This window comes from Zingiber officinale, chromosome 1B (genome assembly GCF_018446385.1).
Source record: "Zingiber officinale cultivar Zhangliang chromosome 1B, Zo_v1.1, whole genome shotgun sequence".
In the NCBI taxonomy this organism is placed as follows: domain Eukaryota; kingdom Viridiplantae; phylum Streptophyta; class Magnoliopsida; order Zingiberales; family Zingiberaceae; genus Zingiber; species Zingiber officinale.
Genome location: NC_055986.1, coordinates 44,263,758 through 44,335,846, shown reverse-complemented (window position 1 = coordinate 44,335,846; position 72,089 = coordinate 44,263,758). Strand labels below are relative to the sequence as shown.

General features: G+C 38.4%; 2 protein-coding genes across 2 annotated transcripts; both read right to left on the bottom strand.

Annotated features, from left to right (window-relative positions):
- Window positions 1–16,386: 16,386 nt before the first annotated feature.
- Window positions 16,387–21,051, bottom strand: LOC122056056. Its single transcript, XM_042617823.1, has 4 exons — window positions 20,506–21,051; window positions 19,228–19,374; window positions 18,312–18,965; window positions 16,387–17,868 (listed from the first exon to the last, which is right to left on the bottom strand). The coding sequence occupies exons 1-4, from the start codon at window positions 20,836–20,838 to the stop codon at window positions 16,819–16,821; spliced, it is 2,184 nt and encodes a 727-aa protein (XP_042473757.1). The 5' UTR covers window positions 20,839–21,051; the 3' UTR covers window positions 16,387–16,818.
- A 9,594-nt stretch (window positions 21,052–30,645) lies between these two features.
- Window positions 30,646–34,263, bottom strand: LOC122056051 (fasciclin-like arabinogalactan protein 15). Its single transcript, XM_042617819.1, has 2 exons — window positions 32,773–34,263; window positions 30,646–30,922 (listed from the first exon to the last, which is right to left on the bottom strand). The coding sequence occupies exons 1-2, from the start codon at window positions 34,112–34,114 to the stop codon at window positions 30,849–30,851; spliced, it is 1,416 nt and encodes a 471-aa protein (XP_042473753.1). The 5' UTR covers window positions 34,115–34,263; the 3' UTR covers window positions 30,646–30,848.
- Window positions 34,264–72,089: the final 37,826 nt, after the last annotated feature.

Below are 72,089 nucleotides of genomic sequence, written 5' to 3'. Positions count from 1 at the left end.
TTCCACAGGCCAAAGAGCCTAGGTCTCATACGATCTAAATGTAAGTACCCTAGGACAGTTTTGATCTGGTCAATCGAGTTAGGTACTGCTATGTTTAATCTTTATGTCTAAGTGTACAGGAACTTAGGAACACAAGAAGTCGAGTAGAAGATACAGCTAACGAGAATGATGGCATGGGAAGCGAGTCAACGAGCTCAGTGCATCCGAGCGACAAGGTGTTGCGGAAGAGTACACCTATGTACAAGAAGGATGCGCATGGTGCTTCTGAGGAACAAGAAGCCAGAGCGTAAGACTACTCGAGAAGAAGGCCGAAGTTAGATTCGGGTGAACTCAACTATAAATGGCCGAAGAATCTGTAACGACCACCCTTCTGACTACTACTACTACTCTCTAAGGTGACCGTTACTTACCTATTAACTCTACTTAACCGGTATGATCGAAACCACAAGGAATCCCTACCGAAAAATTTCGGCAGAGTCTCCCCTGTACCGGTGACCTTAAATTGAGATACAAACATAATATACATCAACCACAGGTGGCTGGAACATATATCAAATACACAAAAGAAATAACATCACCACGCAGTTTAATAAAATCAAATTATGCAAGTATTGAATAGCGGAAACAAAATACAATACAGCTTCTTACTCCAAAATTTTCTTATCAACCTATATACATAATTAATCTAACAAATTCTTAAACTAAGTCCCAAGACTTCCATAGTCCTGGCATCACACACCATCCGCGCCACCTTGTCGTCTTTCTTTGCTAAATCTTTTCCTTTCCTGTATCTGCAGTAAGAGGAAATGCAATCTATAAGCAAAATGCTTAGTAAGTGCTATTTAACTCACAAAAATCTCGATATGCATGTACATATATCTATAACATGAACTAACTGAATGCTTACTGAAGACTAATCATGCTCATCTAACAGTAAAGGAATCAAACAGGCTAAAATACTAAACATGTAAAGCTACTCATGCTCTTCTAATAGTAAAGAACAGTAAGCTAATCTAAATAACATGCTAGCATAAAAGAAAACTCAACTTGCTGATTTTAAAACAAAGTGAAACTTAATTCATTTGTCCTAAACTTATTCTTTAATACTTTTATACTTATGTGAAACTTATTTTACTTATTCAAAAACTTATACTTATAATACTTCAAAATAATAATCAACTTTCTTCTTGGGTCCGGCAACTGTACTTGCTATGCGCGCATCCCTAACTAGACCCGAGATAGCTGGTCCCGAATCTAGTAGGGTTTACTAGGTTATCTAAACCTAGGGACGACTATGGGAGTCCAACCCAAGGACAACTGAGAGTCCAGTACAGTGCCACTGATAAAAGTAAAATACTTGTTATCTTTTAATACTTCTAATATATAATGCCTCGACATTTTCTTTAGCACCTTGTGTGCCAAAATCCCTAAAGTCTTGACTTTGGGATCTACTTAAGGCCTTGGCATTTTACTTTCTTTTCTTTATCTTTCTTATACTTTTCTTAAACTCAAAATACTGTTAGGGTATTTTTCCATATGCATCTACAAGTGAAATCAACTAAGTAACACACAATCATGCATATTTAAGGGAATTCTAAAGCCTTGTTCTACAATGCTATCCATAAACTATCTATTAGCAATTCTACACTGCTAAAGAAACTAAATACTTAAAGCAAATCTACACTACAATGCTTAACAAAATTCTGTACTGCAAGGAGATCTAAACCGCACTAAAATTCTCACATGGCAATTATAAACCTAGAATTTCAGATTCTAGTAACCGGCTGAGACCAAATGGAATCCTTGATATTGACACATCCAAGTACTTTAATTCTGAACATCAATTATGCCATTAAACTTATGGTCAGAAAGGAATTCTCAGTATAAAATCTATATTGATCAACATATAAATCTCTTTTCTCATCTTCTAAACTAAACTTCTACTCTGAACTTACTACTTGCATATCTAAATTACTCACATACTTCTCACCTGTTAAATTCATTACATCAATTCAAATCATCTTTAGTCTTAATACATGATACTCACCAAAACAACATATTACATATGCTCATCTTCACTCTTTCATCCACACTTCTGCACTAAAGAGATTACACTACCTACTTCATCATAAAATAAACCAAAATCACTGTCGGATCAACCTCCAATTAGCCTAATAAACCAATACTTAATCCAAGCCATTCTATGTTCATTGCCTAATAGCAGAACAAAGGGAAACTAAAAGCTTAAAGAAAAATCTAACTATATACTTGGAATAAAAGGAAGTTCGTTGAATAGATATATATATATATAAACTAAAACTGAAAATCAGGAAAGGACTAAAATCCCTAGCTATTCCAGTTTTGCACAAACCAATCAAACACCTCAAGGAAAAGATGATACTGCTATCAAAGAGTTGATACATGATATACTGGAACCAGAACTTAATGGGTCTACACATTCTAAATTCCTTCCAACTAAGTAAAGCATAAATAGAAACTGTTGCTGTTAAACGTGATTTACTAGGACAGAACTTGGGGGATCTACTTATTCTTAATTTATTCCAACCAAGCAAAGAATAAAGGACAGAATTGCTACTGCTACCACAGGTTGAAACGTGATATGAATCACTTCCAACATAACAAAGCATAAGGAAAGAATTTGCTACTGCTAAATGTGATTTATTAAGAAATCTGTAGCTAAAATACTATACTACGAAATCAATGAATCTAAAACCCATATAACACTTATTTTCATTGTCTAGCAGTGAAAATCCGAAACCCTTAAACTCCATATGAACTGATCATGTCCATTAAGATCACCACAGAAAAATCTAACTCAAAATCGGAATTACCAATTATAAGGCCAAAAGAAAGAAAACAACCCTATGCCTAACCTAAACAACTCATCTCCTTACTTTGAAGTTCTCGGTAGCAGACATCAAGGGCACTGCCCTTACGACATGCTTCGAAATCAAGAAGGAAACAAGAACCCGAAACCTCAACACATGGCAGAAAACTAAAAGAAGCAGAATTACTCCACCTACACATCCTTTCCTGTTCTTCCTCTGAACTCACGGCAGAAATTTCAAAAGAAATGAATTCTGTGCTAAACAAAACTTCACAGCATAAATCCCAAAATCTGTAAAAACCAAAACATATGCCTAACTAACCAATTAATTTCTTTCCTTGAGATTCTCGAACAAAACTAAGTTGCACATAAATCTATAGTTATCTGAAGTAGCAGAGCATTATCGAAATGCATCCATGCAAAACCCACAGCTAAACCAAGAATAGAATCATAGATCATACAAGACCTCATGGAAACCTCAAATTGAACCTATACAAATTCTCCTTCTTTCCTTAGGGTTCATGGCAGCAAGCATCAAAACAAAAACACCTTAAAACATGCTTCGAAATCCAAACAAGAAGCTAACTTGAATTCGAAAATAGAGAAAACAAGGAAACTCATGCAAAGCTTCGGGAACAAGGAGAGGATCAAGGATTAAACCTCGGAGCTATCCTACTGCAGGTGAGTAACAACTTACCATGCTGTTTCTTGGACTTACAGCCGAGGAAGACCTTTAGGGTTTCGGAGAATCCGCAGAACTCGGCGTCCTCTCGTATCCTCGTGCTCTCCTTAACGCCGTGATCGCGGCTCTGTGGAAAACCCTCTGAGATGGCCTTGGCCGGCCGCCGGAGAGGAATCCTAGATCCCTTGCTGCGTTTTCGCCGAGAAGAGTTGCGCCGTCGAACTCGAGAGAAGGGGAGGGAGAAAGGTTTCGGGATAAAACCTAAGTTTCTTTTCTTATACTAGTGTTTTTTTTTATTAGCCAACTACTACTTAAATATTATTCGCTGCCTTACTCTTTCACAAAATATCTGCGGAACAGTTGGTTGGCTGCGTTCTGCTTAAGGCTCGGCTCGTGGGTTCAAATCTCGGCTACAACCCTTTTCTTCCTATTATTTCCTGTTATTTTCGGTTCCAACTATAACTTATATATATTTTGTTCCCTACTTGATTAACAAAACTCCCATGGAACACTTGGTTATCTCACTTCGCTTAAGGCCTATGACTTGTCCGAGATCTATGGTTCAAATCTCGGTTTCAACATTATTTTTATTGGACCTTCATTCGTTTAGTAAAAATACCAAACGACCTACAAAAATTGTATAAAAATACTCTAAAAACTTCTTAAAATCTCTATAATATTTCTATAGCATTTTTAAATTATTTTTGGGGCTCAAAATAAGGAAAGTTGGGTTGTTACAGAATCACCTAAGCGATCGGAGCAGTAATCGAACAAGTAAACTTGGTGTTGACTTGTTAAGGTGCCTAGACCAAGTCCGAGCACCTGGACTCTAGGCGCCTAGACTCCAAGCACCCAGAGCAGTCTGGGCACCCAGACCACCTTGGTACCGAACAGGCGCCCCTTTACTCGTTGCGACGAGGATAACTCTAGCAGCCCACATAAGCAACATTCCAAGCGCCTAGACTAGTTCAGGTGCCCAAGTGAGGATAAAAGGTTATCATCGAACTGTTGAAGAGCCACTGCAAAACAAATAAGGTGCACCACTGGAGGCTCCCAGACTCGCTCTAGGTGCCCGGAGTTGCCACATCAGCCAATGATTAAATCTGACCATAAGGCTATAAAAGGATAGCTTGTTCTCCTTTTAGGACAACACTTGTAAAACGACAAACTTGTATTTGAATTCTGTTTATGTGTTTTCAATGATTGTAAGAGGCTACTCTGTATTCATCAAGGATAACTTTTAGTGAGTTTCAAGTACCTTAGATTAACAACCATCCTAGTTGTGACCAAGTAAAACTTCTTATTTCTTACTCCTTTTTATGTTATTAATTTTTTTTAAAATTAACAGTGTGTCTTTACTAAGAATCAAGAAAAAGAAAGTGTATATTTTATTTACAGGGCAATTCACCCCCTCTCTTGCCAGTCTCACCGGGACCTACACTAAATATGTTTTTCACTCTATCACTTGATCAAGGAGATTAAAAGTAGGAGAAAAATATAAATTAAGAAAATTTCCACTGAAAGGAACTTAGCGGATTGTTTGACAAAACCTCTACCACAAAATAAGTTTGAGACATGTTGAGTCCTCTGGTATTAGGTACCAAGGTGATTGACATTAGGTCAAGTAGTAGTATGTTAGTTGAGTTTATGATCAAATCCTATACATAATGAATGTACACCCAAATAATAAATTTATTTATCAATTCAATGATATAATATTTGAAGGTAATTGCCTTAGGACACTCTCAAATATAACACTTTGTACAAGGCTCAAGCATGTATCGTATCACCTTATCCTTTTTAGGGTCCAAACTCCTCTGACTGGGACATGGTTAGGATCAAGATCCTTTAAATTATAGTAGCAACCTCTCCTTCGTACAAGGGTTGAGCGTGTATCGTATCGCCTTATCCTTTTCAAGGCTTAAACTCCCTTAACTCAGACATAGTTAGGGTCGAGATCCTATAGGCTATGGTAGCAACATCCCCTTTGTATAAGGGTTGAGTACGTATTATATCACCTTATCCTTTTCAGGACCCAAAAATCTCCTGACTCTGATAAAGTTAGGATCAAGATCCTTAAAACTATGGTAACAAGATCCCCTTCATATAAGGGTCAAGCATGTATCATATCATCTTATCTTTTTCAGGGCCCAAACTCTTCCGACTCGGATATAGTTAGGATCGAGATCTTTCAAACTATAATAGCAACCTCCCTTTTGTATAAGGTTCAAGCACATATCGTATTACCTTGTCTTTTTTAGGTCCAAACTCCTCTGACTCGGATATAGTTAGGGTCAAGATCCTTTTGGCTGTAGTAGACCTCCACTTCATACAAGGGTCGATCGCATATCATATCATCTTTTTTTTTCAAGGCCCAAACTCTTTTGACTCGAATATAGTTAGGGTTGAAATCCTTTAGGCTACGTTAGCAACCTATCCTTCGCACAAGGGTAAAATGCATATCGTATCACCTTGTCTTTTTTAAGGCTCAAACTTCATAATGCAATATCATCTTGCACTTATGATCAAGTTCAACAATCCTCTCAACTCCAGTGAAACATGCATTTCTTTAGAAAAAGGGGAAGCAATTCAAGATTTCATTAAATTCATAAGTTTATTATAGAAAAGGAAATTCAAGATAAACTAAAAACTTATCATTGAGTTCAAAAGATTTTTTTCATTACATACATACTAAAAGGTAGTTTGAAATAATATCATGTTAAATCTACTACATCCTTGTTAGGGATGTTGTCGATGATTTTCAATAAGCTAATACGGGGGTGGTGGTGAGGCGCTTGTTCTCTAACAGTTATTGAATGATGTCATCCATTTTGTATCAAATCATATGAACAAAATGGGTTCTAATTAGATCATAAAATTCCTTTGAGTGAGGGAATTATGCCTTCTTGATGGCCCGGTGCTCATTCTCCTTGTTGGGGTAGGGAGCACCAGAATCAAACTTATGTTTTAATGTTGTTAAAGGTTCAAAGTTAAGTCCTATTATAATATAATGTATTGACTAAGTGGGAAGGCTAAAAGACTTGATGGATCTAGAGGGCAAAATATCATATTGAAGTCCAATTAGGTCAGGAGAACTAGATAACTGGCAGTAAGTCGAGACAGGTTAAAGAAGACTAGATATCTAGTAAAAAGTTCAGTTAGGTCAATAGGGCATGACAACTAGATGAAGTCCAGATGGAATATCTGACAGGAAAACCTAGTGGGTCTGAAAATCTGACGTCAAGTAAGTCTATAAATGGTAAGTGGAGGTAAGCAACTAGAGGAATGAGATCTAGTGAGAACGAGTCCTAGTGGGACTGTAGGCGCTGGTCCAACTTAGATTCAACTTAAAAATCTAAATTGAGACTAAGACTAGATCATAATCTTGGTAAGACGGGATTTAATTTATAAATTAATTTATGTATCTGTGCTAACTCTGTGTAATGGGTAATTTTGTTATTTGGACTGACATGTTTTGCAAGAACTTGGAGTAAAAAATGAAGCTTGGATGAATAGTGCTTGAGGGTCCTTGAGTGGTGGTGGGCACCCAAAACAAAATGTTGGAGGCGCCTCGGGTGACTGGAGGCACCCCCAAGCAGATAAACTTTGAGGATGAAATTTTAGTCTTGGGGGTGTCTCAGGTGACTTGGAGGTGCCTCGGAGTTGATAATGTCGAAGCATTAGAGATTCCCTCAGCCACTTGGAGGCACCCCCACCCCCCCCAAAAAAAAAGAAGGATAAATGTTGAATATTTAGGAACAAATTAGAGTTGATGGAGGCACCCCTAGGTCTTTGGAGGTATGCAGTATAAAAGGAGGCTTCAACTATAGCATTCTTCACAAATTCTATTACAAACTTCGACTTGATTCTGCTACGTCGCTTACACCCAACTATTGTGTTATGATTCTACTATGCCCAACTACTGCAATTAGAATGACACTGACATCAAGCTTTGATCTTTAACTATAATCAGTGTCAGTAAAACAAGTGTTTTCTTTTAGTTGTTGTTATACTTGCATAGGAAAGTGTAGGGTGTTACACTTTCCTCTTTTTTTTATTTGACCTTTTTGCCCGAAAATTTTTTGGGAGAGATTTTAGTGGATTCCCAATTAAAATGGTCAAAGAGATCATGTGCCTTGGGGTAGTAGTCACTAGGCTACGAACCAAATAAAAATAAAAGTATTTTTTCTTTATGATATTCGTACTTTAAGTTTTTTGCTGTGTACTCAAGTTTCCAAAAAGATTTTAAAAGACAAAAATAAAAGTTTTAAAAATGAGATTCACCCTCCCCCCCCACTATCGTTCATTCCAATCCTACACTCCCCGCTTTAATATGCTTGGAGCTCCACCATCTTACTCTCCAGCTAGCCCCTTTGAGCCTCTGGGGCTACTTGCAGTTCAGACTAGGTTCCACCTCAATCTTGAGCCTCCAGGGCTACAAGAGTCGACTCCAGGTCATATAACCTGGCCTCTGCCATAGCCTTATTTGATTCAGCTTCCTCTCGATAGTTCTTAGCTCTACCTTTAGCAGCTCACATTCTTTTCAGCTAGCCTCCAGTTCGTCTTTGGTGGTTCCCATCTTTGCCTTGGCCACCTCGAGCTTAGACTTTTGAGCCTCCATCGCCTTCTTCAACTCCTCCACCTCCTTTCGCTGCTATTTTTTCCTCAACTTCAGTTTCTTATTTTCAACCTCGAGGGAGTCCACCTCCTTCTACAACTCTAGGTCATGTGTAGTCTGGAGTTGATCTCCTGTCCTATCTACCAAACTCCCCTCAATCAGGTGATCTCCATCTGCGTTGTGTCTAAGTCAGCTTGTAGCTTCTTTAGGTGGACAACCTCCACCCTTGCTATGGATTCTTCCGCCCAAAGTGATGATAGGATCTGCTCAAAAGGGGCTCAAGCTAATTGAGCATAAAATACAACCCACCCAGGTTCGTATTTCTTGATGATCTTCTAAAATTTTGTTGAATCACTAACCAAACACTAGCAACTTGGGCATGTGATCAACTCCCACCAATATGAGGTCCTTGGCTAATGCTCTAAAAGACATGCTCTTGGTAGCCTCCTCGCCACTCGACCACTTGGTTACCACCGGATCATAGAGGATGAGATGCAACTAATTCACTTTGGGAGTCTATTCCTGGGGTGCTTCTACTATGGTCTGGACAAAATCATCGCCTAACTTGAGGAGAGAGGACCTTGTAAGGCTGCTTAGACCCTCTAGTCAGCTAGGGCTCAGATGCAAATGCAAAGTGCTAACCCCAACTCGAACGTTCCTCAACTCGACAGGAGAAGTTGTAGCACTTACCCTTAAGATTGCGATTGGGCTTAGTGGTCGAGAAGAACTGACCACAACTTGCTAGTTCCCCGACTTAACTAGTGAAGCCGAGATTTGAACTAGAGTTGGAGATGACAGACCCTAGGGGCCAGTAGGAGTCCTTGGCAAGAGACATCTCTTCCTCGAAAACTATATAGGCGTTCCCGACTCTTTGAAAGGAGTCAATTCTGCAACTTCCAGTGGGTTAGCTGGAGGTATCCCTGACTCCATGGGATAGTTGATTCCCTGATTGTTGTTTGAGAGGTCACCTTTGGTGGATCCATAGGTGTGGCAGGTGTTGCTTTGCCCTTAAGCACCACCTCCTCCATGGTAAGGTCCACAATCTCTACGCCACGCACCTCCAGCTCAGCCTCCGTCAACTTCACTATTTCGTTCATAGACACCTTCAAGATGGTAGCAGATGCAAAAATTGATACATCTTCAGTTAGATATCAAAACTTGTGAAAATGAAAGGCCTTCCCAAATGAAGCTTTGAGGGGAGTCGGTATGGGGCTCAACCCAAACATATGCAGTAACCCCTCCTCGAGTAGAAGGTTGTTGTTGAACTTTAAATTTAGTAGCTTCTGCGATGCTTTGAAATAGTCCTGCTTCAAATGGTAATCTTTAAGAGTGGGAGGCGTGGCCAATTCTCGCTACCACCAAATCGGCCAGGATATTAGACTTGGGGATTTGACAAAGAAAAACTAGAGGTTCCACCCCTTGTATGATGATGATATCTCCTTAATAAGGCTGAGCACAACTCTAGATGAAAAGAAGAATATCCCATCTTCCATCTTCTTTGGATAAAAGAAGAAATGAAACATCTGGGGAGGTAAGGGAATTCGATACAACTAGAATATGACTACTCTAGTTAGAATTTGGAAGGAATTTGAGCCTAACTAAGACAAGAGGATTCAGAAATATGAGGGCACTTTGGTAAAAAAAAAATCGAAATAGGAAAATGCAACCCACTCAAAAAATGGCTTCTGAAGAAGGTCATGAAACTAGGGGAGGACAATCTGATGAGTCATTACTATTTGGGAGCCTTATCAAATGTTCAGCTATAATCCCATATGTAGTTTTTAATCGATCTAAGGCATCACCAATGAAACTAGATTCAACTGACCTATATCAAAGAGCAGAAGATGATTCCCCAGCCATCAGAATGAATGCTACCTAACTACAAAGGCTTTAACCAAAAAATACCTAATCGAAAGCAAGAGTGAGAGGAAAGAACCAAGTAACCTACTGAACAAGGAGATGCCAAAAGTTTAAAGATGAGAGACGAAGAACGACGGATACAAAAGTAGTGTTTGCATGATTCAAAACAAGGAACAACAAGAAGGACCAAGCAACTTACTAAATGAGAAGATGCCGAAAGTTCAATGGAGATGAAGACAAAGAATAACAAAAGTTGAAGTGGTGAGTACAAGGTTAATGGTAAGGGCATGCTTATCTGACCTAATATATCTTGTCTTGATCAACCAGGATGATTGGATCTCTTCTATTACATGAGCGGGATGAATATTCAACTGAAGGATCAAGTGCATGGAACAAATCAAATCCAAGTAATTATTATCTTGTAAAGAATTCTTAGGTTTCACTAGTATGGGTCATATCATATTAATGTGATGCAACTTCAGAAACACACTGGCGTATTCTGGTTAAAATAATCTAGGCAAATTGTGCAGACGGTGCATTTAAAAGGAGTAACTACATTTAAAAATAATATCAGAGACATGCTGATATTTAATGTGTATTCCACATGGTTGTAACAGTCGAGGCAGCTGGAATTATCCCGTTTTGACATATCATAGTCATGGGCACAGGTACACACATGCACACTAAAATACTAGCTGCTACTCTTCTTCTTCTCCGTTCTCTAACTTGAGCATTGGAGTGACTACGTCGGGGAACCCCCTGGTCGTCATTCTAACCCTCTTTATTTCGTCCTCTTCTGTCCAGGCTTGGCAGATCTCTTCACCCATCCTTGTTGTCATTAGGCGATTAGCGATCAAGTTTGTATTCATGCCAACTCACCGGTGGTTTGTTCATTGGCATTCTCAGACAAGATCACTAAGCATCTAAGGATCAAGTTTCATCTTTGGTGAATTAATAGATGAATTTATTTTAATGGGCGGTTGACCTAAAATGTTGGACTAATGAATCGTCTGCTGTAAGCGCTTCATGATTTACCCTGATGACTGATAGAAAAAACTTTTTTAAGACTGAGTCGGTTATCTCTAAAATTAATTAGCGTAAGTTGAATACCTGATACCAACTAAAAAACATCCTTATTGTGCTAGAATTAAAATATCTAATTTCAGGAATTTGAGGTGGAAAGAAGAAAGGCAGGGCGTTAAAGCTTAGGGCGAAGAGCATGGTGGCGCTGAGTGTCACTGGGAAGTTGAGTCCCAGAGTATTTGATCTTGGTTGGTGATTATGATTTGGCGTATCAAGCAGCATGAAAACAAGCTGTGAGTTGTGAGGAGAAGGAAGAAGGAAGAAGGAAGAAGGAAAGAAATAGGAGCAAGAAGAAAAAACACGCTGCACGCTGCACGCTACACGCTGGGGAGGGTATGGGGGATTGAAAAAGAAAATGTTAACGTGATAATTAAGGGTCAGAGCAATTAGGAAGGATTTTGAAAATGGACAAAGAAAACAATAGTTGATAATCGATTTAAAATTTAGGATAATAACAATTTAAAAACATTTATCCATATTAAGAATTTGAAATATATTTAATATTATAAATTAAATATTTCTTTAACATTTAATATTCATCAAGAGTCTAGATTGATCATTAAAGTTACCAATAATGTGAATGCTTTAATTACTTTGATACATACTTTCGAGTATTAAGAATAACATCCATCATAGTTTTATTGGCCATCATCACTCTATGAAATTTGTAAATACATCAAACAGATGTCAAGACCATTTTTCTAAATGGAAATTTAGAAGAGAAAATTTTAATAGAGAAACCTAAAAGTGGTTAGGGTAGAAAAATAATATTTATAGATTAGTAAAGTCATTTTACGATTTTAAATAAGCTCTGAGACAATGGCATGAAAAATTTAATACTGCCATGAAGAAAAGTGAATTTAAGATCAATAAATATGATAAATGTGTCTATATGAAAGATAAAAAAAAATATTTATGTCATGCTATGTTTTTATGTAGATGACATACTTATTATTAGAAATAATGATAAGATAATCAAATCCACTAAAGTTATGTTAAACTTAAAATTTAACATAAATGCATGAAACTAGATGATGTAAACTTCAGAATGACTTGTTCTTAGTCAGTTTCATTATATGGACAAAGTTCTTAAGAAATTCAACAAGAGTGATACTGCGTTAGCATGGACTCCGATAGATATGAGTCAACATCTATCGAAAAATCAAAAAGAGTGTATCTCTCAGACAAAGTACTCCAAAGTGATTGACATATTCATGTACTTAATAAGTTGTACACGATCAAACTTAGCATACGCAATAAGCAAGCTAAATAGATACATTAGTAATCTCAGTGTTAGCACTAGAAAGAAATAATAAGAGTATTGAGGTACTTACAGTATACTCGTGATTATTGACTGCATTACATGAGATATCTTAATGTGATTGAAGGATACAACGACGTAAATTGAATATCGAAAATGGAAGACTCTAAGTCCATAAGTGGACATGTCTTCACTTTGGAAAGTGCAACTATTTCATGGAAATATTTTAAGAAAACTATAATAACTAGATCCACAATAGAAGCTGAATTTGTAGCTCTTGACAAATATAGTAAAGAGGCTAAATCGTTACGATAATTCTTAGAAGATGTTCCTGGATGGCCGAAACTTGTCAGCAATTTGTATATATTGCGATAGTTAATAGGAAATTAAACAGGCATAGAGTCATCTATACAATGGTAAATGTCGGCATATACATCATAGACACAGCTTTGTTAAGCAACTACTTTCAATTGGAGTTATCACTATTGACTATGTACTTAACGAATCCACTAACAAAAGGGTCAAACAGAGTTTTAGTTGCAAGCTCATCGCAAGGAATGAGCTTGATGTTAGTGTTGATGCCAACTGTAGGTGCAAAGGAAATCTAACATATGCTGACTGGAGATCCTAAGAACTAGATTTAAAGGGACAACCTAACTGCACTGAAAGATAATCATTTGAGGTAACAACCTGATAAATCAGTGACCAAATGAAGATCTTACTCTTGCTTTTAATGATCACAATGGAGTAATGTGAAATACTTTTGAGAAACAACCTATGTATGAAAAAAGTGAATATGCTTTGAAGATAATTAGAGGCACAAGGCTTAGCACTTCTCACAAAATCAAGTGTGTTTATGACCACGAACACTCATGAGACATGAACTATCAGGGAAAGTCCTAGGTGAGATTAGTTCATACTTACATAGATGACAGAACAATTCAAAGATATTGCGTCTATTGATCAGCCAGTGAGTAATTACATTTTCACAAGAGAAGGTTTAAAGGTAACACTTACCTATCCTATACACGACTTAACTATCGAAAGCTATCATATACTTTGTTTCCATTCATATGAGGATTGTTGAAAAATATAAATGAAAATATGGCTTATGAGTTATTAGTCCTACATCAAAAGAGTGACATGAAAATTAATATATAATAGGGAGGGAGTACAAATATAGGACTTGATTATACCAACCTAAGAAATTCTTATGTAAATATTATTACATACAACAGTGTGCCCACGTAAATCAACTAATATTTACCACATGTCTCTTTTGGCTGCTCAACCATGTGGCTTAGCAAGAGCATGTCCCATGGCACGCCACCGGTTGTTGCATGTTTAGTGCCACTTGTATAAATGTGTGGACTGTGACACATGCTTTGCATGAGCATGCCACGTGTCATGCTCAGTGCCACGTGTTGTGGATGCTCTAACCCACGTTGCTTGATTTTGCATGAGTATCATCTTCTTTGGTAGTTGCCCCAACATGTTGGTTTATTAAAGGATGACTTAGCATAAACAAGTGAGCAAGCCCCATTGAATTTGTGCAAAATTCTAACAAAGGGTGGGAGAGCCAAAGGAAGCGAGATCTTTCTTAACCCTCGTTTCTTCCTCCTTTTATTGTATCGTACAATTCTTTATTCGACATATATTTATGATAACATTCAGATATGTATTTAATTCATCATGTTAATCTATACTAAATTGTTTATGTGGTCTTACCTTTTTATCTTAGAAATAGACGTCTAAGCATAACTTTTTATACTATCGGAAGGGATGAATTTATTTTAAGGAGACTATTTCACTGTAGGACTTGGCATCTTTATCGGTTAAGCAATGCTCCTCATGTAACTTGGATTAATACACCGGATTTATTTTGCATCCATCCCAAGTCTTCGACAACAACTTCATAGAGCCGACATTCGGATCACTCAACAACTTGGTGAATCGGTGACTCAGCTAATTCTCTTCCACTCGAACTTGGACAACTCCCGATGAAGTTGACGATCGGTCTATTCAATTAGACCGACAATTTGAGATAATCAATTTAACTTATCTTGCGATGACACACACATTATTGAAGCTTAGTCGGAGTTGTAGCACTAGTGAATTGATAAAGCAAGAACAGTCTAAATAAGACATGTATTAGTATTATGGGATAACTTAACATAATTTTCAATGATTTTGTATATTCAAAATAAGACATGGTGTTTCTTTTATAAACAAACTGTTTTTTTTTTGTTTTGCTAGGAAAAAAATGTCTCTCACCTTCTTAATTAAATGTTATTTTTACATCATTTTGATAGTTTCAAAATTGTTATACTCATCTAGCAATTTAGAACCTACTATAACTCCTAACGTTTTCAAAATTGCTACATGTTTAGCATTTTCCTTATACAACTTGTATTTCCAAATAATTTACTAAATTTTTTATAAATTATCATATGATTTCATTATCCTTACTTCATATTTTCTTTATTTATGAAGTATTACATTACTAATAAATACTTTCTAATAATCATGGGCCGGTGTCAATACACTCACAAGGATTGCATAAGGAACAACATACTACCCATTAATCTTCTAGGGAATTAGATTTGTTAGAAGTTAACTAATCTAACAATAGATCATTCTTGTGCATTTTTTATTATTTCTCAATAAATGATTGTCTCTATACAAGACATGTTTTCAATGATGTACACAAGCATTCATGTAAATAGAAAAAAAATATTTTGATAAATCAATTAGTTATATCTTTTATGAGGCGGTGTGTGGTGCTAGAGGGAAATGAATAACACAATAAAAATAAATATAAACTTTTAGAGTAAAGATGCAAAACAAGTATATTAAATACTTTTAAATGATTAGCACAATGAAATAATGAGTGTAGTGAAGAAAAGAAAATAAGAAGATTTATGTGGTTTAAAATCTCTTATTTCTATGGACTTGTAAAGTGAGTCAATACATGAAAAACTACTAACTTTATCCTTCTTGAAAATCTTAGGAGAAATCTTCTTGCGAAAATCTATTATAAATGATAGTAAATGAAGTGTAGTAATCGAAATTCTAAAATATGGAGGTTGGAGGTAAAGATCTTAAGCTCAAGAAATTGAAAACAATAAAATGTAAATAAAGAAACTATGAAGCTCTGAAATTGATGAAAGAGTTGTACAAAGTTGAGGATCGTGGTTATGTCATTGTAGTTGATGTAGTAGTTTGCTGCTAATTTGAAGTAACAATATCAATTGTTTGATTGGAATAATATTCAATTGACTCAATATCCTTTGACCTTGAAACATATATTTTTTGATCAAGTCTAAACCTATATAGTAAAAATTCCCAAAGTACAGATCGCTCATAGTCTATCACAACTCACATGCCAAAATTTTTACCTTTGAGAGATTTCTTGCATGCCATGTATCAAGTTAAGCTCGATCTACTAGAACTTCTCATTTGCCAAGAGTCTTTATGTCTTTGTCTTCCTCATCTATCAAGTGTCTAGTTGGTCTCAATCTACCAAAAACAGAAAGTACTTATCGTTGTAGAGAATTTGAATTTGGTTAAATATTTTATATACTAGTGGAGAGGAGAGGGGAGGAGAGGAACAAAACTTTTATCATCTTAATTCACACGGAGCTACTTGGAAAGAATTCAACCAAGCAGCAACTATTATGCAACAAGTGTGTAGAAAATAGCCCTAAAGCAAAGTCGAAACTGAGTTTCCCTCTATCCTTCTATGTTGTGTATTTTTTTCTTCCCTTTGGACTTATACGAGAAGGAAAAAGGTGGATCAGCTATCAAAAGTGGGATAGACAACTGAAGATAAAACAGGATCACTTTCCATTTTGAAGTATGTATTTCCCTTCCCCTTCAGAAATGACTGGTTCAAGCAAACAAGAGTAGTACCTTATTGTAGATTAATAATGCAAGTAGTTGAGTAGCTTCGATCGCCAGTGTGTGTGTTTGCTCAAGGTCATAATCTTCAAACTGCCATTAGTGAATGCCAATAAATGAGCCAAGAGAACTACTTAAACATAATACAAATACCCTAAAATGATTTACTATAGGAATCAATTAACTTGAGGGGAAGAAAAAGTGTGTTGGTGCATATCATGCAAATCCAAAAGAATAACTATCTGCTGTTAATCTCACCAAAAGATTAAGACTATGCAATTTGAAAACTTTAGTATCAAATCTTCTCAATGCATTCAGTAGTCGCATTACAATTAGACTTAAAACAACATACTTGACTAGAAATCCAACAAGTTGATACAAGGCATTGAGACACAACTTTACAATATAGTGCTCAACAACCTACTCACGGCATACTCAGCGAAAATCTCTGTAGTTAGTTGATATCAAGAGAGACATTGGCAAAGAAGGATATGCTTGACAGTCCTCGGTTCACCTTCAAGCATATCAAACTTGAGTGATGCTGTACCAAACAAATGCAGTTGATGCTATGCAACACAAACAGGTGCAGGTGTAAATGCTCCGGCTGGTTTAACTGGCCAAGATAGATCAGGGAGAACCTCTGGCGTTGTCGATGCATAATCCAAGCTGTGGTCGCTGGCTGACATAGTGAAGTGGAATTCAATCTGGAGGCGTTGATGCAATGGAGTGGACGATGTCCGTCCTTTCTTGATATCAGTTTGCAGTTCCCGAATTGGAATTGCAGCCAGGAAGGCCTTAAGGTACTCCTTGCACGATTCCTTTCCCCGACACACAAGATCCCCTTCCATTGCAGTATTTCTCTTTTCCTGGTCCTCATTCTCGACCTCACTGGTGGCATTTTCAGTCTCATTAGAAACCAAATTGATGCATGTGCTATCGTCGAACTTGAGGATGTAAGCCTGTTGACAACCCTCAAAGAGACGCTCACCAAGAGTGTCGATTATATAATAAGCATCGCGTTCAACCTTCAGGACGAAGAAATGATCATTCCAGCTTACAATATATAGCTGAGGTCCTGCATCATTTGAGCAGTCGGATCCCGTTCGGCTGATCTCATCCCAGATGCTGTCAAAGGACATAGCTTCACTTAAAAAGTCAAAGCCAATGTTGTTATCAGCACCTTCAGGATGAAAGAATCCAATGAAAGACTTCCTAGGAACAACAGATAGTGGCCGAATCTTAGCTTGAAGAACTGTCTCTAGGTCAAAGTGCTTGTCAGGAAAAAACTCTTGATAAACATGGTTTTCACAAAGGTTCCTCCATTCAAGAGAGCCCTCTCGGATGAGACCATCAAACTGAGACCTAATGGGCATCATGTTCTGGTTCTCATGAAACCAGTCAGCAATGAAAGCAACAAGGGCTGTGCATGCGCTCTCGCCTGAGGCTCGCTCACTCCTCTGATCGATGGATGCGAAAAACACACGAGCGGTAAGCTTCATGTGCCCATCTCGACTAATTAGGTCCTTTGATTCCCAGCTGCCTATCACAAAGCAGTCATCACCAAAGACGGATATTGATGATCGGTTCATAGCACTTCCATCATCCCCATTTTGCCTCTGCAAGAATATCACCATAACATCTTCAGTTACTTTCCAAACTAAATTATCGAACAAAGAAAGCAAATACAAATACAACTTCTTAGTCAGTAATAGAAATTCAATGATCTGTCCCACACTCCATCCCAAGGAGTACTCCTATACCCAATTATGGCTGGTTCAAACTTTTGAAAATGATTTCAGATAAAATTAAACGTTCAATTGATCCTAGGATGATGATATGGTATCTGTGTACCCCCATTGGATTTGATTCACCTGTTGAATTTGACAAAAAAAACAGATTCTGATAGGACCATATCCATTCTTCCGAAGAAGAAATTGATAAGACCATGTGATTTACTATCAAACGATCCCTCACCAAAACAGATAAAAATGGCAACATATGTAAGAATCAAAGGAAAAATATATTGATGATTTCCAAATAGATAGTCAGTGAAACTTACTCTGGCAGAGATTGATTCATCCGAGGAACTCAGCACCCGACGATCATAGTCAATGTCATCCCCTCCCTCTTCATACGCTTTCTTGAGCAGTGGTTCACCTTTGGATTTAGGAGACCTGAAACTCAACTTCCTCTTTTTCCAAGGAAGAAAACTCCTCTTTGACATTGAAAGTTCAGGAATGGATAACAGTTTATCCTCTGCATGAGAACAACCTACATCTGATCTTCGATGATTGTGGTAGACCCAATCCTCATTTTCTCCATATATCTTCATCTCATACCCAGCATTATTAACAGATACTAATGTGCCATAACTGAATGAATTCCTGGCATTAGTATCCACTTTGTTGTCTTCAACATCCTCATCAAGGTCATCAGAAGAATCTGTGTCAAATGGATAGCTGTAATCTACATCGTCACTCCTAGCCGAGTATTTCCCCTCACTACCAATGTCATCTGGGCAAGTCTTTTTAGACTTCCGAGTTGATACAATTTCTGTCAAATTTTTCACCTTTCTCAATCCGGCTTTAAGTGCAGATTTTTCTTTCTCAGGAGGGATACCATCTCCTGACCGAGGTGAGGATGCACCAACCAGCCGATTCTGGCCATCAGAAGAATCTTGTGAAGATCTCAATTCCAACATACTGAGTGCCAACTGCAAAACAAACAACTTCCAGAGTCAAATTCTTGAACTAAGTAAAGATTCATCAAGCGACTTAGATTTATGTCATTTGTGATCACAACAGTACAACAAGAATTCATAGGTGACAAAAGGTAAGAGGTGTGGTTGTGGGCATGGCAAGGAAACCAATATGTGACAATGGAGTCTTGCACCAGATGCTCACAAGCAACCATCACTCGCAATCATTTATTTGAGAAAAAATAAATTCAAACAAGCAGAATAGGAGTTAACATACATGAAGCGACAAATTAGACTCCGTGGCACCAGGAAGTAACAATGGAAGATAGAGCTCAATCCCCTGTTCAGCAGATGTGAATTCTGATATGTTGAGTGAAGCAACACCAAGCAAAGATTCCTTGGTCTTTGGGCCTTGTCTTGAACCCTAGATCAGTATTAAATCAATTTAGCTCCTCCTCATAAAATGCAATTAAACACAACAAAAAGTACTTTTCCCAAAAATTGATATTCTGAAACTACAAAAAGAGACAGAGAGGAAATATAAAGTAATAAGTTTGGCTTAAACTGGTTGATAAACAAGTAAAATAGCTACATATGATATTGGAAAATTGACAAGAGCAGGTCATAGTATCTAATTTATCAAATCAACTATCCAGTATGTCTGCTATGTTATACAGCTTCAAATAAGACTTTGGTATTGTTTCTTTCACATTTTTCATCACAACTTTGTCGCAGCATATTTTCTTGATAATCAAAAATAAGTGGAAATCGAGTGAATTATTTTATGTATCAGGACAGGATATGCAAACACGCATAGAGATTTTCCATTTAAAAAATAAATCAAACTAAAAGCAATATATACTAATCACAATGAAATCGGTCAAACTCATGAGTTCTGAATTCAGAAAAGGCAATAGGAACACATGAAGCAAAGGCTGCCAGTGGAGATAGAATTAATGAAACAATAGAGTTGACTTTTGAAACAAAACGATTGTGCATCTCTGAGATAACGACAGAAATTACAGAAACATCCATTTTTCTTGAAGAGATTTATAATAAATAAAAATCATCAGGATTCTAACATTAGCAACTTGCCAATGTAATACAACACGCGAAATTTAAGAAAATTAACTATTATTTCTTCAAGGAAATTGTTAACAATAGAAAACCAAGGAAGTGATCAATGATTCCTGGGAGATAACATGTTATTTAAATTGAAATGATAACAATTGAACCCAGAAAAAGGTACAAAACACTTTGTTTTTTTTCTGGAAAGCACACTAACACAGTTTCAGAAAAGTACTATTTGGTCGAATATTCCAAAGATCACAAACCAGACCAACCTAAACCAACAGTAATCAGAACTTATTTGATGAAAAAAATCGACAAAAGAAGGTCAAAGAAAAAATAATAACATTTTTTTATCGGATAAAGAAGTGACCAATAAATGTCAAGAAATCACAGAAAAGAAAAACCTCCATACCAAAGAATCACTGGCAAACAAGAAATCCACATAACTAAAGAAAGCTGAGGTCGATGTCCTACTATGACTCACATTGAACACAGTAAATAAGACCTCCCATGGATGCAAAGCGTTCTCCCTGTGCGCAGTCCAGGTACAGACGGTCTCAAATTCCTCATTCCACTCCACCACACCGCCATCGCCGACTTGCACCTCTCTCGTCCGGTTCTTCTTCGCCGTCCTCCGCAGCGAGCTCAGCGCCAACTTCGGCCCCTTCCACCTCACCACCAAAGACACCTTCTTCCCCGCTGCCGGCGCCTCATCCTCAGCGCTGACCCCTTCGACCCTCCTCACCACCAGCTTCACCTGAAACTTCCTCGACAACAGCGGCGGCCAGGGCCGCCACCGCATCATCCTGGACGCCATCTCGGCACCGATCCGACCCCCTCAGAGCCCACTATCTAGTGAACGCACCGGAAACCCCCTCGATCGCCGCAGGAAGGTCGAATCGACGCCAAAATGAGACCTCCGACGGGAAGACAAGAGGAGGATACGGAGGAAAAGGAAGGATTTTGGATAGCGATTTGAAGAGAGATCGAGGAAACGGAGGAGAAAGAGCAGCGAAGATATGAACCTTGTTGCGGGCTTTGGCCACTAGATGAAACGTATAAATAAACGAAGCGGCAGTTGTTTACTTCACGTGGTCACTGAGGCAGATCATCTAACGGACATTTGAGCTAACGGTAACGGAATCATGGCTTTCTGTTTGACAAAATTGTCCCTGAAATTGGATAATTTATTTATCTGACAGGACCAAAACGTGGCAATAAATAGAAATTTACCAATCTTTTCACGCTGTTTTGTTTTGCTTTTTTATAAAAAAAAAAAAACATCTCTGTTTTTGTTTTTTTTAACAAAAATGAAAAATGCACCGTCGACAGTTTCCAAATTATGCCCGTTTTTTTAAGATTTTCAAAACAGGCCCGTGATAGCAATTTTATGCAATTTCCACTTTAAAAATTATATATATCCACATTTGGATAGTTTTTAAATTATCTTTTTCAAATAAATTGATTTTTAAAATTATCGTCATAAATGGTTTATGCGAACATTGTCGTTTTAAATTAACTTTACGTATAAATCTACTCAGTAATGCAATTTTAAATATCTTAACTTATATTAAAAATATTAATTAGTTTTTATTTTTATCATTATAATAGATCAAATTAAACGGTCATTTAAAGAGATAAATATTATTGTGAACGATGAATAATTTTTGTTCTGCATATGACTACACTGAATATAAAAAATACTTTTTTATAAATCTTTTTTAAAATTTATTTAAAAATACTTTACATAAATAAAATATTTTTACATGAAATGAATAAACCATATTCATCATGAGACATAATATGATAAGATTTTTTTATTTTATGCTAATTTCTCTTTAATGTCCAATGACTTTAATTTTTTACCCTTGTGGACTAGTACATCCACTCACATCAACAAATCTAAGTGTCTAACATCTTAATTTAATTTATGTGAAGAGAAACTACATCTATCAAACTTCTCTAAGTAAAAAACAAAAATCCCATGACGTTCACTAAAGTTAGAACTATATATCAATCGAATATTTATGAATAAATTTTGCGTTTAATTTAACTTAGTAATAGGGGCGAAAGGTGTGTGATTGCTTGAAAGGTGCGATCATGTTATTGTCTTTCATTCTCTCCTTATTGACTATCCATTTTTATACTCTTATATATCTTGAATTAAAAAATTAAGGGGCAGCCGCACCCATCTACCCCACCTTGGCTCCATCTCTTGTGATAAAAAATAATTCATTCATCTCTAGCGTTTCTGTCAATCCGTCCCTAGATCAACATGAAAAAAATAAATCATAAATATCTCTTATATTAAATTAATGGGCGGCCGCAACCATCTGCCCCCACCTGGGCTCCATCTCTGATATGAGAGGAGCATGCTTATATTCATTTAATAGCATCTAACTCATTAAGGTTAGTAAACAAAGATAGTGAACTTTCTTTAAAATGTTTATAAATAATATTCACAAACAATCAAACTTATATATAAATAAAGAAGTTTGCCCGAATACATAATATTAAGCTCATTAATCATCCAAATAAGATTTAAATTATAAGAGTTCTACTCACTCGAATTAAAAACTCTATAATATTTAAATGAATCAAAGTTAAATCAAACTCAAACTAAATCTAAATTTCAAAAACAAATAAGTTGTTTGATTATTATTAATATTATTTTAGTAATCTAAGTATCTAGCTATTTGAACTGATTAATCATAGAGATGAATGATCCGACCATAAAAGTTTTCCATCGACCACAAGATAAATCTAGAAAATACAAATGAGTCTTGCGAATGTCCCAACATCACGAATATTTCGAACATCACAAGCGTATGAGGTACCCAACGTGAGTTTCAAACCTTTGTTACATGAGAGTTCGTCTTATCTCTTATCATCATATCGTATTGTTCCCCGAGGGACTGTTTGGTTCATTTTAAACTTACTTAGTTTGGCTCAATTACTTTATCAAATATGATTAAACAATACGACAACAACCAACAACAATCAATCCTTATCTTACAAAATGGGGTCGGCTATATGGATCTTTTTACGTCATTGGGCTCTATCCCCTATAATATCATTATTTATACTTAAATAAATTTTATTATTGTTACTAATCAAGTCTTTTTTTTTGTCTTCCTCTTTCTCGTTTAATGTGTGTGTTTGTTATAGTTTCATATCGCCTAACTGAAGCATTTATTAGTCGTCTAAGTATATGTCTGTATCATTTTAAATATGTCTCTCGGAGTTTTCCTTCTATATATGTAACTCTAACTTTCTTTCTAATACTCTAATTTATTATTCTATCCATTCTCGTATGTCCACATATTCACCTTAACATCCTCATCTCTGCAACTCTCATCTTCTGCTCAGATGCTTGAGTTATAGCTCAACGTTCAGCTTCATATAATATAACAGGTCTAACTGTGACTTTGCAGAACTTTTCTTTAAGTTTTAAAAATACTTTATAATCATATAAAACATCTGACGCTCTCCTTCATTTCAACTCTCTTATTTGTATTTTATGTAAGACATCTCTCTCAATTCCTCTATCATTTTATAAAAATGATTCTTAATATTTAAAACTCTCAGTTCCAGATAACTCGTCATCTCCTATCATAACAATTGTCTCATTATGTCTAATATTACTAAACTTAAATTCTATATATTCTATTTTTATTCTACTAAGCCTAAAATCTTTCCTTTACAGTATTTTCTACCAAGATTCCAGTTTAGTATTTACTCTTTCACATATTTTATCTACTAAAATAATATCATCTACAAATAATATACACAACGGCATTGTATCTTGAATGTATGCAGTAAGTTTACCCATAAGTAGTGTAAAAAAGATAAGCACTTAGAGTTGATCCTTGATATAACCTTATCTTTATTGGAAATGCTTCAGTTACTCCACCTGAAGTCTTCACTCTGGTTGTTATATCCTCATACATATTCTTAATTAGTTCAATATATGTTACGCTAACGCCCCTCTTTTCTAAAATTCTTCATATAATTTCTTTTGTGACTCTATCATAAGCTTTTCTAAGTTAGTGAATATCATGTGTAGATCTTATTTTTGCTCTTGATATTTTTCAATTAGTTGTCTAAGAAGATGTATAGTTTCTATTGTCGACCTTCCAAGCATGAACCCAAATTGATTTTCAATTACTGTTGTCTCATTCCTTAATTTTTTTTCTATTACTCTTTTCTAAAGTTTCATGATATGACTCATTAGTTTAATATCATTATAATTTATATAATTTTGTATGTCCCCCTTATTTTTATATAAGAGAACTAGAATACTTACCCTTCGTTGATAGACATTTTTTTTGTTTTCAATATAATATTAAATAATTTTATAAATTATTCAATACCTTATTTTCTCAGTACTTCTATACCTCTATCAAAATATCATATGGTCTAATGGCTTTTTTATAGTGCATCCCATTTAAAGCTTGTTCTACTTCTGAAATTTGAATTCTACGATAAAAAATTAAATTTCTATACTCATTTGACCTACTTATATTATTTAAGTTAAATTGATTACCTAAACCTTCATTAAAAAGTTGACGAAAATATTTTTTTCACTGCTCTTTTATTTCTCCATCATTTTCCAGTACCATATTGTATTCATGTTTAATACATTTTATTTGAATAAGATCTCTTGTCTTTCTTTCTATCACTTTAGCTATTATATAAATGTCTTTTCCATTTTTTATTATCCAATTTTGATATAATCATTCAAAAGTTTTATTTTTTGCTTCATTCAATATTTTCTTAGCCTCTTTCTTATCTATTGTATATTTTTTTTAAGTTTTTCTCGTTTTTACAAATATATAATTCTTTATAAGTAGTTAGTTTTTTCTTTTCACCTTCTCTTGTACTTTCTCATTTGACCATTAAGATTTCTTATTTGGTGGTGCATGTTCCTTTCACTCATCGAGTACACTCTTAACTACTATTTTCATCTTTGATACCATCTTATCCTATGTGATATTAAAGTCACCATATATTTCACCTAATGCTTGTGCTCGTAGATTCTCCTTAAATGTATTTTACTTCCTATCTTTTAACTTCCACCACTTAATTTTAGGAGTCGTATATATTTTTTTCTATTGATATTATATTTGAGATGTATATCCAATACTACTAACCTATGTTGGATAGTTAAGCTTTCGCTATGGATGACCTTGCAATCTTTATAAATATTTCTATCCCTCTTTTTAATCATAAAAAAGTAAATTTATGATTTATTATTCTCACTTTTAAACATGACCTAGTGTTCTCTATTTTTTTAAAAAAAATATATTAGCTAATATAACGTCATATGCTATCGCAAAATCTATTATAGTTTTCTCTTTTTCATTTCTCGTTCTAAATATGTAGCCTCCATATACCCTCTCATATTCTTTATTTTTCACTTTGACATGCCTATTTAGATCACCTCCTATTAAAATCATTTCATTTGATAGAATATTTTGTAATATTTTATCTAGGTCATTCCAAAATCTTGATTCGGTAGCTTCATCAAATCATACTTGCAGTGTATATATATTAATTACATTCATAGTTTCTTTCACCACTATTATCCTAAAGGTTATAATTCTATCCTCTTTTCTATTAACTCATGCAACTTTATTTTTTAACGAACTATCTACAACAATACTCACTTTATTTCTTATTTTATCTTTCCTATATATCATAACATAAAATCTAAGTTCTCTATTATTTTTACCTTCTCACCTACTCATTTCGTCTCTTGTACATATAAAATACAAATTCTTCTCCTAATCAACGCATCTACTACCTCTATTAATTTACTAGTGAGGGTTTTTATGTTCTATATTCTAAATCTTTAACTATTAGTTTTTCTATAATATCTATTCTTATCCAACTTATGGTGTGAGAACTCTTATCTATTTAACACTACAACCAAGTTCTTATGGAGATGTAGCTGTTCTTATCGATACATTACAGTCAGATCCTATAACAAGAACTCTTACATATTTAGCACTACACCAGAGTTCTGAAAATGTAACAGTCCTTACCGAGATGTTACAGTCGGACCTTGCAATGCGTTCCTTTTGGAGAATGACCTACCATTAGCATATTAATTTAATAGATTCATTCATTGAACATTTGTCATAGTTTAAAGTTGGCTGACAACCTAACGTAACTCTCCTCCTTTATCCAGTTTTGAAACCGGCCATGACTAGTTCATGAGTTAAGTTTGAACAGTATAGAATTTAATTCAATTTAACTTGTTTATATCCCTATATAAAGTTATTATCGTTCTTAAATAATTTAACAAGCTAGCGTGAAGAAATTTTTGTATTCCTTAAATAGTAGAGACACATAAAAAAAAAAATATAACAAACACAATTTAGCGTGATTTAGCATGATTTAGTATAAAGATACATCCACAAAGAAGACTCAAATCTATAAAATATAAAAATACTATAAAATTAGACAAGTCATGCCCATAACTTGCTCAAAAGATCCATCTATCCTTCCTAGCCCTCATTCAATATTGATGAACAAAAGTTGAAAATGCCACCTTCAATATTTTTAAAATATTGAAAATCCTCTGTCAAAAGAAAACTTTTAAAACATCAAAAACTCTTTGTCAAATAAAACATTCTTTTCTACAAATATGTTAGTATTCATAGCCTCCAATCACATCCTATAGTATCTCTAAGATTATGAAACGCTCCACTAGTGAAAAATTACATAGTTGTTGATGTACCTGGTAAACCCATATTAGGTGGTCCCCCTATCTTAGCCTTGTGCGCCGACCGACATCTTCCATATCAATAGGGTCCCACCAAGTCTTGATCTCTTCTACTTACACGACTGCAATGATCTCTAGACAACAAGGAATCCTGGCCGAGCAAGTTCTCTCTAATTTCAACCTCCAACAATTCTTGAAGTAAAATCAACCCCAGTGAAATTGCCTACCTGAAAAGTGAAATTAAATTAAGGACCAAACAACATCAGAAGTACGATCCAACGATTGTTGCCCCTAGTGAAATGGCCTACTTATGTGGATGGTCATCGGACAACACTTTACTCCTGCCTAGGGCTAGCATGGCGGTTTACATGGACCTTTCACCTAGCAACTATATAAGACTTTGTAAAAGTAATGAAGGTATGATTTTCTGTAAGATCTAATTGCATGTTAGAAGGGGTGAAGTTTATAATTTTACGAGGTGATAGATAACAATTCTAAATAGAACACAAAGTATGCAACAACAAAATAAAATAACTTAGTTAACCAAAATCAAACTTAATTAACTAAACGAGATATGCAATTTAAAGAATACTTGAGAAAGTTAATGTGTAAATTCGATAAGTAATTTAGCGGGTCCCGGGGAAAGATTTATTATACCCAGTTTTATCCTATTTTTTAGGGAAGATTATTTTCAGGATTCGAACCCGTGACCTTTTAGTCATAAAACAATAACTTTACTATTACGCCAAGGCTCTCTTTCAAATCCAAACAAATAAAGAATCCAAAATATACAAAACTTGATAATGCTATGTATTACTTTCCTATCTTCCATGCTTCAATAAGTTTAATTTTGACTAAACTCATTTTTAGCATGCTTGTTATTTCACATATCAACCAAAAATATTTACCCACTCCAAAAAAAAAAAAAGAAATTATTTATATCTAATTCGAATGAAAAATCTTTTTAAAAAAACTCATACAAATGTTGTCCTCCCTCATCTTCCACAACCACAAATTAAAGCTCTTGCTTTGGCAGTGTGGCAACTGACACCATGATCTCATTATCACCACCACCACTTCCACCACCACCAGCATCACCACCTACAACAAAACACTAGCTAGCTAGGAGGGTCATATGCTTTGAAAATCCAACTATAAATGCCTTAGTCAAAGTCACCACAATTTTGCCCCCTCACACTTTTCTTGTGTTTCATAAGAAAAGGGCAATCCTCCAAATGCTTGGAGGTGAAAAAGCATATGCCCACATGTTGTTTTGAGTGGTAAGGACATGTTTGACGTGTTGTATGTTCCTAAGATTATAAGTGTCTTGCACCTCACATTTTAAAGTAGCATCTATTCCTTTTGCTTGAAACCAAAGATTTTAAAGAGAAACTAAAACATTTATTATTAGTGCGGGCAATATCATAAAATCTAAATCGTACTTAGTATAGAAAATAATTTCACTATGATTAGAAAATAATAAAAAGTATTAAATATTTGAAATATATATTTTTCAAAAATATATATATATGACCATACAAATTTACAAGTTATGGTTCTATATATAATCTCTATTGGACTCGCGTTATGGTTCTTTTGGGTGCCATGATGTCATTTGGTGCCTTCTATTTGTCTTCCTCCAACCACTTTTGGATTCCTCAATTAGAGCAATGAAGGATGAGATAGTAAAGACCTACACAAGTCAAATGCTTTAGTTTTGCTTACTACAAGTGAGGGAAGGATGATGTGGGTTCATATATGGAGATTTATTAAGTAGAATTAGAAAGTTTAATCCATTAAAATGCTATTATATGTGATCTTTATTTTGTTTTATTTTTATGTAAATACATTGAGATGTTAACAAAATAAATGAGTTTAGGCTAAATTTGTTTAATAGAGGCACATTTGTATGTGTGTTTGAGTGAGTGTGTGTGAATGCGCACCTATGTCGTTATATATATATATATATATCTTATATATCTTACGACAAACAAACAAAAAAAAAGCATATTTCCTAAGAAAACCAAACAAGATAAAACTAGGTTTTATGTTAATTTAGTGCCTTTACAAGATCTAATGCACTAATAAGTTTGGTTGCTGAGCTCAACCATTGAATTCTTTTGTTATTTCTTTAATAATACATCTTTATCAACATTTGTATAATGGATAATTTAATTAATGGCCGACCAATAGTACTTACCATCACATTTGTTTAATAATACATGGTTTATTAAATCGATGGGTGCATTTTTTTTATTATTATATTTTTTATGTATGTTGAATTTGATGAGATCTCAGTGAAGTATTTTGGAGCCTAAAAGATGACATAGATACGGATAAAGATTGTGATAGATCTAGCCATCCTAAGTGTAGTTTTTGATGTTGAAAAATGTCAACAAATGAATAAGAATAATAGATGCTTTTATGAATATTATTTTATTTTTTAAAAAAATATATAATATTAAATTTGAAAAAGAAATATTTAAAGTTGGTTAAGTATTTATATATTAACTGTAAACTTTTAATTTGTTTTCTTAATCTGCATATTGTAGAGAGGATATAAAGTGAAAAGGGGACATAGTTAGAAGAAGAGACATAGATGGTGAAAGGATAGGGAAGAAAGGCTCTCAATTGGTAGAGAGGACAAAGAGTCTTAGAGCGAGGAAAATAATGAACTCCACTTCCATGGATGAGTTGAATGAATTGAGAGACATCCATGATGAGATCCACAAACAACACTTGCTCTCTTCTCAACCTTCAATTTCACTTAGTGGTAGTGTTGTTGCTGTCCAACATTCCCTTTCTTTTGACTTGGAGCAAGTCCAACAACAAGTGGGAAGACTTTTGATTTTAGAGTTTCTTTTTGAAAGAAAAACATGATTTTTTTTTTCACAAGTTGGAATGGAGTTGACTTAGGGCTGGAAATTGGCATCCATTGGGGGAGTAGATATAATCAATTTAAGATTTACTTTGCGGACTTAGTCATCAAATCTTTGAATGGAGAGCTTCATGGATTTTTTTAAGCCCACTATGAACGTGTCTTGAATTAAAAAATGAAGTGAAACCCTAAATTCCAAGGCGTTTATGATTCTTTCATATTGTTAGTTAAACACTAATAAGCTTGTGGCTGAAAAATATCTTGATGACTTTTTCAATCACAAAATTAGGGAATAATAGTATGAATGGACTATGGAGAACACTATAAATATAATGATAGTCACATATTATCAATTTGTTAAAAAAAAAAAAGTCAAGAATATATTTATAAGAGAATCATACATGTATATTGCTATTTTCATCACTAAATAATACTTTTAAAGGTATATAATAAATACTTTTAACAATCCATTCATATCCCTACCTTTTCATTATTATTATAACCATTAAAAAAACTGAGATATTTTGACCTAAATAGCTACATGAGTTTTATTAATAGTTAAAATAACAATATGAGATCGTTATTATGTCACATGAGTTCATCTATGCTCATTTTTTTTTTTTTTTTTGATCCAGAAAACACTAGCTTTTTTAATTATTAAAATGCCATCATCATTGTAATGCATCTACCGTTGAGAAAATCATTAAAGTATTTTAACTAAAAAAATACTTTAATAAATTAAAATAACAAAATGAATCATGCTCTCAGCAATCAATTTGTATCCTTGCAAATAGATGCATGAATATATGGCATCATATTTTATATGACTAGTTTGCAACGTGTCTATGATCTCTGAATATTCAGCACACATCCAAATGTCTGCTTAAGTAAATGTTTCGATGCAACACTAAACGAAAGTGAGTATAGGTCTTTCCATTTGTTACTAGTGCAAAACTCAAAACAAGAACATGTGAAACAATGGACCAAAGACAGTAATATATATTTTGGAAGCATTGTTGAAGAATGACTCTGCATTGCGGACAAGTATGTTGCTATACATTTCTTGATATCTCAGTAATCACCATCGTCACCATTACCAACACAAAGTTCATCCATCCCCTCCATTCAGAATCAATATTATTTAGTAAAGCTAATCGATAGGTAATATATTGCTTTGTTCTGGTTTTACCTGTAGTTTTTTCTTGTCTCATTCTTTTGTTTATTGACAGGTAGAGAAGCGAGAACGCTGACCAAGCGCATCGAGCAGATTGCAGCCAATTTCTAACAATTTCCCTGCATTAATTGACAAAAGCAAGGTTTAGCAATACAAGCCAGATTTATACTTGCACCGACATATAGTCTATTATTTTCGTCAATACCAATCTATATAGACTTTTAAGAATATATTATGACCGGACAAGCAAGCTAACGTTTTCTGAGGGAATGGTTAAGATGTTAGTGTCAGAACTAGCTAATTGCTGGGATTTGAAATGGCACCAAGAAAATAATTCTAGCTCTTGAAGGTGACCATTCACCTAATAGTGATGTAGAGATTTAAAAGACTGTTGAAGAATAATTTGTTAAGATTGAAGTAGGGTGGAGCCAAATTCATGTCAAAATCTTTATTAATAAGGCAAGCACATCGTTCTAATAGATAAATACAATGGAACGATATACTTGCCAAATTGGCTTGGAACATTTTATCTTCAAGCCTATTCACAACCATCAGAGATAGCTTTATACCATGTTAAATTAGGGTAAACTCCATTCAATCCAAAAATGATTCAGTTGAGAGAGACATTTTTTTAATATATAGACATAATAGACAATCGTGTTTGTCTATGCCATAGTTTGGAATCTCAAACATATCAATTTGCATGATTGATACGCACTCCAGTAAATTGCTGAAATCCGATATTGATTAGCAATATAATCTCACCTTAGTTGCCTATGTCGATGGTGCTAATGCTCAGCATGTGTTGGCATATTATGAAATGCAGCAAGATGAAGTCAAGTAAAGTTTATTATTTTTGTATCTTCTCTAAAATTCTAATTCTATAGTTTTTTATCAATAAGTAAATTAAATGTATAAGCGTATAACCTCTACAAATTCTTCTCAACATGAAGTGAAGTATAAATAAATAAAATTATTTTTAATTCAATTAATAAAAATTAAATGAGAACTCATTTTTACATGCTTTACTATCTAGTGACATGAAAAAACTTAAGTAAAAGTATTAAATGCATAAAACACATTAATCCAACGCAGCTTCTATGCATGCTAAAGTGTTTTCAGCATCAACACAACATGGTAAAGAACATGTATCATTCCAATCAAGAACTAGACTCCAATGTGAAATGATCCTTAAACTTTGCCCCTAAATATATAGTTGTCTTTCTTCTCTTTTTCTTTTTCGTCTCCTTTTCTTTACTTGTAATTCATTGCCAATGTCACACATCAACACTATCACATTAATGTATCAAAACTGTATTGTTCTGCTCAAAAATCAAACTCTGATATGGTTAGAAATTTCAAGCTTTGGTCTATACTCTATATGGGACTAACACACAAGGAGAATATTAGCTTCAAAAACAATTGAAGACGTCTAAAGCTAACATTATACTCTCAACTTTGACACCCTTTAACCACAAATCTCTACACAAATGAACAAACTATCGGGTCATAATGAAAACATGAATTATAGTATAGATGAAACATCTACACCTACTTTAACTTTATCGCCACCAAGTCAGTGGTAGATTATGAACAGCAGTGTAAGAGTAACAAGGCATCTAATGGGGATATTATGCTAAGGATTTATAGTCATGGTTCATGTATTTGAAAACAGAAAGTGAAACAAAAATAAAAATAATTTTTTTTTGGTGAAATTATTGTTATTTTTTAGATATGAATGAATGCTCAGGATTTTAATGTACTTCGTTTCGTCCTATCATAAGCTGAGTCTCACGAATGCGACAAGTATTGCTTCTTATGTTTGTCAAATACTAATTTTACCAAATTTATATCCTTGCAAACGACGTCCAAGAATTATTTTTTCTAAACAAGCACAAGTGCACAAGAAATAACATGAAGAAGAAAATAGTAATGGTAATCAAAGAGACAAAACAATTGAGAAAGTTACCTCTTCTAAGTTTGGCTTTGAGCTTGGCCTTCGACTTGACCTGAGCGATTTCAGCCTTCCGAGCAGCGGGAGAAACAGGAACCGTCGGCACGTCCTCATCGGATGGGAAGAGCACGGCATCGATACCCTGTACACAGATACGGCCATCGGTGTAGATGTCAGGGTCGAACAGATAAGCGGAACCCTCGCCGGTGCCAAATTTGACGGAGCCGTCCGCCTCCCTTGCTACCACCTTGTGCGGCAGCCGCAGCGTGTCATATCGCACCTTCCCAAATCGCCGGACTGCGTTATACATGCTCTCCTCTGTTTGGTACTCCGGGATGAGGTGGTAATACATGATGGCCTCCGGCGCCCCGGGCTCGCTGAGCTGGTCCGCCGTCAACCGCGACATGGCGTCATCGCTAGGAGCCAACACCGTCAACACGTATCCCTCCGACACAAGCCGCCCCATCTCCGTCGCCAACGACGTCAAGTTCACCAGAATGTCAGCGAACTCGTTGTAGCCGCCGTATAGGAGAAGGGTCTGGATGAAGTCCTTAACCTGGCTCTCGCCGTCGAACCAATGCTTGCCGGAACCCGGCCCGGGGGCTGGTGCCGGCGCTAGCGACGGCCCCGGGGCTAAGGCATCGTAAATAGGGAGCACGGGAGGGGCGCCGGGAGGAACGGGGGGAGCTGGCTTCTTGAGGCGGTGCGTGCGGGGATCCACCTCCGGGGCGCCGGTGGGAAGAACCGCGGAGATGGCAGCGAGACTACGCCGGCGGTTGAAGTCTTCCTGCACAGATCTGGGCACAAGCAACCGCTCGATCCCGTGGATGACGCCGTCGGGGCGGACCACCGCGTCAGGAGTAACTACGGCAGCAAGACCCACCTTGTGTCCGTCGGCAAGGTGAATGCGGTAACCAGCGAGAGTGGGGTGGTGGATCGAGCTGGGCCAGACGTCGGAGGCAGTGATGCGGAGGGGGAGGACATGGAAGAGGAGAAGAGTCTGGAGGGAACGGAGGTTACGGGGCTCGAGCAGGAAGTTCTTGAAGTCGGGGTCGAGGTCGCGCTCGAGGGCTTCATTTCGAGGGGCGAAGATGGTGATGTTGTGGCGAGCGACGGCGGCCTCGAGGGAGGGGAGGAGTAGGGCCTTCTCCACGAGCTCAGCGAGGGCGGTATAGTGGGAGTCGAGGAGGGCTACGAGCACCGAGTTGGAGTTGATCTGTACACCGCCAGGTGACGAAGCTCCCGCCGCGGGCAATGTGGCGGCGGAACCTTCGGATACCGGCTGCAACGCGGACGAGGAAACGATGACGAGGAAGAAGAGGAGCGTGGCAGCGCCTCCCATCAAAGGGGCGACCATGGCGAAGCCGAGGAAGAAGGAGACTTCCTCTTCTTCTTCTTCTTCTTCTTGTATCAATGTGTTCGTTGTGTTTGCTGCTTCTCAAGGAGACGGCGGAGGTGAGAGGGAAAGGCCGCTTCCTGTTCTCCTTGCATTGAAGGCAAAGCATCACGTGGTGCACTCGTGACTAGAGTTCGTGTCTTTTCCTGATGCAGATCTGCGCTGCACAGAGTATCATGAAAAGTCCAAACCACCCTCAACATTTTCGCTACATCAAATACAGAGTGAGGAGAGAATGGTAATTACACTTCAAGAGGGAAACGACTCGTAAACGATAGCAGGAAGGGAAGATGAGCTGTCGTCGTAGCTTCTGCGTTGGGCGACCCTTTTTTAAAATTTTTGTTTTCCATTTTCAGCCCGCTTTTAAACTAAATATAAAAATACCCTAACAATTTAAAAAATTAAATTTAAAATTATTTAACAAAATTAGCTAAAAACAATGTTTTTTTTGAAAGAAAATGCAGCTCATTAATGATACAATTGCTGATTTTTTTTTTTAATTATGGTGGAAAAAGTGGGTGTGTGGGTGTCGGTGACTGTGGCCTTCCCAGTCAGTTCTAATGGGAGAGGTTTTATTTTGTCTTGTATTCCATTGTTGATTGACCATATAATGATACTATATGATTAATATGCTTCCGCTTTCTGTTATTTTTAAATCAATTTGGGCTTTTTGTCAAAATCAGTTAGCCTGTCCAGATATAAACAGGCTGACGTGGAGATGACTCGTGAGTTTCGTCGTGTCGCGATTTTACAATAGGCTACGACCGCCCCAGATAACCGGCCTCGAAGTGCTCAATCACATCCCTGACTTGGCTTGGGCTCGGGTTTTGACCCAAGTGGCTCGGCCTACGTAATAAATAAGTAAAAAATTAAAATATATTAATTGAATTTTAATATAAAAGTTTTAAATAATAAATAGATATTAAATGTGTTTCAAATAATCTGTAGCTAATTAAATTTTTAGCAATTTTAAAAACTTATCAAATTAAGTCACTTTGTTTTTGTATTATTCCAGGTCTGATAATGCCTAGCTGTTTGTTAAACCGAGTATGATTCATCGGTTGAGAATTTTGCGTGATCTGTATATATGGGTTTACTGAGCTTAACTGACTTGATTAGGGACATACTGTAGTGAGCTATACCTAGTTAAGTTTTGATTTTTGATTAGTTAAATCAACTTAACAATTTATTTAAAAAACGTACTCAACTTTACACATGCTCAAAAGTAGGACTATAAATGAACTAAGCGTTTATGAACAAGTTTGATGTTTGCCTTGGTAAGAGTTTGTTTATGTTCGTTCAATATACATTAGATTAATTAAACAAACAAGCTTGAACAGCTCGTTAAGATAAACAAATAAACTTGAACACATATGTATTCAACTTGTTAACATTCGTGAACAATGTTCATGAACAATGTTCACGAACAATATTTATTAATAAAATTCTTTTCAATATGCTAAATAAACAATAAAATAAAATAAAATAAATAAATTTAAATTATCAATCTTAATAATCAATCAAACAATTAAAAGTTTCAAATAATCAAACAAGCTTGAATTGAGAGCTTGATAACATTTAAACGAACCAAGCTTAAACCAAGCTCGAACCAAGCTCAAGCCAAGCTTGAACCAAGCTCAAGCCAAGCTTGAATTGAGAGTTTGATAACATTTAAACGAACCAAGCTCAAGCCAAGCTTCAAACAAGCTCAAGCTCATAAAAAATAAACCAAGCCAAGCTTGAACACTCATTTCAAAAGCTTGGTTCATTTTAAGCTCGGCTCGGCTCGGTTATCTTATCAAACAAGCTTGAACACCCCAAAGCTCGACTCGGCTCGGCTTGTTTACAACCCTACTCAAAAGGCGCACTTAATTTTACACATGCCGCTGGAAGTAAGGGTGAGCATTCGATTAATTCGGTTAATTCGATTAATTTGATATTAATCTTGTATAAATTCTTTTTATTGTTATTTTAAATAAATTTAGTTAATTCAGTGTTAACTAAAATAACTAATTCGGTTAATTCAATTTTAGTAAAACTTTGATTTGATTTGATTAGTCAACATTAAATCAATTTTCGATTAATTCAATTAATTTATAGATCGAATTAATCGAATGCTCAACCCTAACTGGAAGGTGCATCGACAAGACATTTGCTAGACTATCCAAGTATTGAAACCAACTATAATATATTATAATATTTTTTTTTAGTAAAATGAAACTGTAGGATATTTTTTCAAATTTTACTTCGTAGGTGCATAAGAAGGAAGATCATCTAAAATCCAATTAACTAATTAAAAAAAATGTATTCGACTTTAATATTTATTAAAGAGCACATTCATTTATCAAAATATTCTTTAACTTCGTGTAATATACGATAATTAAATAATAAGTATTATTTGAAAAATAATTTTATAGATTTTTTTTAGAATTTAAACAGACTTTGTATGAAAAATTTAAGAAGATGAATATATTAGCTAGGTTCGTGCCCTAGCTTCTTTATTGCCACCGTCGCCATCGCCCATCGTTGTCACCCTGTCGTTGCTGCCTCTCATCTTCTCCAGCCACCATGGCCAGACGCGACCACTGCATCCACTACCGCGGGCCTCTACTACCGTCGATGTTGGGCATGTTGGTACCCCAAGGTAGTTTTCATGTGATCAAACAAGTTATGTTAGATCTTGTTGTGTTTGACCCTATGTCTAAGTGTGCAGGACTTAGGAGCACAGGATGTCGAGCAAAAGACATAACTAGCGAGAAATATGGCACGGGAGAGAGTTGACGGGCTCAGTGCGTCCAAGGGACAAAGTGTTGCGGAAGAGTACACCGACGGACGAGAAGGGAGCGTGCGGTGTTTCCGAGGGACGAGAAGCCAGGAGCGGAAGATTGCTCGAGGAGCAAAAGACGTGAGAAAGTCAGCACGGGAGAGAGCCGACAGGCTCGGTGCGTCCAAGGGAAGAAAAACAGTGGAGGAGTACGCTGGCGGGCGAGAAGGAAGCACACGGCGATTCCAAGGGACGAGAAGTCGGAGCGGAAGCTTACTCGAGAAAACCGGAAGTTGGGTTCGGGTGAGTCCTATTCCGGATGGCCGAAATCACCCAAGCGAGCGGAGCCGGAACGGAAGACCCAGACCGAAGCAAGCGAAGCTTAAGCTAGAGGCCCTGAGAGAAAGTCAACGAAAGGTTAATTTTCACCTTCGGAGAGCCCAGAACCATTCTGAGCGCCCGGAGCAATCCAGGGCACCCAGAACCATTCCGAGCGCCCGGAGCAGTCCGGGGTACCCGGAACCCTTTCGAGCGCTCGAAATCCAAAACTTAGCCAAATTCGACATGACGCATACCGTTGTATCGAGGATAAAATATTATCCCATTCCAGATGCCTGGAATCCTTTCAAGCGCCTCAAGTAGGGTTATATAAGCAGTCATGCTCCCAGAAGCTAACAACAACCAGAAATATCCAAACAACACTTGTGTGCTTTTACTTTTCTATTTAGCTTCGTCTTTCTGTGTGTTCATTGCTGTATAAAGAGGCTTTTCCGCCTAAAAGAGATTTTTAGTGTGCTTTAACTTCCTTGGATTAACAACCTCCCCGGTTGTAACCAAGTAAATTCTTAAATGCCTCTTTTCTTTTAGTTTCTTTATTATTCTTTTATGCAAGTGTTTATTTTAATTAAGTTATAAGTCCGAGAAAGGTTCGTTTTGTTTGATTTGTGCATGGGTTATTCACCCCCCTCTAGCCGACCGAACAAGTGGTATCAGAGTCAGGTTGCTTCAGGAGGACTAACTGTTGATCGAAGCAAAGACGATGGTCGGAGCTAGCATCTACCCACCAGTATTTGAGGGAGTGTTCACGTTTTAGAAGCGACGAATGGAGGTATTTCTTAAAATATATTTTAATATTTTATTAATAATGAAATATGGTTATGAAGCACCAAAGAATACAAACAGAGAAGAAATTGAAAAATACCTCTGGACCAAAAAACAGCGCCACAACTTTACGTCAAATGGTAAAACTGAATATCATCTAATAAGCATACTACTGGTGGAGGATCTCGACAGAATTGGCAACTACTAGAGATGTAAACGAGCCGAATCGAGCTGAATAGTATTAGGCTCGAGCTCGTCTCATTTAAGTTATATTCGGGCTCGAGCTCGGCTCGAGCTCAAATTGAGCTTTTATCACAAGGCTAGAGCTTGGCTCGTTTTAGAATTATCAAGCTCGCGAACAGTTCGAGCTCGGCTCGTTATTAGCTCGATTATCAAAGTTAACGAGCCTAACTCGTTAAGCGAGCTCGAGCTCGTTTTCGGGCTCATTTAGAGCTCATTTTTGGCTCATTTTAGAGCTCGTTTTTGGCTCATTTTAAGGCTCGTTTTAGAGCTCATTTTTTGGCTCGTTTTAGAGCTCGTTTTAAGGCTCGTTTTTTTTGGCTCGCGAGCCTATAAACGAACATGTTCGCGAGCTCACGAGCCGAATATCCTTAAGCTCGAGCTCTGCTCGATAAAATAAACGAACGAACTTGAACGAGTTTTTTACCAAATCAAGCTCCGAATAGCTCGCGAATCATTTGGTTCATTTACATCCCTAGCAGCTACCAAAGTGCGAAAGAACTTTGAGAAAAGTTCTTGAAGCTCAACGAAGAACCAATTGAAGCCGAATCCAACTCCTCGATGGACACCGAGTCATCATCAGAAGAATCCGAGAATGAAGAAATTGTCGGGACAACCCTTATAGCCAAATTCCTTCCTGAGGGCATAGAAAGCTCATCCCAGATGAACATTTATGAAGGGGGAGAGTCTTCGGAGGAAAGTAGCTCTATAGGGGGAGCATTAGAAGTCGACAAGATAAGTCAGGTACGGTCTTTACCTCCTAACCAAATATTTAAACTTATAAAAATATTGTCGAAAGATACTTGCAAATTAGAAAATGAAAATAAAAAATTATTAATGGAGCAAATACAAACTTTAAAAGTTTCTGCATGTTCAAAATTCTCTGCTTCGAATTTTAGAAATTATAATAGACTAATTATAAAATTGGAATTTTAGAAAATTGTCAAGAAAGCATGTACCTAAAAAAATTTCTTGTTAATCCAGTAGGAAGAAATCTATTTTGGATTCTAAAAACATGCTTGTATTATTTTTTTTTTCAATTGAATTTCTTTAACTACAAAATTCTTTCTGAGTTTAATTATTGTTCGAAATTAATTTGTTCCTAATTTTTTTTTTGAGAAAGAGGAACTCAATAGTCATCTATAGAAAAATCTCATTTTTTTTACATTTGAATTTTGTTATTCAAAATTTTTTATTTCACAAGAGTTATCCTTGCTAATTAAGAAAAAATTTCTAAATTTTTTAAAGTTATTTATCTAAATATATTTTTGAAAAAAGGAATTTTTGAAATCATGAAAATGTATTTTCTTCTGCCAAAATACATGTTCTATTTATCAGAAAATATTTCAAAATTTTCAAAATTATCTTAAGGCTTTCACTTTCAATTTTTTTTGGAGTATTCTCTTAGACTTGTGTTTAAGATTCATAATTTTTTTCCCCAAGTCATTTTAACTTGATAAATTCAAATTTTTTTTTAAAAAGCTAAAAACTTTCTTACTTTTGAAAAATTACCCTTAGATTTTTTTTGGAACCCCATTTTTTATGTGATCAAAGGAGAAGAAGGGAAGATTAAGTCTAAGGGGAGGTAGCTTAACTTTTTTGGTACCCCATTTCAAATTTTTGCATTTAATTGTAAATTATTATCTTTACTTTATGATTGATTTACCCTAACTTAACTTGGGTTGCTCACATCAAAAAGGGAGAGATTGTTGGTACCCCAAGATAGTTTTGATGTGATCAAACAAGTTAGGTTATGTTCTATTGTGTTTAACCCTGTGTCTAAGTGTGCAGGAACTTAGGAGCACAGGATGTCAAGCAAAAGACGCAACTAGCGAGAAGGACGTCACGGGAGAGAGTCAACGGGCTCGGTGCATCTGAGAGACGAGGTGCTACGGAAGAGTACACCAGCGGACGAGAAGGGAGCGTGCGGTGTTTTTGAGGGACGAGAAGCCAGGAGCGGAAGATTGCTCGAGGAGCAAAAGACGTAGCTAGTGAGAAGGTCAGCACAGGAGAGAGCCGACAGGCTTGGTGCGTCCGAGAGACGAAAAGCTGTTGAAGAGTACGCTGGCGGACGAGAAGGAAGCACGCAGCGATTCGGAGAGACGAGAAGCCGAAGCGGAAGCTTGCTCGAGAAGGCTGGAAGTTGGATTCAGGTGAGCCCTATTTCAGATGGTCGAAATCACCCAGGTGAGCGGAGTCGGAGCGGAAGACCCGGACCGAAGCAAGCCGAGCTGAAGCTGGAGGCCCGGAGAGAAAGTCAACAAAAGGTTGACTTTCACCTTTGGGGCACTCAGAACCATTCTGGGCGCTCGGAGCAGTCCGAGGCACTCGGGACCCTTCCGGGCGCTTGGAACCCAAAACTTAGCCAAATTCGACGTGGCGCGTACTATTGCATTGTGGATAAAATATTATCTCATTCTAGGCACCCCGAACAGGGCTATATAAGCAGCCTTACTCCCAGAAGCTAACAACAACAAAAAATATCCAAATAGCACTTGTGCGCTTTTACTTTTCTGTTTAGCTTCATCTTTATGTATGTTCATTGCTATAAAGAGACTTCTCTGTCTGAAGGAGATTTTTAGTGTGCTTTAACTTCTTTGGATTAACAACCTCCCCGATTGTAACCAAGTAAATCCTCGGTGCCTCTTTTCTTTTAGTTTCTTTATTATTCTTTTATGCAAGTGTGTATTTTAATTAAGTTATAAGTCTGAGAAAGGTTCATTTGTTTGATTTATGTAGGAGCTATTCACCCCCCTCCCCCTCTAGCCAGCCGCCAAGGGTCCTAACAAGGCACACTGCCATGTAACCCATCGCCAACCACCATCTCCTATTCCCATCTCTAACAGAGTACCATCGTTGGATGATTCCCACTATCACCGTTGGTGATCAACCAATCGCCTGCAAACAACCACAGATCTGTTGCCCCTCTTCATCTTCACTGCCTCACATCGTGTGAGGCTAGTCCAACGATGTCACTGCCCCAGCCACCACAGTGGTACGACCTACCTCGGCTCTGAGCAGCCACGACAACCGCTGTGATCTACCTCTGCCTCATTAGGCGTCGCTTTGTCTGATCAGCCGCAGCTATCGACCCTCCATTGCCTATACTATTCCATTATACTGCTAGAAGAAGAAGTAGTAGGATAACAAATCTCCCTCCCTAAGTTCTGCTCATACAAATTCGTGAGATGTTCTTTGATTAGATTGAGAATGAATCTACTAATAATTTAAGAAGGATATTGATCAATTCATTGATAGTTTAAAACGCCAATCGATTGAGTTATCATGCTAATCGAATGAGCATAAGGCTAGTGGATCTATGTTGTTGATTAGGTTTGATTGATTTATATGGTAGTGGCTATGTATGTGAATTGGAAGAGGAAATGATCAGTGGATTGAGGCTAAAACTACTATTTGATTTGATTGTAGGTTGATTTAATTAGGATTTTCTTAATTGGAAAGAGATTGGGTTATAGGTTAACTAATTGGTCAAGGAAATAGGGATTAATTGAACTTAATTATTAATTATGGTTAATTAATAATCGTTCCATTAGGATTTTCCCTCATTAGTTTAGGATTTGGTTTAGCTATTTAATTCATATGAAATTAGCTAAATAACACATATCGATGCAGAATTTTGATTTTGAGACGACCATTTTGACGTGAGATTTATTCTCACATGAGCTACTTTTCAAGGCGGGTATTTCTTCCTTAACTTCTGTAGTTCATTGACCTTAGTGCATGGATATAGTTGATGGATTAAATCACTTTATCTTGACTTTGCTCATATTTTACTTGAGTTTGATACTTACATGCTTGATCTTAGAGATGATCTATTTATTATTTAGTCTCATCTTTGGATATTCATACTTTGTAGTGTACACATATGTATGGTGTATACTATAGCAGTTATCATGCTGATTATTCATATGTTGTAGCGTACACACGTGTATAGTGTATACTATAGGAGTTATCATGTTGATCATTTATATACATGTAGTGTGTACACGTGAATAGTGTGCACTATAGGAGTTATCTTATTTGACTACCTATACTTTGTAGTGTACACACAAGTGTAGTGTGATTATAGGTGTTACTTAGTTGACACTTGTTGGATTATTTCATACATATAGATATATGTGAGTGTTAGATTATGATTCTAGATGTACTTATGTTTACCATGCTAGGTATGATTGTTGACCATTGTATAGAGTTCATGAACTTCTGATGATATAGTTGGTTACTATGTAAATAACACTAAACTGTGTCGTTGTATTTATATCTTGTCAACTAAGTTTCCTACAAGTGGTTGATGATTATGCCCCTACTACAATATTGAGAGAGTTGATAGTGACCAGTATAACTTGTCAACTAAGTCTCCTACGAGTGATTGACGATTATGTCTCACTACGATATTGAGAGAGTTGATAGTGTAAGATACGAAAAATTCAATAATAAGTGTTATTGGAGAAATAATTTTATTAGATTTTTCAAAAAATTTTAGAAATTTTTCCGGATTTAATTGGAGTCGTATGATAAATTTAAGGGGATAAAGGTATTGGACTTGGAGGAAGCCCATTTGGAATTTTCAATTAAGATGGGAGTTGATTGCAATTATTAATATAAAGTTTAATTAATTAAACCTAAGTTAGCTTATTAAAAACCTAAGTTAGCTTATTAAAAACCTAAGTTCCTATTCCCGATCCCTCTTTCTCTTTGCCGATTCCCTTCTCCCTTCTACTCTCCACCGCCGTTCTCTTTTCCTCATCGCCGACGCCACCAGCCACCCTCTGCATGTGACTGGGCCGCCAATGTTGACACTGGCCATCAGTCCTCTTTCTTTCGATCTCCTTGCCAACACTACCACCCACGTTTTGTCGCCCTGGTTTGCCCGATGTCGTCGTTCAATTGGATCGCCGGTCGTCGCGTCATGGATTCATCGTCGACTAAGAGTCGTTGGGCTGCTCCACCCCCATATCTCCAGATCTCTACATCGTTGCCGCGCCAACACAGATCCACCATTTTGGTGCCCTAGCACTATCGCTAGTGGAAAGAGGAGCTATTTGGTCACTTCGTTGCAACCCCATCTCGAGCCCTAGCACGCAACCACCTCTTCGCCAGAGCAGGTCACGACCACGACTAGCACCATGGCGACCACAATTAGCCATCGATCGATCCATCATCTCAGTCACCGTCGGGCCTTCTTCTTTCTAATTTATCGTAGTCATCTCTTCGCACTACTCTGTCCTAGAGCCCATCTGTGCTCTGTCCAACTTCAAAGAGGAGAGCTCCATTTCCAACACAACAACATTTGGGTTTTGTCCTAGAGGCCTACTTTTGGGTAAGACATGCTTGGCATTAGATTTAGCAACGATCTGATTTCATCTTTCTATATTGAGATATTGAGGTTAGTTATTTGACCGACCATTGTAGCTTAGACCATTGCTGTTCATGAATAATCCAGCCAAGCTGTTTCCTCTATGTGTGGCTGACAACAGCTTCAATTCCCTCTCACTGAGTCCCTCTGTTCCGTCTTCGACCATCGCAACCACCATCTCCATGTAGATTGGGTAATAACTAAGATTTAATTTCTAGTTCTGTTATGGGATTAATAGGGAATTGAATTCATTCTGAATTGAGGTAATTAACAGATGCGTTAGTGATGGATTGTGATGTTAATCGATTATTGTGGTGATAATGCTTATTGAGATGAATTAAGTGCAGTTGATTCATGAGGGGGTTGATGTGATCATTGGATTAATTGAAGTTAATGATCATTCGATTAGGGGTTTCCCCAATTAGGTTGGGGTTTGGATTTAGTTAATTGGTGTACTTCGAATTAGCTAAAGCTGTACATATGTTATTGCAGGACATTGATACGAGACCAGTATCTCGACGTGGGATTGGTTTATCATATTCGACAAATAAAGGCGGGTACTTCCTGCTTTGTCTCTTTAGTACTTTGACCTTAGTACATGAGCTATATATTTGGATAGTTGCTGTATTTACCTTGACTGCACTTGTATTTTTCTTAAACTTGATACTTATCCACTCGATATTTGGATAATTGATTTGATGTTTATACAGTCTCTCATTGCCATCTATGATATTTAGCAGATACTAGATGTCATGCTTACTTGCTTAGACTACCATTTATTCATGTATCTGATTGAGCATGCTGGCTTCCTGTATTATACCTGATTTCTGTTTATATATATAGGATGACAGTTGCATCTTGCACATCATGCCATTGCATGCATGTCGGTGATCATGTCTCCCTTGTGGTTGAGAGGGTTGTTGACCAGGGTCGCACACTCGACCACTCATGGGTAGTGGTAGTTGGAGTGTGCCGCTTGTCCTGTAGTACTCCCACTAGGTCACTCATGGGTAGTGGCGGTTGGAGATGCGAGCAGCAGGGACCCCCATTACTATGTAGCTAGTTAGCTACTATGCGCCTGTCCACTCGGTCACTCAAGAGTAGTGGCGGCTGGAGTATTGTACAATTGTCATTTATCCGATCTCTCGACCATACAGGGGTCATGGTGCAGAGAGGTGGGCGGAATGACCATTTGTGCATACGCTATTATTATTATACTTTCTTATGCTGTTGTTTATTTACTTATGCAGTTCTCTTGTTATATCCATGTGATATGCTTACTTATATTGAGTTATATACTTGTTGCATGTGCTTAGACGCTGGCTTACTCATTGGTAGTATACCTCACATGATACCCTTGTAGTATGAGCAGTACTATTCTAGATCCTCACTATCCCTGATCTATTGTTACTAGCTTAGGATATGGTTTCAGGTATGGACATTTACTATAATATTACTGTAGTATTTACTATTTTCCCTATGGCACCGTATACCTTTAAATCTCTAGTGATATATATTATGCTCATGTATTCTCTATCTATTGCCCATTGAGTCTTAGTACTCACCACCACGTAAACTGATTTATTTCGTCAGGTAGTAGGTAAAGGATTTATGGAGTCACCTAGAGATCCAATCCGCCAGTCCCATATCACATCGAGCGAATTCTATCGTTATTGCTTCCACTCACATTATTAGTTTTGTATTTGTATATAAAATACCGAAAAATGACGAATAATAATAAGGGAATTTTCTGAAATTTTTCTGGAATTTTTCATAGACCGTATGGACGAGTTTACGAGGATAAAAATGGAGCCCGGGAAAACCTGTTTAGGCTACCCCATTTAAGCGAGGAAATGCTTGATTTTTCTTATTATTTCTTTTTCTTTTTCTTTCTTTTTCTTCGTCATTTCCTCCCGTGCCCGTGCCCTAACCTCCTCGCGCTCTTCCTTCTCTTCTCACGCGACAGTTTTTCCCCTTTGCCTCTTCCTCCTAGCCTCTGCCCTAGCGCCGGAGTCGCCGTTTCTCTTCTCCTCTGCGTGCCATTGTTGATCCATCGTCGTCGGCCTGAGCGCCACTCGGGAGTCGCCTTCCAGAACAACGCCGGTGTGGCGCTGTCTTCCCCGTGCGCTAGCGCCGGCCGCCTCGTTGTGCCCTAAATAGTGTCTCCTCCTCTGTGCCGAACCCTAGCGCCGACCGCCGCCTCTTTCGGATGTGGCTAGCCTAGATCCCTCCGGCCGAGCGCCTCCTCTTCACCGGAATCTCGAACTAGGAGGTCCAACATTGTCTTTGTTCTCTCCACCGGAGCATTGGGTACCTTCTTGAAGCTATGCCCTAATTCCGATTAGTCATTGCCAATCACCCGATCTTCCCCACTGTCAGTTATTGCTTTGTCTCTAGTGTTTGCTGTTGATGGTAGAGAGGAGGTTGTGGGCACAAGATTAAGGTAAGTGATCTAAATCTGGTATTAGATTTGGGCAGTTGATTCATTCGTAGAGTTGATTCTGGATTGTTGATTGGAAGACAGTGAACTAGTTGGTTCCGACTGCCACAACGCCAGTAGCTTGTTGCTGACTCTACCTGATCCATGGCATTTGCTAGCTGCTGAAGAGGAAGAGGTGAGGGTATTTAGCATTGAGAAATTTATAGATGGTTTGGATGCTTAGTTTTGTTGCTGCACCTTTAGTAGTAGTTGAATGGATTATTAGAATTGGTACAGGTTAGCTTAATTTAATTTGATGCTTAATGGTAAGACTTGGACCGATCCGAGTATACTTTATGGATGTATAGGTGATTCTTGGTAGCTATCGGTGGAGGTTTATAAGGCTGTAAGCTTTCTATCTCGGCTATATTCTAAGGTAAGAAGTATGATATCAGATTTGTAGTGATGCGAGTTAAATTTATAGTTGGAGGTTATGATTGTTTGTCTACCAGCCTTTGTAGCTTGGCCAGCATTGTTCACTGGCGATCCACAACACCGGTCATTCTGTTTTGGGCAGGGAAACCCTTTGACCGTGAACCATCAGCGACCGTCTTGGATTTGGGTGAGTTCTTATGAATTGGTTTAGATTAAGTTGTTGTGATGGATTATGCTTATTGCAAGTTCTAATTCGTATGGATTAGTTAAAGTCGATTGAGAAGTTAAATGATCCAATTAGGGTTTATAATTGGATCTGGATTTATGTTATCTTTTCGAGGATTAGATTTAGTTAATTTATTTATATGAAATTAGCTAAATCTGGATATCATGTATTATAGGACTCTGATTCGAGATGAGCATCTCGACGTTGGATTTGACTGGATTGGACCTTCCTATTGGAGGCGGGTACTTTGACTTTATGCCATTTGATATGCATAGTAATATTTTTAACAAATAACAATGATTGTGTTTCTCATTTGCTTCGGTTGATCACTACCCGATCTGATACATGCTTGTTTGTTTATTTGTTATACACATCATGTTAGTACTTATCTGATTATACATGCTTATAGGGGTAGTGACACAATCATGTTATATATTATGTTCAGGACCTAGGATTTTTGATACCTTATCTGATCTGTGTACCTTTGATTTAGTCATTGTCCTATGGTACATATTTTATATTTATGTATGGATATTGCTATGCTATTCATGATATTGTTTAGTGTCATGCATCATCTCGCATGATTGCATGCTATGCGATAGTTTGCTCCATTATTGTTGAGTACATCGCCAGTTACATGTATCTGTACACACCGCCACTCACGGGTTAGTGGTATATCAGACAGGTGTGTGACAGTTCTGCTGTTTGGCTCCGTTGGTCTGGTGACTCAGCGTGGTAGCCAGCAGACGGTTCTGCTCTATTTGGCTCCGCTGGTTTAGTGTAGCAGCGTGGTAGCCGGCAGGCGGTTGGACTCTGTTTGGCTCCATTGGTCCGCTCATGGGTAGTGTGACGTAGCGTGGTAGCTGGCAGAGATTCCTCCCCGTCATCGTGTATCGGGAGATGAGAGCATTGAGCTCCCCCATTTATGATTTAGGGTAGGAGGATAGGTGTACTCTGACAGCATCCCGTCCACTCGGTCACTCATCATGAGTAGTGATGGCAGAGTGCACGATTGTCACAACCCTACCCACTCGGTCTCACCATTGTGTGTGAGATGGCTGACTGGCGTCAGGGATGACCATGACATTTGCATCATATGCATGATGCATTTATTGCTTGTGTTTGCTGCATTTACTTGCTGCATTTGTATGGATGCATATGATTGACATGCATACAAGATTTATGACACTCCCGGTCTGACGACCTGTTGTACTTATACCTTGGTCCTGGTTAGTACATTTTTCTCCTGCTTTATTCAGTTGCATTTATCCTTCTTGTATCAGGAGACTGTACGCATGATTAGTGCTGGATGTTATTTTCTTTATTATGCATATCAGTTGATACCCGCTGAGTGTTGGACTCACACCCTCCTCCGTTGTTATTTTCAGGTTGATGCTGTCCGGAGAGTTCCAGTCGCTAGTCCCCTACAGTCCACGAAGACGAGTGTTGCTCTTTTAGTTTTTCTTGTTTAGACTGTGTTTAGACTTATTTTGCTTTTGACATCTGGACTTGTATTAGTTTACTTTTGGATATTGCCTATGAGTTTTATTGGATTTATTTTACTACATGCCTTCTTAGACGGCAGAAGAGGTGAGTTGATTTTATCGTCGGATTTGAGCTTTATGGGTGTAGTGGAGTAGGACATCGGTTTTGTGCTTTATGGGTGTAGTTGAGTAGGGTTGTTTTTGAGTCTTATTATTACTGTGCTAGTTTGTTAACTATTAAACTGCATGGATGTCTGTGTGTTGTGCTTATATTATTGTTATTGTTCTGTCCGTGTTGGCCGATGTATATGTGGCCCAGAGGGCATTGTAGAAAAGTTTCAGATTGTCACCCGTACAGGGGAGATGCTACCGAAATTTCTTCGGACAGAGACTCCCCCAGGGCATGACAATTTATTTGGTATCAGAGCACATGTATACGTTCCTTTGTTTTCGTATTTTGGATATTTGGGATAACCTGATACCAATTTATTTGGTATTAGAGCGCTAGGTTGGCGATACTTGTTTGATTTTCGTGTTAGATTTTCAAGATTTATCTAATACCAATTTATTTGGTATCAGAGCGGGTTATGATACCTGCTTTTGGTGTTCTGGATATTTGGCTTAGCCCAAGTTTGCGAGTCAAATTGGGTATTTATTTCGGATTAGTACGGATTTCCATTATGTTATGTTTCGGACTTCCGTTTCGGATTTATATGGATTTTCGGCGATTTTCTCATTCGAAATTTTGAGGTAAAATGGGGACTGGATAGCGATGGAACATCTCCAGACGACAAATAGGTATGATGTCTATTTTATGATTGTTATACTTGTAGTAATATCTATGATATAACTTAACAGATATGAGGATATCTACACGTATTGCTACGAGACGTGGTGCTGGACGGCCACGTACGAGGACCTTGGAATCTCTGGACTTGCCAGAGATGCCTACTAGTGTTGAGCCTGTCAGTCAGGGACAGACTCAGGATACTGCGGGTGCGTCGGGCTTTCAGATCCCGATGGCTCCTTTAGAGGTACCTACCTCGGCTGTACCAAGTGTACCCATCCCTACTATAATTCCGGTACCACCAGGGGTACTACTGGAATACCCCGCACCTGCTCCGGCCCAGCCTACGGCGTACCCGGCACCACCGCCACCTGGACCTACCGTGTACCCGACACCAGTGGCACCTGTCCCCCAATACCTACTGTATACCCCGCAGCACCTGCACCAGTACCGGTTGCTCCACATCTGGTACCACATGGTTATTTTGCATGAATGAAAGAAGAGACATGTAGAACCCAACTTGATATCTAACCAACTGAGCAACTTAAAGCCTCATCCAAGTTGTGTGAATTTGATTTGATATGCACATCAGAGATGACGGCATATCGATCATTTCAGCGATTCAGGCTCAGAAGTTGCTGTCACATGACTGTCAGGGTTTTCTGTTATCTTTGATTAGTACTGAGGACAGCAGTAGTTCGCAGCTCTCCGACGTTCTGGTGGTCCGAGAGTACCCAGATGTATTCCCAGAGGAGCTACCAGGTCTGCCTCCCAGAAGGCAAGTGGAGTTCGCTATTGAGCTGATTCCGGGGACCACACCGGCATCGAAAGCTCCTTATTGTATGACACCAAAAGAGTTGAACGAGCTGAAGGTTCAACTCCAGGAGCTTTTAGACAGGAGATTTATTCGCTCTAGTGTTTCTCAATGGGGTTCTCCGGTGTTATTTGTCAAGAAGAAGGATGGTACACTGAGATTATGCATTGACTAGAGACAGCTGAATGCAGTGACCATCAGAAATAAATATCCTTTACCACGGATCGAGGATTTGTTTGATCAGCTCAGAGGTACATCAGTGTATTCTAAGATTGATCTGTGGTCCGGGTATCATCGGCTGAGAGTAAGAGAATCTGATATTCAGAAGACAACTTTCCATACCAGATACGGTCATTATGAGTTTTTGGTAATGCCATTTGGGCTTACCAATGCTCCAGCGGTATTTATGGATTTGATGAACCACGTCTTTCTAGAGTATCTTGATCAGTTTGTTATTATTTTCATCGATGATATATTGGTCTACTCGCATTCCAAGGTGGAGCATGCACAACATCTTTGCACAGTTTTGGAGACTCTTTGGCGCCATCAGCTGTACACGAAGTTCAGCAAGTGTGCATTCTGGCTATCTTCAGTCGGTTTTCTGGGACATGTGGTCTCTAGCAGAGGTATTTCAGTAGACCCTCAGAAGATCGAGGCTGTCTCCAGCTGTGAGCAGCCGAAGTCAGTGCAGGAGATCCGCAGTTTTCTGGGACTGGCCTGATATTACCGACATTTTGTCGAAGGTTTCTCGCGTATTGCTATGCCGCTGACACGCCTTACCAGGGAAGGTGTGAAGTTCGCGTGGTCCGAGGATTGCAAGACCAGCTTTCAGGAGCTGAAGCGGAGATTAGTGTCGGCTCCAGTTTTGGTTTTACCTTCTGGAGAGGATGGATTTGTGCTCTATACCGACGCGTCTCTTCAAGGTTTGGGCGCTGTTCTGATGCAGCACGGCAGGGTAGTCTCCTATGCTTCTCGACAGTTGAAGGAGCATGAGAAGAACTACCCAATACATGATCTGGAGTTAGCTGCCATCACCTTTGCTCTGAAGCTTTGGCGGCATCATTTATACGACATTATATTTGAGATTCTCACTGATCATAAGAGTCTCAAATATATTTTCACTCAGAAGGAGCTTAATCTCCAACAGAGGAGATGGATGGAGTTCCTGAATGATTATGATTGTACCATTAGCTATCACCCGGGGAAAGCTAATGTGGTTGCCGATGCACTCAGTATGAAGTCTAGAGGGACTTTGGCTTGCCACCGAGTTTCAGTTACAGACTTGATTCAGGGTTTCTCCGATTTAGATCTTGAGGAGCAGGGACGTATAGAGCATGGTATTCTTGTTACCATGGTTGCTCAGTCGTCGATCAGGACGAGGATCCGAGAGGCTTAGGCTGGTGATCAGCATTTGTAGTTCATTGGCAGTCATATAGCTTCCGGGCAGCAGACCGAGTTCACACGAGATGAGGAGGGTATTATATACTACAGAGGCAGATTATGCGTACCTCAGTCTCATCCGGTCTTACAGGAGCTACTTAAGGAGGCTCATCACTCTCAATTTGCGATCCACCCAGGCGGGACACGCATGTATCGAGATTTGAGGCGTTCCTACTGGTGGAACGATATGAAGAAAGACATTGCAAAATTTGTAGCTAGATGTCTTGTCTGTCAGCAGGTGAAGGCTGAGCATCAGAGACCTGCCGGATTACTTCAGCGGATTCCTATTCCTGGGTGGAAATGAGAATATATTACCATGGACTTTGTGGTGGGTTTGCCGAGGACACGACGAGGCCAAGACACGATTTGGGTAATCATTGATCGATTAACCAAATCCGCTCACTTCTTAGCGATCCGGAGAACTGATTCTCTGGATCGATTGGCAGATCTGTATTGCCGGGAGATCATCACATTACATGGAGTCCCGTTGACTATTATTTCGGATAGAGACCCCCAGTTCACGTCTTGTTTTGACAGAATCTGTAGCAGGCCTTGGGCACTCAGCTCCGTTTCAGTACAGCTTTCCATCCGCAGACAGATGGACAGCCAGAGCAAACCATTCAGACTCTAGAGGACTTGCCGAGGTCATGTATATTGGATTTTTGGAGGCAGTTGGGAGGACCATTTGCCATTGGTAGAGTTCGCCTACAACAACGGTTTGCATTTGGCTATCCAGATGGCACCGTTTGAAGCGTTGTATGGTAGGCCTTATCGGACACACACCCTTTGGGATGAGGTTGGGGAGGCCCAGCTGTTGGGACCTCATAGAGCTCAGCATGAGGCAGAGTTGGTCCGTACTATCAGACGGAGGATGTCAGAGGCGCAGGACCGCCAGAAGAGTTATGCTGATCAGAGACGGAGACCTTTGGAATTCTCTATTGGTGATCATGTATTTCTGTGAGTTTCACCCACGAAAGGGGTGAAGAGATTTGGCCTCAGAGGTAAGCTAGCTCTGCGATACATTGGACCTTTCCAGATCTTGAAGAGGATTGACGCAGTAGCTTATCGTCTGACACTACCACCGTCCCTGGCAAGCGTTCACGATGTATTCCACGTATCCATGCTGAGGAGATACGTACCCGACCCGACACATGTACTGACAAATATCTCATTTCCCGTTCGGTCTGACGTTACCAATGAGGAGATTTCGGTATGGATTTTGGACCAGAAAGAGCGTCAACTGCGGAACAAGGTTATCCAACTGGTTAAAGTCAGATGGCAGCATTATATGGATGAGGAGGCTACTTGGGAGCTCGAGGATACTATCCGAGCTCGATACCCCCATCTTTTCACTTGAGGTATGTGATTTAATTTACCGTTCAACATTTATACTCTTTACCTGATGTTAGTATTTGCTGATGGTAGATAACGAAATTTGGGGACCAAAATTTTTATTAGTGGGAGAGAATGTAAAATACCGAAAAAGGTAAATAATAAAAAGGGAATTTTTCAAAATTTTTAGAAATTTTTCTGGAATTTTTCGGAGACCGTATGGACGAGTTTACGGAGATAAAAACGGGGCCCGGGAAAACCTGTTTTGGCTACCCCATTTAAGCGAGGAAATGTTTGATTTTTCTTATAATTTCTTTTTCTTTCTTTTTCTTCGCCATTTCCTCCCGTGCCCGTGCCCTAACCTCCTCGCACTCTTCCTTCTCTTCTCACGCGGTGATTTTTCCCCTTTGCCTCTTCCTCCTAGCCTCAGCCCTAGCGCCGGCGCCGCTGTTTCTCTTCTCCTCTGTGCGCCATTGTTGATCCATCGTCGTCGGCCTGAGCGCCACTCGGGAGTCGCCTTCCAGAACAACGCCGGTGTGGCGCTATCTTCCCCGTGCGCTAGCGCCGGCCGCCTCGTTGTGCCCTAAATAGAGTCTCCTCCTCTATGCCGAACCCTAGCGCCGACCGCCGCCTCTTTCGGATGTGGCTAGCCTAGATCCCTCCGGCCGAGCGCCTCCTCTTCACCGGAATCTCGGACTAGGAGGTCCAGCATTGTCTTTGTTCTCTCCACCGGAGCATCGGGTACCTTCTAGAAGTTGTGCCCTAATTCTGATTAGTCATTGCCAATCACCCGATCTTCCCCACTGTCAGTTATTGCTTCATCTCTAGTGTTTGCTGTTGATGGTAGAGAGGAAGTTGTGGGCACAAGATTAAGGTAAGTGATCTAAATCTGGTATTAGATTTGGGCAGTTGATTCATTCGTAGAGTTGATTCTGGATTGTTGATTGGAAGACAGTGAACTAGTTGGTTCCGACTGCCATGGCGCCAGTAGCTTGTTGCTGACTTTACCTGATCCATGGCACTTGCTAGCTGCTGAAGAGGAAGAGGTGAGGGTATTTAGCATTTAGAAATTTATAGATGGTTTGGATGCTTAGTTTTGTTGATGCACCCTTAGTAGTAGTTGAATGGATTATTAGAATTGGTATAGGTTAGCTTAATTTAATTTGATGCTTAATGGTAAGACTTGGACCGATCCGAGTATACTTTATGGATGTATAGGTGATTCTTGGTAGCTATCGGTGGAGGTTTATAAGGCTGTAAGCTTTCTATCTCGGCTATATTCTAAGGTAAGAAGTATGATATCATATTTATAGTGCTGCAAGTTAAATTTATAGTTGGTGGTTATGGTTGTTTGTCTACCAGCCTTTGTAGCTTGGCCAGCATTGTTCACTGGCGATCCACAACATCGGTCATTCTGTTTTGGGCAGGGAAACCCTTTGACCGTGAGCCATCAGCGACCATCTTGGATTTGGGTGAGTTCTTATGAATTGGTTTAGATTAAGTTGTTGTGATGGATTATGCTTATTGCAAGTTCTAATTCGTATGGATTAGTTAAAGTCGATTGAGGAGTTAAATGATCCAATTAGGGTTTATAATTGGATCTGGATTTATGTTATCTTTTCGAGGATTAGATTTAGCTAATTTATTTATATGAAATTAGCTAAATCTGGATATCATGTATTACAGGACTCTGATTTGAGACGAGCATCTCGACGTTGGATTTGACTGGATTAGACTTCCTATTAGAGGCGGGTACTTTGACTTTATGTCATTTGATATGAATAGTAATGTTTTTAACAAATAGCAATGATTGTGTTTCTCATTTGCATCGGTTGATCACTACCCGATCTGATACATGCTTGTTTGTTTATTTGTTATGCACATCATGTTAGTACTTATCTGATTATACATGCTTATAGGGGTAGTGACACAATCATGTTATATATTATATTCAGGACCTAGGATTTTTGATACCTTATCTGATCTGTGTACCTTTGATTTAGTCATTGTCCTATGGTACACATTTTATATTTATGTATGGATATTGCCATGTTTAGCGTCATGCATCATCTCGCATGATTGCATGTTGTGCGATAGTTTGCTCCATTATTGTCGAGCACATCGCCAATTACATGTATCTGTACACACCACCACTCATAGGTTAGTGGTATATCAGACAGTTGTGTGACAGTTCTGCTATTTGGCTTCGTTGGCCTGGTGACTCAGCGTGGTTGCCGGTAGACGGTTCTGCTCTGTTTGGCTCCTCTGGTTTAGTGTAGCAGCGTAGTAGCCGGCAGGCGGCTGGACTCTGTTTGGTTCCGTTGGTCCGCTCATGGGTAGTGTGACGTAGCGTGGTAGCCGGCTGAGATTCCTCCCCGTCATCGTGTACCGGGAGATGAGAGCATTGAGCTCCCCCATTTATGATTTAGGGTAGGAGGATAGGTGTACTCTGACAGCATCCCGTCCACTCGGTCACTCATCATGAGTAGTGATGACAGAGTGCACAGTTGTCACAGCCCTACCCACTCGGTCTCACCATTGTGTGTGAGATGGCTGACTGGCGTCAGGGGTGACCATGACATTTGCATCATATGCATGATGCATTTATTGCTTGTGTTTGCTGCATTTACTTGCTGCATTTGTATGGATGCATATGATTGACATTCATACAGGATTTATGACACTCTCGGTCTAACGACCTGTTGTACTTATACCTTGGTCCTGGTTAGTACAGTTTTCTCCTGCTTTATTCAGTTGCATTTATCCTTCTTGTATCAGGAGACCGTACGCATGATTAGTACTGGATGTTATTTTCTTTAGTATGCATATCAGTTGATATCCGCTGAGTGTTGGACTCACACCCTCCTCCGTTGTTATTTTCAGGTTGATGCTGTCCGGAGAGTTCCAGTCGCTAGTCCCCTGCAGTCCACGAAGACGAGTGTTGCTCTTTTAGTTTTTCTTGTTTAGAGTATGTTTAGACTTATTCTGCTTTTGACATCTGGACTTGTATTAGTTTACTTTTGGATATTGCCTATGAATTTTATTGGATTTGTTTTACTACATGCCTGCTTAGATAGCAGAAGTGGTGAGTTGATTTTATCGTCGGATTTGAGCTTTATGGGTGTAGTGGAGTAGGACATCGGTTTTGTGCTTTATGGGTGTAGTTGAGTAGGGTTATTTTTTAGTCTTATTATTTCTGTGCTAGTTTGTTAACTATTAAACTGCGTGGATGTCTATGTGTTGTGCTTATATTATTGTTATTGTTCCGGCTGTGTTGATCGATGTATATGTGGCCCAGAGGGCATTGTAGAAAAGTTTCAGATTGTCACCCGTACAGAGGAGATGCTACCGAAATTTCTTCGGACAAGGACTCCCCCGGGGCGTGACATTGTATTTGTATTTGTATTATGTACCTTCTGTATGGTTTTCCGGACTTGTGGTGTCCTTTATTTCGATTATGAACTTGTTGTATCAAGTCAGGTCGATTCGCAGTTAGTTGTATTATTTTTATGTTTTATTTATGTCTTCCGTTGTGTTTTTAGTACAACCGTGTGGACTGCTTACTATACAACTGCGTGATTATGTTGTTTTTATTCAAGCAGTGTGAGCTGTGTATATAAATGTGTGGTTGTGTTTTATATCCAATCGCGTGGGCTGTTGTTGGCTTGTGAGTAGCCTTGGGCAATGTATACTAGTTTCATTTGTCACTGCTACAGGGAAGGTGCTGTCCAATTTTTGTTGGACAACCTTACTCTCAAGGCGTGACAAATAGTGACCAGTATATCCTATCAACTAAGTCTTCTACGAGTGGTTGACGATTATGTCCCCACTACGATGTTGAGAGAGTTGACAGTGATCAGTATATCCTGTCAACTAAGTCTCCTAAGAGTAGTTGACGATTATGTCACCACTACGATGTTGAGAGAGTTGACAGTGATCAGTATATCCTGTCAACTAAGTCTCCTAAGAGTAGTTGACGATTATGTCCCCACTACGATGTTGAGAGAGTTGACAGTGATTATGATATGTTTGCTGTATTATTATCCTTGGGTTTGTTGGGATTTTCGGGCCGCAAAAATCACTTTTTCGCGTTGCGGAAGCCCCGATTCCCATGCCACCGGATCCGTGCGAAGTAAAATTTTTTGAAAAACATTACGAGTACGAGTTTCTTATGCTAGTTCTAAACTAGATTTACAAGAAAAAGATTTTTACCCTTGATGCGAAGCCCTTCGCGTATCCCGCTCTTCCAAGTGATGCCGGATCTCGAGGTTGTCAAGTGTACAACCCTCTAGAAGTATCCACACGAACAAATAGGTGGAGAAAACTAAACAAAGGTGTGCTAGCACCCTTGATCAGTCACGGCAAGGAGGAGGAGAGGGAGAGAAGAAATCTTGAGGGGAAGAAGAAGGAAGTTACTCACCAAAATGAAAACACCCAAGAAGCATAAGTGGCTGGCCAAAAATAAAGCTTTTAAACCTCCATGGGATACCAAGAGTCACAACTCTTGGTCTCCCTCATGAGGTGGCATACACATATGCTAGCCTTGATGATGTGCTACATCATTATTGGCCCACTCTTTGCCAACTCACCAATGAGGTGACAAATGGTCAAGTCAAACTTGACCCTTCATCTTCCTCTCAAGTCAAGTCAAACTTGACTTCATTACTCCCATGGTTGATTAAATCCAATCATTTGATTCAAACCAATTTAATATAATGAATCTAATTCATTTAATTAAATTGATTCAATGAGTCATAATCTAAATTAGACTCATTGAATACATGAATCAAATTGAGTCCAACTCAACTAGCTCAATTAGGATTACTCTTAATCCAATTTGATTCATCACATGAATCTAATCCTTTTGGTTTATCATATGAACCTAATCTCCATCTAATTATCCTTTGTGTGTGATCCTATAGGTTCTTATAACGTTGACAATGCTCCTAAACCCATTTAGAAGCATAAGTAATGAGCGGTATCTAGCAACACATCATTACTACCCAAGTTATAAGAATGTTGAGATCCAACATCACCTTGTGACTACTAATTGTGACTCCTCACAATATATGACAAGTGCTCTTCTATCCTAGACATCTAGATTGATCAATATGAGGCATAGACCGTGTCATCCTCTAATCAACCTAAATCTTGAACTCCAAGTAGACTCACTCAATCAAATGAGCTCAATATCTCATATTGACTCATTTGGGCATGGCCATGCACTTCGTGGTCTCAGTCTATCAAGAATATCGATGTCGCTCCCGTCATATAGGAGGGATAGATCCCATCTACATCACTCACATCTCTCTGCATAATTCGTTACATACCCAGTAATCGCCTTTATAGTCCACCCAGTTACGGGTGACGTTTGACGAAGCCAAAGTACGTAACTCCTTATGTAGGGATCCATGGTGACTTCAGGTCCAAGGACTAGTAGTCATACTAATAGCTACATGAGAAAGTATATAATACTCATATAACGATCCATGATACTTTCTCATGGCAGGTCATTTAGTATACATTCTCCAATGCATATCCATGTGTCAACTTGATATCTCTATATCCATGACTTGTGAGATCAAGTTATCGAGTTGACCTACATGCTAGTCTCGTCGCATTAACATTGTCCCTGAATGTTAATACTCGACTAGGAATAATTAAGAGTAGTGTTCCCTATATCATCTCACTATCGGTTCAACTAACTGATTGATATAGGTAAGAACCCTCTACTCAAGGACGCTATTATACTTAGTTTATTTGACACCAATACAAGTAAGCATAATAACTAAAAAACCAAAAGCCTTTATATATAAGAATATGATACAATGAGTCCATACAACAATCATCAAATGATTGGCTCTAGGGCTCTAACTAATAGGGTTGTTATACATTGGGCTGCCCACGAGTATCCATGGTAGAGTGATCTCCCATAGCCTGTAGTTAGATAACTGCATTCTGTCTGCCCATGGGTTATCTGTGGTAGAGTGATCTCCTATAGACAGAGACCCTAACATTTCGGAATGCCCAAGGGTTATCTGTGGTAGAGTGATCTTCTGTAGACCCTAGCTAGATAGTTAGATGTCTTGGGCATTTATATTGCTTGTGGTTGAGTGTTACTCTCACATATGATGTATTACTTGTGGTGGAGTGTTGCTCCCACATATGATGTATTACTTATGGTGAAGCGTTGCTCCCACATATGATGTATTGCTTGTGCTGGAGCGTTGCACTCACATATGATAATATTTTTGGTGGTGGAGCTTTCCTCCCACACATCATGATCTATTACTGTTATATGTACTAGCATAGGCTTAGGCTTTACGATTTTCATGTTGATCATTATCTGGCACTACTCATGGTACCATTTACAAAGTAGGTTGATTATGTAGTAGATGTATATTTATATCATCTTCAGATGGTGAGTATTTTCCTTTGAGGTTGTATACTTTGATCTCTATATCATTACCTATACTTTATGTAAAATACAGAAAAAATGGTGAATAATGATAAGGAAATTTTCCGAAATTTCTGGGAGTTTTTCCGGAATTTTTCGGAGCTCGTATGGACGAGTTTACGGGGATAAAAATGGGGCTCCGGGAAAGTCTGTTTAGGATACCCGTTTAAGTGAGGAAATGTTTTATTTATAAATGCATTTTCCTTCTTTTTCTTTTATTTTTCCCCCGCCGTTTCTTTCTTCCCCGTGCCCTAATTGCACCGGCAGTTTCCTCCTCCCCCAAGCGTACAAAAAAAAACCTGTGCCGATCACTTCTCCTTCTTCTTCTTCTTTCCTCTCTTCCTCCGCCCTTCCCCACATACAAGCCCACGGTCAAAGGAGCCCTAGTGTCACCTTCTCTTCCTCTTAGTCTCTGCCGTCGACCCTCGCCGTGGAGATTCCATAGCCGACACCGCTTCTCCTCAGCCCTAGCGTCGGCCTCTCCTTCTCCTCTTTCCCAAGCCGCACCAGGCGCCGCTACCACCTGAGGTTGCATGGAGCAGCGTCTGCGCCCCTACCACCAACGCCTCGCCGAAGTTCTTCTCCTCGGTGACAGCTGCTGCACCCCCTATTGATCGGCCAGCCAAACCCTAGGTCTGGTCCTTGGGCGTCGGCCGAAGCTTCCTTCCTCCGCGTGCCATTAATATGGAGTGATGGCTGCCTTGCTTCTGCCCTGTGCGCCGCCGCCCCTGGTGACACTATGCCCTAGATCGCCAGAAGTCAAGAGCTTGAGAAGGCGACAGAGGGTAGCAGTAATCGAGTAATGGCATTGAAGGTGAGGGCTGAGGGTTTGGTTTTCAATTTTGTGCTCTGATTTTTGTCCTGCGTGAGCAGCACTTGGGATGGGTGGAAGGTTATGCTAACAAAGAATGTTGGTCTCTAATTGTAGATTCATTGCGACGGTGGTGTATCTGGTTTTTTTTAGCGGCTGCCCCAATTTCCGACAGCAACTACCTGTTGTGGACCAACAGAAGAAGTTTGGTGTTGAGGTAAGAAGTAGAAGAATTGTTGTAGAGAACTGGATTTCTATTTCTGAATGGGAAGTTTATGCTAATTAGGTTGGATGATCATTATAGTTTTGGCTGTGTTCGTTGTCAGCCATTTCTTGGGCCACAGAAGACCACCAGCAGCTAGTCTTGAGGGGTGTCTCAATTAGACACAAGGAGTTGCCACCGTTGAGGTAAGGAGTAGGGTAATGGTGTAATTTGGATTACATGATTAAGTTGCTGTGATGGATTATGCTTATTACAAGTCCTAATTTGAATGGATTAGTTAAAAATCGATTGAGGAGATTGATGATCCAATTAGGGTTTATAATTGGATTTGGATTTATGTTAGCTTCTCGAGGATTTGATTTAGCTAATTAATTTGTATTTAATAAGCTAAATCTGTATACTATGTATTACAGGACTGTGACGCGAGATGAGCAACTTGACGTTGGATTTGGACCGGATACGATCCTTTTTATTGGAGGCGGGTACCTTGACTTATCTTTGATAATGTCATGTTGATATGTTTAGTAGGTTATAGCCTTTAGTAATAATTATGTTCGTTCTTGTTTCGACATGTCACTATCGGATACCTGTTACATGCTTGTTTGCTCACCTGTTATGCAGTTTATGTTAGTACCCACATGATTATATATATGCTCATATGGTTGTGACATACCATGCCTTATTATGCTCAGGACCTAGTTTTTTTTTTATACTCTACCTGACTTGTGTACCTTAGGTCATCAGATTTGACCATCGATACTACGGTACATATTTTTTATATATATGGATATTGCTATGTTGTTCAGGATTCTGTCGTGCTTAGTGTCATGCATCATTTGCATGATTGCATGCTGCGCGATAGTCTGCTCCATTATTGTTGAGTACATCGCCAGTTTCGTCTCTGTCGGTGCTCCGCTGGATGCTCATGGGTAGCGTGACGCAGCGTGGTAGCACGTCAGATTTGCTCGGTGGTGCTCCATTGGTCTGCTCATGGGTAGTGTGATGCAGCGTGGTAGCACGCCGGGATCCTTCCCTGTCATCGTGTATCGGGAGATGAGAGCATTGCGCTCCCCCACTTATGATTTGGGGTGGGAGGATAGGTGTACTCCGACAGCATCCCGTCCACTCAGTCACTCATCATGAGCAGTGACGGTAGAGTGCACGGTTTCCACAACCCTACCCACTCGGTCTCACCATTGTGTGTGAGATGGCTGACTGACGTCAGGGGTGACCATGTCATTGGCATCATATGCATTTATGCATTTACTGATTATGTTTGTTGCATTTATATGCTGCATTTGGATGGATGCATATGTTTGACATGCATACAGGATTTATGATACTCTCGGTCTGATGACCTAATTATTTTGATAGGAGGCCCTGGTGAGTACAGTTCTCTTCAGTCTTTTCTATTGTGCATTTCCAGCTTTTGTCCAGGAGACTGTACTCCATAGTTATTACTGTCTGTTATAGCTTACTATACATGTCAACTGGTATCTGCTGAGTTGTTGAACTCACCCCCGTGGACACTATCTTTTTCAGGTACCAGGTTGTTTATGAAGTCACTTGGAGTATCCTATCTGCCGGTTCCCACGTCACATTAGAAGACCAGTCTCTGCATTTTTTGTTTATTCTTATCTTGGTATATGATATGTGTGTATTTGGCTTTGTGTTCCCATTTTATTTCCGGAGTGTTGTGTTGTTGTGTGGTGTAAGCCTAGTCGACTAGCTGTCTTGTATTTTGGTTTGTATTTGGTTTTCTATTGTATTCCGCTGTGTTTGGTTTGGTACAGCCGAGTGAGCTGTTAGATCTATATATAAACTGCGTGGTTGTGTGTATGTTCCAACCGCCTATGGCTGATGTATACTGTGTTTGTAGAAATGTTTCAGATTGTCACTTGTACAGGGGAGGTGCTGTCGAAATTTTTCGGACAGGGACTTTCCCGGGGCGTGACAATTTAGTGGTATCAGAGCCAGGTTTACGAGTCTTATATCCCGTGTTTCGGATTTTGTGTTTTAGTTTTCTCGATGTGACTTTTTCGAGTTTTGGGACCTGGCAGCGGCAGGACATCTCCAAGTTGTAGGAGATATGTTGGTATACTGTTATCCTACCTTTTGGTTAGTATGCATTGTTGACTATGATAGTTTATGATATGTATTAGCATTCTTTATTAGTACCTGTCTAGTTGATATAACATATATTTTATGTATTAGGTAAACCACTGATCATGGTCGACCTTAATAGAGATTAAGGATTATAGTCTCTGATGATTTTTCATATCATACTATCAGTAGTTTTAGCTTCTGTTACTACTAGTTGTTTAGGAGATGGAGGCACATACCAGCCTCTGCTATTATTAGCTGTGTAGTGCCTAGTATCTACATATTCATGTTGACTTAGCCAGTAGTATACCATTTTATCTTAGTTAATTTCATCAGTAGATAATTGATTTACTCTTGTTAGATCGGTCAGTAGAAGTCTGATTTACACTTGTTGATTTAGGTAGTCGTGGATCGATATACCTTAGTTGCTTGTGGAGGATTAATGTATTCTTGATTAGTTAGTAGATGACCGATTTAGTTTTGTCGGTCCGACCAATAGGGGACTATCATACTCTATTTTTAGATGTACGAATCTTTGGGTTATTTGTGCTTAGTTAGGTATCTGGAGCACATTTGAGTACATGATTTGTACTGACGTGGAAAAGACTGAATTTGCGGTATACCATTATCGGTTTGGTCAGTCTATAGAGGATCCATGTATCCTATTCCATGTGGACTTTCATTTTTGACTGTATGTTCCTAGTTGGATAACTTAGAAGGTAGCATAGGGAATGTCAGGTTGATTGGGTAAAATATGCTGATTATTCATAGCTATGTTGCATGTATATATGATTGTTATGTGTTGTAGGAGTCCTGTGGTAGGCTGTCCATTTGTAAGTAGTATATGTATACTTGTTCTGATATAGTTATTGTAGGTTCCTTGTGGATCATAGCTATGTAGTTAGGTGGACGTGTCTGATTATTTTATTGGAGGTATCTTGTTGATTTAATCTGTGTCGTGGTATGTGCACATGTGATTGAGTGTCTTATTGGAAGTATCTTGTCGATTACATCGGTGTTGTGATATGTACATATGTGTTTGGTGTGGTATCTGAGGTATCTTGTTGATTATGTTTGATTTATGAGTGCACCTGGGTTTAGTATGCTTTATTGGAAGTATATGTTGATTATACTCTTGGCATAGGTGTATATGTGTCATGGGAGTGTTGTTTGAGGTGTATTGTCGATTATACCTACGATGATTTATGCACACGGGTTCGGTATGTAATGTTGGAGGTATCACACTAATTTTAACTTGTGTTATGAGTATGTTTGGTGTGTACTAATTGGAGGATTATGTTGATCATACCTATGTTGTGTGTGCACGTGTGCCAGGTGTATTGTTGGTAGTGTTATGATGATTCTACTTATATGCAGTGTCTACACTATGTCATTGTGGTATTGCTCTGTCAACTAATTCTTTTATTAGTGGGGGACCCACTACGATGTTGATAGAGTTGATGATGAATTTGATTTGCTTACTGGATTGTGATACCCTGGGTTGCTCACAGTGATATGTGATAGAGTAATTTCGTGCAGTCACTAGTTGGATAGTTAGATGTCTTGTACATATTATGGATTGTTTGTGGCGGAGCGTTGCTCCCACATATTATGGACTATTTGTGGTGGAGCGTTGCTCCCACATGTTATGGATTGTCTGTGGTGGAGCATTGCTCTTATATATTTTGGATTGTTGTGGTGGAGCGCTGCTCCCACATAGGTTGCCTTATTAGTGGTAGAGCGTTACTCCCACATATGTAGTATTTCTTGTGATGGAGCGTTGCTCTCACACTAGATGATCTATTCTTTGATGATTTGTAGTTAGTGATCAGATTTCCGACTTGTTATTTGGGATCTCTGGTTAAGATGTCTGTTGTACAGACATTACGAGTTTTTGGTGATGTCATTTGGGCTTACTGATGCTCCAGCGGTATTTATGGATTTGATGAACCGCATATTTATGGAGTATCTAGATCAGTTCGTTGTCATTTTCGTCGACGCCATATTGATCTACTCGCGTTTCGAGGAGGAACATGCACAGCATCTTCGCATAGTCTTGGAGACTCTTCGATGACATCAGCTATATGCGAAGTTCAGCAAGTGTGCCTTCTGGCTATCTTCAGTCGGTTTTATGAGACACGTGGTCTCTAGCAGAGGTATTTCAGTAGACCCTCAGAAGATCGAGGTTATCACCAACTGGGAGCAGCCGAAGTCAGTGTAGGAGATCCGCAGTTTTCTGGGACTGGCCGGGTATTATCGACGTTTTGTCGAGGGTTTCTCGCGTATTGCTATGCCGCTGACACGCCTGACCAGGAAAGGCGTGAAGTTCACTTGGACCGAGGATTGCGAGACCAGCTTCCAGGGGCTGAAGCTGAGATTAGTGTCGGCTCCGATTTTGGTTTTACCTTTTGGAGATGACGGATTCGTGCTCTACACTGATGCGTCTCTTCAGGGTTTGGGCGCTGTTATGATGCAGCACGGCAGGGTAGTCTCCTATGCTTCTCGACAGTTGAAGGAGCATGAGAAGAAATACCCAGTACATGATTTGGAGATAGTCGCCATCATCTTTGCTTTGAAGATATGGCGACATCATCTGTACGACATTACCTTTGAGATTCTTACAAATCATAAGAGTCTCAAATATATTTTCACCCAGAAGGAACTTAATCTCCGACAGAGGAGATGGATGGAGTTCCTGAAGGATTATGATTGTACCATTAGCTATCACCCGGGGAAAGCTAATGTGGTTGTCGATGCACTTAGCCGGAAGTCCAGAGGGACTTTAGCTTGCCACCGAGTTGTGGTTACAGATTTGATTAAGGGTTTCTCTGAGTTAGGCCTTGAGGAGCAGGGATGGACAGAGCAGGGTATTCTGGTTATCATGGTTGCTCAATCGTCGATCAGGATGAGGATTCAGGAGGCCTAGATCGAAGATCAGTATTTACAGTCCATAAGCCGCTAGATAGCTTCCGGGCAGCAGACCGAGTTTACTCGAGATGAAGCGAATATTATATACTTCCAAGGCAGATTGTGTGTACTTCAGTCTCACCCGGTCTTGTAGGAGCTACTTCAGGAGGTTCATCGCTATCGATGTGCGATCCATCTAGGTGGGACCCGCATGTATCGAGATTTGAGGCGTTCCTACTAGTGGAACGGTATGAAGGAAGACATTGCGAAATTTGTAGCGAGATGTTTGGTCTGTCAGCAGGTGAAGTATGAGCACCAGATGTTGGTGCGGTTAGCACTAACGATTTAACCCAGGTTTTGATGAATGACAAATAGGTTAAGTTAGTCTTGTTGTTGTCTGACACTTTGATCGAGTGTGCAGGAGAAGTCCAGCTAGGTCGACGGGCTGACCGGATAGCTGGCGAGAAGTCCAGCTAGGTCGACGGGCTGACCGGATAGCTGGCGAGAAGTCCAAGCGGGTCGACGGGTTGACCGGACGCTTGGCGAGAAGTCCAGACGGGTCGACGGGCTGACCGGACGTCTGGCAGGTAAGTGAGCTGTGAGGATGCGTTCCCCGGAAGGGGACATTAGGCGTCGATCCGGCTTAGATCCATTTCGGATGTCTAAGTCGAGATCGTGACTAGATTCCGGTCTCGGAAAGACGGAATCTAAGTCATACTCTCTTTATCCATCTGTTGAATAACTGTGCTAACCATTTGTTTTACAGGATATATATTTGCCTCGGACTAACCTTGTTTTGCAGGAAAAAGGAGTCTTTCTGGAATAAGGTGGTCAGGCGCCGGTCTGGGCGCCGGAAGGGATCCGGCGCCGGGCAATTTTATCCAGGCCGTCGCCACGTGGAGCATCTTGTTTTGAGCGATTCGTCACCTCCGTGCGCCGGAAGGATCCAGGCCGGGCAACATATAAAGAAGCCCCGGGCGGAGCTTGAATCAATTTTCACCGAGAACTCTTCTCTGCTGGTCTTCCGCCGACGCGTTCAAGTGCGACGTCAACAACGCTCCGACAAAAGTGCTCCTCCGGTTTCTATTTAATTTTCTTTGTCGGTATTGCTTTATTATTACTAGCATTTCCTGTACTTACTCTGTAATCATATTTCGACTTGTTAGTGATTGCCCAACGAAAGTGGTCAAGGACCACGGGCCTTCGAGTAGGAGTCGTCACAGGCTCCGAACGAAGTAAAAACAACTGTGTTCATTTACTTTTCCGCTGCGCTTATACTCGTTGTTTTTCGAATCGATATTCACCCCCCTCTATCGAATCTAACGGTCCTACAAGTGGTATCAAAGCAGGTACCGCTCTGATTTGGTGCAACCACCAATCAGACAGGGGGTGAATTTTTTTTGTTTTTTTGTTTTTTTTAAAACTGGTGTTTCGTTAACTTAATATTTCTCTAATCAATTTAAATTAGTGCAACACGAATCTAGACTCTTTTCTATTTTTCTCTTCCCGCACTACTAATCTAAGACCAAGTCTTGGGATTTTTTTTGGTTATTTACCTGTGCACAGAATGTCCCAACAAGAAGGATTCAGCACAGTGCGACCTCCACTCTTCAACGGGGACGACTTCCCTTACTGGAAGAAGCGCATGGAGGTCTACCTCAAAACAGACTTCGACCAGTGGATGAGCATCACGAGACCCTACAAAATTTCAGTAGACAACGCTGGGAATCTAGTGGATCCAGAAGACTGGACAGCAGATCTCAAGAAAAAAGCATCAACAGAAAATAAAGCAATCAACACTCTACAGTGCGGATTGACAAGAGAAGAACTGAACAGAGTCGGTCCACACAAGAACGCTAAAGAGCTATGGGACAAGTTGATCGAACTCCACGAGGGAACGAGCGACGCTAAGGTAACAAAACGAGACCTGCTTTTAAATAAAATTTTTAATATAAAAATGCAGGAAGGAGAAATCAACTCTACGCGAGGATCAAGGACATCCTCAGCGGGCTTCATGCGATAGGCCACCAAATGGAGAGCAGAGACTTAATAAGGTGCGATTAAACGTCTTTCCACGTAATAGTTTGTGGGCATCAATAGTGGATGCCTACAAAATTTCTAAGGATCTTTCTAACTTAAAATTAGATGAGCTTTTCTGTGAATTAGAATTACACAAACAAACTAATGCTAGAGCCGAGAAAGGTATAGCTCTATTTGCAAGGTCCTCCAAAGAAAAGAAAAGCAAGCCTGAATTTGAAGAAGAATCTGACCAAGACTCCCAAGACGAAGAACACCTGGTGAATTTGGTAAGAAAAATGTTCACCAGGAGAAAGAGGAGCTTCAGCAAAAAGGACCTTCAAAAGATCAGCTCTCCCTCAGAACAAAAGAACGTGACTTGCTACGGCTGCAACAAAAAGGGACATTACAAGAACGAATGCCCAAAACTGAAGTTCGACAAACCAAAGTCAACCAAAAAGAAAGCACTCAAAGCAACGTGGGACGACTCCTCGGACGAATCGGAGGAAGAAGAGCAGAAACATCAGAGCCACCTCGCACTGATGGCTCGCGAAGCCGAAACTGAAAATGAGTCGGAAGATGAAGACGGGTCTGAACCCGAAACAAGCCACGAGTCCGTACTCGTTTCCGAAGGCTCGAATGAGGTATATTTTAATTTAAACAAAAAGTTTTTTAGAATCATTTCTTGTTTAAATAGTAAATTAACCAAAGTAGAAAATGAAAACAAATTACTCCTTGAGGAAAATCAAAACCTCAAGGAACAATTAAAAAATTCAAATCCAACTCAAGATCTAACACTTGAGGAGGAGAATTTATCATTAAAAAATGAAATAAACAATTTAAAAGAGATGTTAGAAAAATTCATAACAAGATCAAAAAATTTAGACTTAATCCTAAATAATCAAAAAGCATGTTATAATAAAACCGGACTAGGATATAAGTCGAATTCAAATAAAACCTTCAAATCATTAATAACCCAATACAAGTCAACCAATCTAGCTTGGGTTCCAAAAGCGTGTCTGACCACGCAAGTAGGACTTAATCAATATTATATACCTAAAGAAAAAATACATTATATAAAATTGAATAAACCAAACCAAAATCCAAAATACAAAACTAAATCAAATTCAAAATCCAAACAGTTCAAAAATCAACAAAATTATCACCAAGTTAACTATAACTATAAAAAGAATCGACACAAGCCTAAAATCAAAAATTAAACTAATGGCCAATAATTCAGGCGGAGGCTCTAGAACAGTTGGCACCTCCAAAACTAACTTACCCGACAGGGTAACCCAAAACTAATTAACCCGGCAGGGTAATTAAGATTAGTTAAAAAGAGACCAAGTTTAACTTGAATCATGGTACTGGTGAAAATTTTGGATGATAGTACGTTAGGGAAGCTTGGGCATCGCATGTCTAGAAAGATATGGCTTCGATCTGGTGCATTTGGCCAAGTGGAACTGACCGAAGCTACCCTTAAATGAATCCTAACCAGTTAGACCAAGATTTAGTACTAAGTTCCGTGGATAGGACTATTCGGAAAATCTCGAAAGGTTGGTTACTTCTAATGACGTCCATGTGACTCACCAAGCTTAGAAATTTATCCGAAGAATGCCTATTTGTGGAGACCAAAGCTAAATCTGAATCTAACTCAAGTTAAACCAAAACTCCATAAAAAATAATATCTAATTTCATCTCACAAAATCATAAGATTCCCTGATTGATAACATAGATCGGGTGAGATGAATAAGGTTCAAAATTTTAAACTTAAAAAATTAATTTCAAAATTTTAATTTTAAACTTAAAAATTATTTTTAAAATTTTAATTTTAAACTTAAAAATTATTTTTAAAATTTTAATTTTAAACTTAAAAATTATTTTTAAAATTTTAATTTTAAACTTAAAAAATTAATTTCAAAATTTTAAATTTTAAACTTAAAAATTAATTTCAAAATTTTAATTTTAAACTTAAAAATTAATTTCAAAATTTTAAATTTTAAACTTAAAAAATTAATTTCAATTTTAATTTTAAACTTAAAAATTAATTTCAAAATTTTAATTTTAAACTTAAAAATTATTTTCAAAATTTTAATTTTAAACTTAAAAATTATCTTCAAAATTTTAATTTTAAACTTAAAATTATTTTTTTTAATTTTTAAACTTAAAAATTAATTTCAAAATTTTAATTTTAAATTAATTTCAAAATTTTAATTTTAAATTAATTTCAAAATTTTAATTTTAAACTTAAAAATTATTTTAAACTTAAAAAATTAATTTCAAAATTTTAATTTTAAACTTAAAAATTATTTCCAAAATTTTAAACTTAAAAATTATTTTCAAAATTTTAAACTTAAAAAATTAATTTCAAAATTTTAATTTTAAACTTAAAAATTATTTTCAAAATTTTAATTTTAAAACTTAAAAATTAATCTCAAAAGTTTAATTTTAAACTTAAAAATTAATTTCAAAATATTTATTAATCTCAAAATTTTAATTTTAAACTTAAAAATTATTTTCAAAATTTTAATTTTAAACTTAAAAATTATTTTCTAAATTTTAATTTTAAACTTAAAAAATTTTCAAAATTTTAATTTTAAAACTTAAAAATTATTTTCAAAATTTTAAACTTTAAAATTAAATTCAAAATTTTAATAAACTTAACTTCAAACCTAATTTTTTTTAAAAAAAAAAAGAAGTCAAAAACCAGGGGCGGGCGCCCCCGGTATTCCTCTCCGGGGCGCCCCGCCCTAACAACCCCGGGCGCCCTCCAATGCTAGTACAGACCCTAGGTTTCCCACAGACGAACTTAGGATTAAATTTGAGTCCACCATTTATAAGGCCATTAGGACTACCTGCATAGATAGATCGTTCTTTCTAAGGTCCTGTCCCTCTGCTTTAGAGGTTATAGGCCACTATAATTTAAGGAACCTTGTCGAATGTACCAGTCCAATAAACATAAGTTTGTGTGCCGAATTTTGCAATAACCTAGTAAAAGTAGACGATCTCACCTATACCACTAGGGCAGCAGGCACTGATATCGTATTTTCCCCTACGACTATCCGAGAGTTTTTAGAGTTGCATCCATCTACTTGCTCCTTTTTGTGCTATCCTCCGAGGGATCTACCATTCGAAGATCCCTACTCACATATTACTCTCGATACGATGTATTCGTATTTTTTCGGGGGAGAGAGAGATCCCACGGTGACACAGTTTAGGTCAGTAGAACTTCGAGTCCAGGACTACGCTCTTTATAGGGTTGTAGTCCTTTGCATTTTACCACTGACTACTCGGGACATCGCTGTGATGCGCCCATTTCATTCGTTCTTACTTTATGCCCTAATTCATAGGTTAGACATTGACATCAGCCTGCACATTTTTTCCACCATTATCTACTCAGCTGGATTCGTGACTGATAGTCGAGTCCATATGCCATTTGGTCACATTCTGACAGCCTATATGTCCTCGTTGCACATTGATGTCACTAGAGGAGACATTGCCCATATGACCGAGTTTGATGTTATAGCCTCTAGGAACTTCTCCCTAGCCGGTATCCATATAGATAGAGATGACGGGACTATGTCTTGGCGGAGGGGGGCACAGCACCAGCCCGATCCAGACGCACAGGTGGACGAGTTCATGCTCGCACTATTTCTAGAGGAAGCCGCACCGGCTCCACCACCACCCCCAGCTCGAGCACCACGACACGCTCCCCGCACTCTAGCCGACCGTATGACCGGACTAGAGAGAGCTATGGCGAGAACTCTGATTTTCATCGGGACATACGGCGAGAGGTTGCCGAGTTACGAGCTGCCGGGGACACCCGACACACTGAGCTGATGGCACTTCTTCGATCCTTGGGATCTGGACCACCCCCTTCATCATCTCAGTAGCTTTAGTGATGACCTACTTCTTGTAGCTACACTACTTGTAAAATATTTTAGATTTATCTAGTGGCATTTCAAATTTACATTGAATATGTTCTATCTTAATAGGCTAGGATCTTTCAAAAATACTTTCAAAAATGATTTTACCAACTTATAGGTTAAACTTGTTTGTTTTCAAACTTTCCATTTTTAGACTTTTAAAAATAGTTTTTGGCCTTAGACTAGTTTTACATCCTTAGAAAGCATGTACCTATAGGACTAGTTTTTTGAGCATCTCACCAACACCTTAGGTTTACCTTGCTTGTGTTTGACAAACATAGAAAGGGGTGAGATGCATAGGCCAACTGTCTAGACTTAAGATGCTTATTTCAGTGCATCAGCATAAGTCTGGACGTTAAATACAATTCAGATATTAATCAGATTAAAGTTCATCAGTCAAGTCAAACACTGACTGGTCATAATTAACTTAATCTGACTAACCAAGTGAAAGCTACTATCTTCTGATAGTTAGTTAGTACCTAATTGGTTAGACAGCTGGTTAGAGTTAAGTATCAAGTTCAGGGGGAGAATTAACTCAGATTTTGTGTGTTTGAAAAATGCTTTTGAACATTGATTTACAAAAAGTTAAATCTAACTAAGTATCTGAAAAATGTGAAAGTTTAATCTCGCCTAATTTTCAAACCTGATTTGAAAAGTTAACTATTTCCAAATTTAGCTTCTATCAAATTAGCCTTAAAAATCAATTTTTGACGAATTTTTTTTTGAAAAATTACTTATTTTTTTTGTTTTGAAAAATCAAAGTTGAAAAATTTATACTTTTTTCAAAACTCAACTTGTCTCCCCCAAGTCAACTTGACTATTTTTTTTAACTTGGTGTTAAAAATTGCACTTTTATCTTTCAAATTTTAAACCAAACTTAGATATCTGTCAAAATTTGATTACCTGTTACAGTAACTCTTCACTATGATTATTTACCTTTGATCAGTTTTTTGATGAATGCCAAAGGGGGAGGAGGGTTAGGTGGTTAAGTTAGCTAAATCAATTTGAAAACACAAACTAACTTTAAAACCACACAAATGCATGTTGTTTCTTGCATATGCTTTCACTAACTTA

Coding starts and splice junctions, on each gene's coding strand:
- LOC122056051 (XM_042617819.1), bottom strand. CDS start 34,114: ATGGTCGCCCCTTTGATGGGAGGCGCTGCCACGCTCCTCTTCTTCCTC. Junction 30,923..32,772: donor CAAAGCCAAACTTAGAAGAG/GTAACTTTCTCA, acceptor CAATTAATGCAG/GGAAATTGTTAGAAATTGGC.
- LOC122056056 (XM_042617823.1), bottom strand. CDS start 20,838: ATGGCGTCCAGGATGATGCGGTGGCGGCCCTGGCCGCCGCTGTTGTCG. Junction 18,966..19,227: donor AGTCTAATTTGTCGCTTCAT/GTATGTTAACTC, acceptor TTTGTTTTGCAG/TTGGCACTCAGTATGTTGGA. Junction 17,869..18,311: donor ATGAATCAATCTCTGCCAGA/GTAAGTTTCACT, acceptor ATATTCTTGCAG/AGGCAAAATGGGGATGATGG.